General features: G+C 33.3%; 6 protein-coding genes across 10 annotated transcripts; 4 read left to right on the top strand and 2 right to left on the bottom strand.

Annotated features, from left to right (window-relative positions):
- The first annotated feature begins 13,250 nt into the window (after positions 1-13,250).
- Positions 13,251-14,828, top strand: LOC144553109 (protein CURVATURE THYLAKOID 1D, chloroplastic-like). 5 transcript variants are annotated; one of them, XM_078301202.1, is made up of 6 exons: positions 13,274-13,503; positions 13,580-13,722; positions 13,753-13,971; positions 14,225-14,329; positions 14,429-14,500; positions 14,586-14,828. In XM_078301202.1, exons 1-6 carry the CDS (start codon positions 13,398-13,400, stop codon positions 14,640-14,642), a joined length of 702 nt encoding a protein of 233 aa, XP_078157328.1. In that variant the 5' UTR covers positions 13,274-13,397; the 3' UTR covers positions 14,643-14,828. The 5 variants fall into 5 exon arrangements, with proteins under 5 accessions (XP_078157324.1, XP_078157328.1, XP_078157329.1 ...); XM_078301203.1 differs by having other exon boundaries at positions 13,275-13,503; positions 13,783-13,971; XM_078301198.1 differs by having other exon boundaries at positions 13,251-13,503; positions 13,580-13,971.
- A 1,674-nt stretch (positions 14,829-16,502) lies between these two features.
- Positions 16,503-19,718, bottom strand: LOC144552560 (cyclin-A3-1-like). The gene is made up of 7 exons (XM_078300522.1): positions 19,156-19,718; positions 18,395-18,627; positions 18,054-18,129; positions 17,848-17,958; positions 17,592-17,741; positions 17,312-17,446; positions 16,503-16,710 (listed from the first exon to the last, which is right to left on the bottom strand). Exons 1-7 carry the CDS (start codon positions 19,516-19,518, stop codon positions 16,630-16,632), a joined length of 1,149 nt encoding a protein of 382 aa, XP_078156648.1. The 5' UTR covers positions 19,519-19,718; the 3' UTR covers positions 16,503-16,629.
- Positions 19,719-23,291: 3,573 nt separating this feature from the next.
- LOC144553236 (uncharacterized) lies at positions 23,292-25,048 on the top strand. The gene has a single exon (XM_078301335.1). The coding sequence runs from the start codon at positions 23,292-23,294 to the stop codon at positions 24,858-24,860; it is 1,569 nt and encodes a 522-aa protein (XP_078157461.1). The 3' UTR covers positions 24,861-25,048.
- A 270-nt stretch (positions 25,049-25,318) lies between these two features.
- Positions 25,319-27,212, bottom strand: LOC144553111 (uncharacterized). Its single transcript, XM_078301204.1, has 5 exons — positions 26,969-27,212; positions 26,379-26,456; positions 25,931-26,006; positions 25,766-25,839; positions 25,319-25,664 (listed from the first exon to the last, which is right to left on the bottom strand). The coding sequence occupies exons 1-5, from the start codon at positions 27,086-27,088 to the stop codon at positions 25,593-25,595; spliced, it is 420 nt and encodes a 139-aa protein (XP_078157330.1). The 5' UTR covers positions 27,089-27,212; the 3' UTR covers positions 25,319-25,592.
- Positions 27,213-38,091: 10,879 nt separating this feature from the next.
- On the top strand, positions 38,092-43,480 carry PGI1 (phosphoglucose isomerase 1). The gene is made up of 14 exons (XM_078301207.1): positions 38,092-38,764; positions 39,068-39,190; positions 39,313-39,411; positions 39,519-39,602; positions 40,012-40,155; positions 40,243-40,308; positions 40,405-40,473; positions 40,596-40,703; positions 40,827-40,879; positions 40,972-41,110; positions 41,605-41,761; positions 41,849-41,927; positions 42,519-42,585; positions 43,167-43,480. The coding sequence occupies exons 1-14, from the start codon at positions 38,246-38,248 to the stop codon at positions 43,299-43,301; spliced, it is 1,842 nt and encodes a 613-aa protein (XP_078157333.1). The 5' UTR covers positions 38,092-38,245; the 3' UTR covers positions 43,302-43,480.
- Positions 43,481-53,848: 10,368 nt separating this feature from the next.
- On the top strand, positions 53,849-68,289 carry LOC144553114 (pesticidal crystal cry8Ba protein). Its single transcript, XM_078301208.1, has 20 exons — positions 53,849-54,000; positions 54,111-54,686; positions 55,287-55,489; positions 55,580-55,651; positions 56,256-56,390; positions 57,529-57,647; positions 57,989-58,288; positions 59,876-59,963; positions 61,017-61,122; positions 61,784-61,897; positions 62,007-62,291; positions 62,798-63,213; positions 63,305-63,472; positions 64,034-64,136; positions 64,322-64,459; positions 64,884-65,048; positions 65,131-65,334; positions 66,310-66,504; positions 67,589-67,660; positions 67,783-68,289. Exons 1-20 carry the CDS (start codon positions 53,953-53,955, stop codon positions 67,933-67,935), a joined length of 3,660 nt encoding a protein of 1,219 aa, XP_078157334.1. The 5' UTR covers positions 53,849-53,952; the 3' UTR covers positions 67,936-68,289.
- Positions 68,290-72,089: the final 3,800 nt, after the last annotated feature.

Consider the following 72,089-nt stretch of genomic DNA (forward strand, 5'->3'; position numbering starts at 1 on the left):
GTATATGTATATGTATATGTATATGTATATGTATATAATATAAGAGGAGGTTTCAAATGCCTCCATGTTTTTGTGCCTCCATCATGCCTCCATCTCTTTCCATCATTTTCAAAGTTCAAACAGTCGATCCGAACCGCTCAACCTAACCTCCATACTAAAATATGTTTGGAGACCAAATTTTATATTTTTAGGAATTTTTTTACTATTTTTTTAGATAGGTACAAAAATACTGTTTTTAGATGGTTCAGATTTACTGATTTTGTACCTATCTAAAAAAATAGTAAAAAAATTTCTAAAAATATAAAATTTGGTCTCCAAACATATTTTAGTATGGAGGTTAGGTTGAGCGGTTCGGATCAACTGTTTGAACTTTGAAAATGATAGAGAGAGATGGAGGCACAAAAACATGGAGGCATTTGAACCCTCCTCATAATATAATATGGGTCTGTCTAAATTGTTGCTGGCAGCATTTCGGTAAAGGTGCTGCCGGGGCTATATTTAGCCGTGTGATGTCCAAACAACAAATCCAAACCGTTAGATGTTTAATCTATATTATAATCTACTTGGAGACCAAATTTTACATTTTTTGGAATTTTTTTACTATATATTAAGCTGGTTTGAAAACCGCTGATTTCAGTAAATTTCTGCAGCATTGAAATCAGCGGTTTTCAAACCAGCTTAATATATAGTAAAAAAATTCCAAAAAATGTAAAATTCGGTCTCCAAGTAGATTATAATATAGATTAAACATCTAACGGTTTAGATTTGTCGTTTGAAGATCAAAAAATAGAAAAAACAGTGGCAGCACCGCCGGCAGCAAATTAGCCACAGCCATATAATATATATGAAAATGAAGATATAAAATATGAGGTATTGGAACCCTCGTTTAGTGCCTCAAAAATTCAGTTTAAGTTTTCGTTCAACGATAGGCATTCAACGATCGGTATTTTCAAAGTTTTCAAAGTCCAAACAGTCGATCCAAACCGTTCAACATGATGGATATTTTAAAATGTGCTTGCAGATCAAATTTTACATTTTTCTAATTTTTTTTACTATTTATTAAGATGGGTACAAAAATTCAATGGTCTGAATATAGATAGCGATTTTGTTAAATACTTAATAAATAGTAAAAAAATTCAAAAAAAATATAAAATTTGATATGCAAGCACATTTTAACATATATATTATATTATATATACATATATTATATTATAAATACATATACATATATTATATTATAAATACATATACATATATTATATTATATATACCTATACATATACATATACATATATTATATTATATTAATTTTTCTTACGGTCATAAAAAATCCGGCATGAAAAATGTTGATCCGGATTATTTGTAGCAGTCTTTCGAATAAATCAAATTATATAGTATTCCATCTATTTTTTTTAAATATATTAAATATTTGTAATACTTCAATACAAAAAATAAATAAATTATAAATAAAAACTGAAAAATGGAAAAAAAATTCCTATAAAAAAAATTTCGGAAAAAAACATTTCCTAAAAAAAAAAAAATCCTAAATCCGGAAAAAATTATTCCGAATTTGGCAAAAAAAAAAAGAAAAAGAAATCCTAATTCCGGAAAAATTTATTCCGGATTTAGGATCCAATTTCCGGAAATTTTTTTTCCAGAAATTGGTATTGAAACCGGAAAAAAAATTTCCGGTTTGGATAGTTTTGGAAAAAAACAAGCGGTTTGGTTAGTTTTTTAAATTTATATATTTTTTTGGATATAAATAAAAAAATCGGTACATGACTTATTTCAAATGCAGTGAATTTAAAATAGGTTGAGCCACACCATTATTAACTCATTTACACTTTCTTTGACTCGTCTGCAATAATGTAAATTGTCTTTGATAATTAATGCCCTTCAATTAAATAATCAGTGCTATAGCAGATATTAATCAACACTAGATTTCGTGTAAATTTAATTGTTAAACAGGTTTATCACACAGATAGTTGCCTTAGTTTTAGGGGTGCAAACGGATTGGATATTATCCATTCTTATTTGGATCTATATCCGAAAATTAGATATGGATATTTAATATTCCAATATCCGTGTGGATACAGTTATAAATATGATTTTAAATTTAATTACTGGTATTCGAATAATAGCTATAAATCATATAGTTTAATATATATCATTAAAATTATGTTATTCATTGTTATGAAAAAAAAATCCGATCCATTTGCGCCCCTGCTAATTAGTATGGTATGCAATGTCGTAAATTCTTGCTAATTAATAAAACTTTTTTAAAACTAATTATTGATAATTGTGCAACTCCTTTTCATAGAAGTTTCAAGATAAATTAATATGTAACGCACTTAATTAGGATCGTAGAATTCTTAGATCGTTAATTGCAAATAATTGACAAAAAAAAGTATGTCATATATAAGAGTAAATAATTAATCACATCCACAAAATATTTTTTTTTTCCTTTGAGATATAGATATGTAGGAGTCAAATTTCTGCGCAGAAGACATTATTATTTTATTCACTAAATCAAATCAAAGGTTGATTATGTGTCCACATAATATATTAAATATTTTAAATTAATTGTTGTGGATGAACTCAACGATAGATTCCCTTAACTTTTTATCTTATTACAATATATTTGGGGCATAATCGACTCATCGTGTATATATATTAATTGATTTAAGCAGAATCAAACTTTTACAATATAGAGATTAAATTTAAATGAAGTTAATTATATAATATTTTCGTGTTGCGAATAGAAATCAATTTTATAATATCTAACATTTTACTTTAAAATAATACATAAATATAAAAAAATTGAAAATGAATGAATCCCCATTCTCTCTTATTCAATCTCCTGGACTCAAGCAATGAGATTTGCGTGATGTGAACTTCATAAAAAGAAATAAATGGGAGAATTTTCTCCCAAATGGAAAATTGTTATCATGTTCGGGTGGAGTCGAATCAAAACCTTTTTTAAATAAAAAATGAAGTTAAATCTTTCAAATTTTTATCCACTAGAGTTGGGTTATATTTCAAGCATGCGATCACTAACACAAAAAACAATATTTTAGTCATTAGATCAAAAATAAATTCTCAAGTCAGATTTTTGAACTTGTAAAGTTAAATTTTGTTATGTTAAATTCTAGTTTATTCAAATAAAAATTACGTAATACTTATCTTAATTAACTTTATTTGTGTTTTAAAGATATTTTGTAATTATTTCATCTTATTTAGTAAAATCTGTCTAACCGCTAAAATTCATCTTTAAAATAAAATAAAATATACACATTATATTAGTGTTGTTCGGCAATAACCTCCTTAAATCTTCTTAAGACTAAAGGAGTCTTCTTTAACTTTCTTAATCACTTAATCATATCAAACACCGGTTTCTTAGCGTAGATTAAGATAATTTTCTTTAGCCTCCTTTTGTCCGGATCAATCCCTTGCCCCTTCTCTTAATCCTCTATTCCTTCCTTGAGCTTACCGAACAGCTCCTCCTTAGCACGGATTAATTTTTAATTTTTCATGTATTGCCGAACAGGCCCGTTAGCCGTTCATGTCATATCTAATTCATAACAAGCATAACCTCTCCATTCCAATAAATTAAATAGATTTAGTACTTAAGACTCTTTTCGGGAACCACATGCATTTGTTCTCTAGGTTATATATACTTCAATTACTATTCAATGACTACTTAATATATTTAAATGTGTTATTTATCAGCACCTGTCGCCACATCTTCACAGTATAGTCGACAAAGCTCATAATTTACTAATTAATTCCAAGAAATCAAAGAATATGCGTTAAACCCCTAGCTTATTACACGAGACCACCATGAACCATTTATGAGGCTACATATGTTACGCGTATCCATCGATCCATGCATCTCTCCATGTGCACTTGTCCGTACCTACGTGGCATTGACTTTTTGTGTAATCCCCTCCAATTGGCGTCATGAAAAATGCTGTTATTTATGTATACTATGACCTATTAGAACCAAATATCTGGTCTCTCTATTCTATTGTAATTACTAATTAGATGAGGTAGAATCAACAAGGCAGGTTTGTTGTAAATCTCTGCTGGTATATGAGCTGGTTTAGATACTTCTTTTACCAGTACAATGAGTGTGCATATGTACGCACGGTAGGTGTTGTTTGGTCACTGGCACTGGGCCCGTTCATTTTCTCGTCAGAAGCTCGATCATTTGTTTCCTTGAAGGTATCACTGGCAGTGACAGGGCTCATACACGATACACCCACCTATATCAGAATCTATTATTCATGTAATTATGTACTTCGATGCAAAAGTATGTGTTTGCTCACATTGTATATGTTTCATTGGTTATAAATTAAAATTTGCTGATACCAGCGGGACGAAATTACTGCATATATGGGTAAAATGTATGTAAGCATCATATATGCTGTACTAGACCTGGCAGTATGTATTTACCAGTATGTATAGGCAGGTTAATCCTTGACTCTATAGAAAATTGGATATTGAACTGATCAAAATGCATCATATCTTTTAGTGTGTGTATTTATTGGTAAGTACTGATTAAGAAGCTGTGCTAAGTTTACCAATGCAATCTAATGTGCTAGGTGCAGTGTCGAGCATCAGATATTAATTAAGTTTACAGTTATTTACATCAATCCTATATATTTACAGCAATACTAAAGTGAATCATATTGCTTTGTGTTAAGTTGGATTGAAAAGATCTGATTCAAAATTTAACTTGAATTATTATCCTTCCCTAAATCCCTAAGTGTCGCAATAAAAACACCTGCTATATGTCCTCATCCTATTTTTGCATTTTGTTGAATTAATGAATGCTTGACGCATGGAATAAATTTAATTTGCACCTATTCTGAAGTTGCAAAACAAATGATGATTTATTTGTCATTGTAATTTAGAAAAAGATTAGATAATAATCGCCGAGAAGTACAATAGATAAAATTTGCCAGAACTACTTTTCTAAACATGTAAAAAAGTCACTTTGATTCAGAAAACCCGAATAAAACCAAGATTTGTGTATTGATTTTGCAACCATTAAGTGTACATTCTGCAATAACTATGTATTTGAGGGTTTCGAATGATAAGTATGAAAATTAAAGACAAGTCGATCACTGACAACGGTGTTTTGACTTGGTCAAAATACATGACAGTTAGTGGGAGTTGCATGTATCAGTCTGTGTATGTTATGTTGTTAAATTATGCGTTGTAAAGTATGTACAAAAATGTATATATAGGGTGTTTTAAGAAATGAGTTTATATAAGTAGTTATATGGCCCGTTGATTAAAAGGTGAATGGATGACACAATGCATGTTGGATCACAAAAGGTAATTGAATCACTAATAAGTATACACATTTAAATGTGTAATTTTTTTTGGAGAACTTTTACAGAAGGAGAATTATTCTTACCTACATTGAAGTTCATGTCATTTTTTATCCATTAGACGTTTGATGATTTAAATTTGGCCATAGATTCTGCTTATATCATCCATGACGTAATAAGTTAATCTTGCATAGAACATACATATATGCTCTTTTTTATTTTTCTTATGAAATAATGCCTTTTCAGGAATGTTAATGTTTTTAAAATTTTGAAGCCCATGTCAATTCTCAATTATGAAATTTGCATATGAGGTGGGCTACGGTGAGTTGCGAAGTAAAGCAACTATTTTACTTCACGCTCATATTTTGCGATTTTAAAGTTCAAAACGTCGATCCGAACCGTTCATCTTGTTCTCCATATTGAAATGTGCTTGGAGACCAAATTTTATATTTTTTGGAATTTTTTACTATTTATTAAGCAATTTTGAAAGTCGCTGATCTGATGGTCAAGAAAATTTTACTGTTTTTTACTGTTTACAGCAAAACAGCAATTTTCAAAAATGCTTAATAAATAGTAAAAAAATTCCAAAAAATGTAAAATGTGGTCTCCAAGCACATTTCAATATGGATTAAATATCTAACGGTTCGGGTCGGTCATTGGGACTTTCAAAATAAAAATACGGCGTGAAGTAGAAACGCGTTTTACTTCGCAACTCACCGTAGCTCATCTCATTTGCATATATATATATCATAATGCTCTGCTTCGCTAGTATATATATATCTCTTACTAAATAAAGTGAGTTTTTGCGCTCAGCAAGATTAGTGTAGTTAAAATCTGCCTTTGTTGTTGCTTCTCTTTCTTTTATTGCACGGTTGGTTTTGAATAAAATTTAGAGGGTCATATATGCATGCATGATATCTCGTAGGATATTTGGAAGCTCTATCTCATTTCCTCTGTATGAAAACAGAATTCAAAAGTAGATCAATCGTAGGACAGACAGTAAAACCAAACGAGAATTTAATGAAAAACCCATGATGACAACAACAGAAGTAACAAAATTAAATTAAAAAAAAATACATAAAGAAAAAAAAGGTCGAAGAACATGCAGTAGGGTTCTAGAAAGTTGCCTGGAATTCGAAATGCAGAAATTTGCAGAGAAGATATATAAACCGCTTTTTACTCTCCACGTGTTAGATCAAATTCTTGCTTTGGTAATAATTTCTTCTCTCCTCCTCGTTTCTCTTCCAAGCCGCGCATTTTCTCAATTGCGAGATGCATATTTTGTTTTTGTTTTTTGTTTTTAAGAAAAGAGATGCATATTTTGTGGAAATTGGATTTGTTTTAGATTCTCAGGTAGGAGAGAGAGGGAAGGAATGTGTTTATACTTCGTACCGATACCCTGCCAGATATATTACATAAGCGATCTGCCTATGCCTAGCTATTTTATACGTTTGGATCGTGCAAGGATTAGTGCAAGAATAGCGATTTTTGGGTTAGTAGTTGAAAATAGTGCTAAATCAAGGGATTCAAGAATAGCACTAGATTTAACTATTTCAGAATCCGAATTAGTATAAATGTTATTTGGATTGTATGTTTGGAATAGCAATGGAGGGAAGAATATAATAATGATTTATTTATTTTTATCTTTTCAACTAATTTTTATATTTATAATGACTTGTTAAATATATATAAAGCATCATATTTTTCAATAATACTTCAATCTAATATTTAAATTAATATTATATTATATTAATATTTAAACTAATATTATTTTATTTTTAAATTAATATTTAATTTAATACTAATATAATATTTAAACTAATATTATTTTATTTTTAATTTATTATTTAATTTAATATTTAGTTTAATACCAATTTAATATTTAAAGTAATATTATATTACATTTAATATTAAGAAAATATTATATTATATTGATTTAATATTCAAAAAAATATTATATTATATTTATTTAATACTAATATAATATTTTATTTAATATTAATCTAATTTAATATTATATTTATTTAATACTAATCTAAAATTTAAATTAATATTATATTACATTTAATATTAAAACTAATATTATATTACATTTAACATTTAAACTAATACTGTATTACATTTAATATTTAAATTAATATTATATTATATTTAATCTAATATTTTATTTAATACTAATCTAATATGGTATTATATTTATTTAATATTCATATAATATTTAAACTAATATTATATTATATTTATTATTTAAATGACTACGATATAATATTTAATCTAACACTTTATTTAATATTAATCTAATTTAATATTATATTTATTTAATACTAATCTACATTTTAAATTGATATTATATTACATTTAATATTTACACAAATATTTTATTTAATACTAATCTAATATTATATTATATTATATTTAGTACTAATTTAATATTTAAACATACTTTAATTGAGAGGAATCAAATATTTTATTAATATCACTAACCCTACTAGAGCTATTCTTGAGCTAATCCAATTTGCAAATTTGTGTTTGGATCACCAAGATTTAAGAATAGTGGAGCTAACCCAAGAATAGCTCTATTCTTGGATGATCCAAACACACCAGTCGTTGAGGTTGAATAATTGAATAGATGAACGGCTCAGATTGGATTTCTCTGTTAAGGTTATCAATTCGGCAACTTGTTAATTAGTGTAGCAGTTGACCCTTTAGGTTTGTGGTTTATACCTTTTATTAGAATAATAAAATGGCCCAATCTCTCAATTATTCCTTGCAATTTAATAAAGGGAATCTGATAACTATTAACTAATATCAACAACAGTACTGCCAAAATGCACTCTTGAGTACTGAATTTATTTTATTATAGAATTAAACACATTGCGAAACACAAAATGAAATTGTGTATATGCATTGAAATTTTTTACTAAATCATAGTGTGTATATATCGTTAACTATGATATAGTATATAAAATATGTGTTAAAATTAGTGTTGTAAATGACAGTATGCGGTCGTTAGACGAACAGGGTAACGCCAAGCAATTAATCGATATGCGGCTGATTAATCGAAATTATGCGGACAATTTAACGTTTTTATTAAATTTATGTATATATATATCATAATTTATTTAACTCATTAAACTTATCAAATAAACTTAATTTAACTTTATTTTATTATTATAACATAACACTACACTTATTTTTTTTTAACGCATAAGCACTTTACATGTGCCAGTAACACATTTATTTAATGAAAAATAAATTCAAGAGTTAAACATTTTTCAAATACTAATAACATATTATGTGAAAAAAATGAAACATTCCAACATAAAATCACTAAATTTAGTTTATAATAACAACTTAGTTTCATAAATGAATATGTCGTACTAATTGAAAAAATTATATCAGTAATTAGTAAGAAAAATATATGATAAATAAATAGAAGAATAATTAATTAATTTTAAAGTAAGTAAGAAGAAAAAACATATATAAAAAATATTGAATGTATGTCCAAGCAGGCAAGCACAAACAAAACTGCAATATTAAAATGCACCATTGGTTTTGTGCTCCAACCATACTCCCACATCTCTATCACCATTTACAAAGTTCAGATAGTTGATCCGAACCGTTCATCTTGTTCTACATATTAAAATGTGCTTAGAGACCAAATTTTATATTTTTTGGAAACGTTTTTACTATTTTTTTAGATAGGTACAAAATCACTGTTTTTGGATGGTCCAGATGCAGTGATTTTGTACCTATCTAAAAAAATAGTAAAAAAGTTTCCAAAAAATATAAAATTTGATCTCTAAGCACATTTTAATATGTAGAACAAGATGAACGGTTCAAATCAACTATCTAAACTTTGTAAACGGTGATAGAGACGTAGAGGTATGGTTGGAGCACAAAACCAATGGTGCATTTTAACCATACTCTAAAAAAAAGTCAATGTGAAATTTTTTTTACTGAAATAAATTGAAATAAACAAGAATAATCGGCCGATTAAACGTTTTCCACCGCAAACATGTCTCCGTTAAGAGTATGCGTGACGGTTTGACCACCGTCACCGATTAATCAGCCGTCATGGTCGTTTTTTACAACACTGGTTAAAATATGATAATATGTTAGACTGGATGAAAAAATATATTGTAAAATATATTCAATTGTAGAAATAAAGGCATCAATCTGACAACCTGAGCTTCAAATTTTGCTAATTCAGGAGCAATTTGAGCTCAGATTTGACCCATTTATTGATAAAATAAGAATTTTCATACTGGTCACAGTATGGAGATGATTAGCATTGGACCCAGCGGATAGAACTATTATGACTTTATTCCTTTCTGATTATGATACCACAAAATTTAGGCGGTCATTTTTATTAATATCCTAAAAAAAAACTTAATTTTAAAAATAACCCTACATTTAATTTTTTTTTTAAAATGCCCCAACCGCCAGACCCACGGGCAGCCCAAAACACAAACTGACCGCCCGTCCCACGGGCAGGTCACAGCACTAGCAGACCGCCCGTGGGACGGGCGGTCTACTGTTCACTATTTTTTTTAGAGATCTTAGTATTTTGATTTAAATAATTTTGTGAAAAAAAGTTTTCTTATTTAGAGTGTATGCTAAAAAATAAAATATTTGATATATTTACGAAGTGATGTCGTAAAACAAAGTTAGTTGATGTCTCGCAAAATAAGCGATCTTCAATGCTAGGCAAAAAATTATGTGAATCCATTAGGAATAAAAAAAAAATCATTTTTAATAAAGAAATTATAAATATTAATATGACAATGAGAGAGTACAAATATCTTTATTTTAATGTCTTTATTATGTATTTATTATTAAATTTAAAACTTAAATATTAAAATGAAACCGTTAGATCTTATCAATTTTCTCTATGTTTGTATAAAATATTTTGATATTTCAACTTTGTTTTAATTGAATCAGAAATTTACAAAAATACACTGATATATTGTAACTTTTTTTTGATTGGATTTTGTTCACTATTTTTGTTAGATAGGTATAAAATCATTGTTATAAGATGGTTCTAGACCATTCAAGCAAGTGACTTAGTACCTATCTAAAAAAAAGTAAAAAAGTTTCAAATAATATAAAATTGGATCTCCAACCACATTTTCATATTGATATAATTTGAGCGATTCAAATCAATTATTAAGACTTTGGAAACGGAAATAAATATGCGGAGTATGAGTAGAGTACAAAACCAACAATAGTGCTCTATGGATATAATATCAGAATAGATAGCTTTTTGCCGAGTATGCAAGGATCACCAGAAGAAAAGAAACAAAAGCACTATTTTCATATTTAGATGTAATTTCTACTATTACGTTACCTTCCCTTCAGATTCTTCGGCTATATTTTCATATTGTTCATCAACTGTTTCGCTCGTTTCTACACTATCTTCTGATTCTTCGGCTACATTTTCGGATTGTTTATCACCTCTTTCACTCATTTTTAGACGAATAGGCCTCTCCATAAGCTCCTGTATTGAGGCAAAAGGCATTATCCACACATAACACAAAGAAAATATCGCTAACTAAAATTGAAAATTATGCAAGCAGAACTAAGTACTCAAAATCTAAAAAGTATCTATCAATTAAAATTAATCTATTAATTAAGCTCCAAGCTACATAGGCATACAATTAGCCCTCAATTGTGCAATTAATCGACATTACAACTTGCCCCTCAATAGTACAAGTCGGCAAAACTTTCTCTTACATATCATTTTGAACTTCAAACAAGGGTTGCAAAAAAGCATTTATTGGTTAAGACGGTAAACAAATCCTATAATTATAATATTCTGAATTGTAAAAAGAGGAGGGATCAAGTTACAACATTTTTTGAGTTACAACAAGTTACAACAAGCATTATTTACATTTTCAAAGTCCAAATCGTCGATCCAAACCATTAGATGTGATCTCTACAATAAAATGTGCTTGGAGACCAAATTTTACATTTTTTGGAATTTGTTTACTATTTATTAAGGTGGGTACAAAAACTAGTCAAATTCATACCATTGAATTTTGTACCCATCTTAATAAATAGTAAAAAAATTCCAAACAATGTAAAATTTGGTCTCCAAGCACATTTTATTGTAGAGATCACATCTAACGGTTTGGATCGACGATTTGGACTTTGAAAATATAAATAATGCTTGTTGTAACTTGTTGTAACTAAAAAAATGTTGTAACTTGATCCCTCCTCTTGTAAAAATACATGGCTAGTTCTAAAGCCACATATCATGAAAAAAAAAGTAACATTATGAAAGTAAAATAAATATTTGTAACTTAAAGACACATGTTAGTGAACAAAATTAAATATACTTAAAGACACATGTTAGTGAACAAAATTAAATATTTGTAACTCATTATACATATAATATATGTATATGTTTATAGAGGAGGATTCAAATGCACCCAAATTTTTGTGCACCCAAATGCACCCTATCCTTTTTCTCCATTTTCAAAGTCCTAATAGTCAATCCGAACCGTTAGATGTGATATATATATATATATATATATATATATATATATATATATATATATATATATTAAGATGTGCTTGGAGACCAAATTTTACATTTTTTGGAATTTTTTTACTATTTATTAAGCCACTTTGAAAATCGCTGATCCAATGGTCTAGAAAATGTAAAATCAGCGATTTTCAAAGTGGCTTAATATATAGTAAAAAAATTCCAAAAAATATAAAATTTGGTCTCCAAGCACATCTTAATATATATATCGCATCTAACGGTTCGGATTGACTATTCAGACTTTGAAAACGGAGAAAAAGGATTTGAAAGATAGAGTGCATTTGGGTGCACAAAAATTTGAGTGCATTTGAACCCTCCTCATGTTTATATGTGTATATCTGTATGTGTGTATGTGTGTATGTAGATATGTAGATATGTATATGTATATATGTATAAAATTAAAGTTCACCAAAAAAATAAAAATCAAAAAATCAAAGTTATAAAGATTTACGATATCACTTCGTAAATATATCAAATATTTTATTTTTTGGCATACACTCTAAATAAGAAAAAAAATTTCACAAAATTATTTAAATCAAAATACTAAGATCTCTAAAAAACGCCTGTCCCACGGGCGGTCTGCTAGTGCTGTCACCCGCCCGTGGGACGGGCGGTCCGCTTGTGTTTTGGGCCGCCCGTGGGCCTGGGGTATTTTTAAAAAAAAATCAATGTAGGGTTATTTTTAAAATTAAGTTTTTTTTTAAGGATATTAATAAAAATGGCCGGGCTGGATTGTGAAAAGAATTTAAAATTATGTTCGAATGTATTAATTGCAATATTACGATATTTGACGTCACATGGGCTTTTTTGGGCCGGAATAGAAACTGGCTTCAAAGAAAACAAAAGAGGTAGTTTCTAACTCGGATTATGCCCAAATGCTGATATTTTTTTTCTTAAGAGCATGTTACTTCCAATTATAAAATATATGACAATTACAAATCTAATCATAGGATTGTGAAATAGTTAAGATTAATAATTCGTTTAAGATGTTATTTTAGATTGTCATTCATAATTATAGGATTGCATTAATTAAAAATTGCAGTAATAGAAGTAGTGTGAAATTTATTTGAAGTTAAAAGGTCGGGTTTTGAAAATTTCAGTATAGAAATGCTCTAAAAAGAGAAACTGCAAAAGAATACTTTGTTCGCTGCACTTGGTTCACTGCATCATTTAGTACGATTCGATTCTTTGCTTTTACATTTTCACCTGTGGAACGAGCACCAGGTACATATATATAATCCCTTGGTAGGGTCGTTTCCTCAGACTCCTTTCATGGTAATAAAAGTGTAACGGGTCATTTACGATTTCAAATTCACCTGGAATACAAATTACAATGGAGAGAGTAAAACAGTGACTCTCTCGCTTGAGTTCCCGAGTTCTCTCGTTGGCTTGTTGCTGGTGCTCGCCTCTCTTTCTCAAACTCAAAACACAAAAAAGACCTCAAATTTCTAAAGTAAATTTCGATCTCAGAAAAACAAGAGATAAAGCAAAAGTAAAGAGGCAAGAAAATGGAGTTCGCCATTGCTCCACGAGTTCTCCCCTCTCTACCCCAGTCCCGTCTCTTAATCGCAAAACCCAAGAAAACGAGTTCTATCCGGTTTCGGGCAAAACGAGGTAATTTCGCGTAATTACACAAATATACGTTCTTAATTCATTAATCACTGACGCCTCTTTCTTTCCGTGATTATAGGATTGGTGAGTTCGAGTTCGAGTTCGAGTTCGGGTTCGGGTTCGGGTTCGGATTTCTGGTCGACAGCACCTTCTCGAGAAGAGGATGCAAGAGTTGTTGTTGCTGAGAAAGAAGACGCAACGCCGGTAGAGAAGGAAGAAGAGGTGAAAAAGGAGGTTTCTTTTGAAGAAGAGGTGAAAAAGGAGGTTTCTTTTGAAGAAGAGGTGAAAAAGGAGGTTTCTTTTGAAGAAGAGGTGAAAGAGGAGGTACCTGTTGATACTGAAGTGAAAGCAGTAGCTTCCTCGGATGAGGTATCTGTTGATGCTGAAGAGATAGAAGTAGTAGTTTCCTCAGAGGAGGTATCTGAGGAGCAGAGCTCGGCCGGTGATCTCTTAGACCAGCTCAATCTCAATGTATGCACACCAAGTGTTTGTTGAATTGCCTTAGTGAATAATTTCATATAACTGTTATAAATTTGTTTGATGTCTCAATTCAATTGCTATACTGAAACAACCTGACAAAACAAAAATTCATAGTGTGAACTGTGAAGTACCATTGAGTCTATAACCAATTTTTTATTAATTGCTAGGTTATGTTGCAACTAGTATATTTTAAAACCTCAATTAATGACATATATAATAAAAGAAATTGCATTGTTATTTCTAGTTTGATTCTGAGGACAAGTCTAAATTGCTTGTTTATGGAGCGGGTGCTTTGGTTGCTCTTTGGATATCATCAGTTGTTCTTTCGGTCGTCGACTCTATTCCTTTGGTATCTACTTCTAATCTTGTTAAATATCACGCTACCTTCGATACCAATTATTTGTTAGCAAAAAAAAAAAGGATTAATGCACATGATTAATTGATACAGTTCCCAAATTTGATGGAAGTGATCGGCCTCGGCTACACAGTTTGGTTCACCTCTCGCTATCTCCTTTTTAAGGTAAATTAATGCATAATTGCAATGTGAAATCTGACTTGGTTAATTGCTTGGTAAAATGCATGATTATGTATCTTTGCTGACACAGGACGATAGAGAGGAGTTATTCGCAAAAATTGTCAAGTTGAAGGACCAAATACTTTGATCTGATGACAAGTAATTAGGAATCTGAGTAGGGTGTTGTGAGGATTTTTAGAGAAGTGGTCTCAAAATAGATTGCCTGGTTCTGTTTACAATGAATTTTGTTGCAATTTAAAATGCTTAATGTCTCTTTGATTGTGGGTATTTGATGGATATATCAGTGGTTTCAGATGGTGGTTCTGTTCTCTGTTTCGTCTCAGAAAAAAAAAACATAGAATATAATCAACTGGTACTTTGATGTGACTGGATTCTGTGCTGATATTCTCGGCTTGCTGCTCAAGTTTTCTTTCTTCTCTTAGATTATCTATATACATGGTGAAATTATGCGAACTCATCGATTGAAATGAATTTGTTCTTGGTACTTTCTCGAGTTTTTTTTAACTAAACAAATTATGAAAATTAACCTGAATGAATTGGATGTTAAGAAAGGTTTTTTCTGCATATGTCAAGTGAAAAGGCACACAAAAAACTGGTTCTGCTCTTGGTTTAAAGATATATTTTAAGGCTTAATTCATGACGAATTAATCGGATCATTAACCAGGAATTATCTTCTATACTAACAGAGTTGTTAATTTTGAAAGAAAAATAACATGTGATTGTTTCGTCAATTCAGTTTTTTTTAACAGTAATATTTGAATTGATTACACCCTTTATTCATACTTTACGGTGAGGCCTTGTGAGTGATAAATTTGTGGTGGTTAATAAATCCATTATCGTAAAGAATTTGCACGGTGCCAATTTGGAGTCATTTAGAATATCTTTCCCATAGAAAATTAAATTAAAAGCATCTTTCATAAAAGAAAAATCAACGTTCGCAATTGCATCCGAAATTATACTGCTTTGACAAGCCCACTGGACCATCAAGGTTTTTTGATCCATAAAAGTAGATAGGCTAACAACAAACATGCATCAGGATCATAAATCAAATAGTGTATCGAAACATGCCAAATCATTTTTTATTTTTCTGATTCGGTGCGCCCCTGGAGTGTAGTATTTCTGTTCCAATAACAGGTAGCATTGCTGCTGGTGCAAATGGTGCACTATTTATGTATGTACTGTGTATTTCAGTTTCTTCTGATCTCGGGCCATGCTATGTCATGATCAATACGTACCGTATTAGACCAAATTTGAATGGCTAATCACGGCCCGTTAGGTGTGACTATTTTTTCATAGTTTAAGTTATTAGTTTATTCAAGATTTACCATTCGATCAAGATCTAACGATTTTAATTATACGTGACTTTCGTGACCAGATATTTCACATGACGTGACGTGACGTGTCGTGTCAAATTTTTTAAAAAATAGTCACATCATGCGAATGGTCACAGCACAGGACACACAAGTCACAATACATGACCATCACACGTGCCGTGCCATGATATATCCAATCACACCATGACATTTTTAGATCCCTAAGTACTATTAGTGGTGCATTATTTATACATGATACTGCACTTGAAATACAACAATGGTACCGGTACTGTTAGTGGAGCATTATGCAGTTCTGCCAAACTGAGAGATTATGCGAGATTATACAGTTTGCTTGTTGGATTATTTACAATTTAGTGCTTGTGATTATTAGGGTAAATTAGGCACCTCTGGTTGCCTTTAGCTCATAAAAACTTTTCTTATAAATACAATTGTTAGTAGACATCTAACCTTAACCATTAAAAAAAGAAACTTCAAAATATAATCTTCCTCTGAAACTTCAAGTGCTTTTCTTCAGATTCTGCAGTACGTTTTGGATTTCTGATATTATGTACCTTGAAAGAATTCTATTCATTGCTGTACCATGACACAAATATCAAAATAGGATCAACTGAACACTGCTAGGTTAATTATTAAACTATTTTAGCAACAAAATAAACTAGTAAATGAACTTTATGACTACAGTATACTAAAACACCTCTTACATGTCATTTCAAACATAAAAAATACTAATTTACACTTATCGACCAATCAGCATCCACCAATTTTGCAGCTTTTTGCTTCTCAAACAGATTCTTTTTTCAGTTCATCGAAGAAAATGCGCAGCATCTCTTCCCGAGGGACCAGTGTAGACACACACTTGAACTGTTTCAATGAATTTTAATACCCATTATTAGACATTATTCAGAAATATAAACTGATAAATGACAAGTGTCGTTGTCCAACCCTGCAAAAATCTTATAATTTCCCCCCAGTTTTATATTCACATCCTCTAAGATATCTCAAATTTTGAGTTGATCCGTACAAAATCTGAACCGTTCAGCATGAATATCAATGCAACCCTTTTTATATTAATACAGCCCCGTGCATCTAAATAGGCACAGGAAATATTTTTCGGCCCATTTTGACATCAACTGAAAAGTTGAGATAACTCTGAGGATACATTTTTAGGTATCACCAAAACGACCATCCAACCAAATGGGTATATTTTGCATTTAAAATATTTTTGGGGTTTGAACAGGGATAATTCCGTCAATTCTCATATTTTATACAAGTACAGAGACATTTAAAATATTTGTGGATAATTCTGTCATTTCTCATATTTTATACAAGTACAGAGACATTATCATTTCTCGTATCTGTCTGACAACTCATTTTGATGGAAATGCAAATGAAAGACTCAACAGATATTTTCCGTAGTAAAAATAGACATGATATTGTAAATATGAAATGAAATAAAACATACCATCTCTTGCTTGTATTTGTCTCTAATAGCCCCCAAGGAACAACATCTCTTATTCAATTGCAGCTCAAGTAATGCATATATGCAGTCCTTCAATTCACTCACCTTATACCCAGTACTTCCCTCCAACTTTTTAATCTGAAATTATTTTACATAAAAATAATTTTCTTAACTTTTATAGATATTAACAAAATATTGACTTGGAAATCCCTGTAATAATTTTCAGAAGCAAAGAGGAATATCATCCGAAATGCTAAAGGAAAAGGTGAAAAATAAATTTTACCCAAGAATGGTTTGTCGGATCAATGGTGAATTTTGCCAAGAAAACAGCTGAGGCAGCAACAATTGAAGGTAAAAACTTGAGACAACCATAATCAATAAGACTCAGCTCAGCTAGGTAATATGCCAAGAATTCCAGTACCAAATTTGAACTCTGGAAAATTGACAAAAAAAAAATCTAAAATTTGAGCTGCAAGGCATATTATGATCTCTACCAAATGAGAAGCCAAAATAGAAAAATAAATAATTAAATAAACTACCTTAATCTCTTCATGACCGTCCTTTAAGAACCTCCGAAGAAAAGTGTTGATTGTAGGGGTTCCGAGATCATATTTCAAAGACCTTAACAGATCACGCTCCATTTCTACAACCTGCATTCATGGACCAAACTGTAAGAAACTATGCACATCTTAATTTTTAAAGAAACAATTAAGACTCGGAAAGGGAGTAAAAAAGGTAGGCCAACCTCCTGCTTATTGTAGGTGTTGGCAGTGATACCACAGAAGTCATCAACATTGGGCGGGTGTATCTCTTCATATTTCCTAAATTAATAATCAACCAAATAAACCGACCAATAAGACATAGATTTCACCAAAAAATTATCCCAGATTTATGCATATACCCAACTTCTGTCACATTTTTACAAACACAACCAATTACTGTGCTACTTGTAAATGCAGATCTGAGACCAAGATATAGTCACTCCAATGTGTACATTAGTAAAGTTAGACATTTCAGTTCCAACAATAAAAAAAAAATGCATATTAGGACAATTTGAGAAACAAATCAAACCAATTTTGCACTTACGATGCAATAAGCATTGATGAAACACCAAGCAGTTGAAGCCTTTTTCTGTTAATAGCGTTGCAAGAGAGGTACCGGTCAATGTATGACACGGTCAGGTACAATGTTTCTGGTAAAAGCTTGTACTCTTCGGCCACATCAACCAACCAATCTATCAAGACCGCTCTCATATCAGCCGTTATATCTGGTTGAGTTTTTTCAACATAGTTTGGTGAAGGTCTCCTCTTTGACTCCACCTAGAAGGATAAAGAAAAATTAAACTTGTGTCATGATTCAGAAATCATGATTTGGTTGGGATAGTGGTGCAGCCAGATCAATAACTGAGGTATGTACCCACAAATGCTTGCAATAAAGAGTGCCATAATTTTGGAAAAACTGTGACATGTGTTAAAATTACCATATTTTCATTTAACCTTCTGGTTACAATTACAGCTTAATCATATAGAATTGAAACAACCAGAAAATGACATTTGTTAATAGATGTGTTAATAAACGCTCAATTGCATAGAGAATTCTAAAGATACCCTAATTGAACCTCGTTCTGGTCTACTTTGACCAGAATGAAACTCTATCTTAGAAAATAATTAAGGGCAGGGAAGAAACTGTTCAGACCCATAAGTGAAAAATCAATTTTAGTGGGAAGAAACCCAACAAAAAATAAATCTAGTGAGCGAATCAGACTAAATCGAGAACCAAGATCCATGTTTCATACTTTGTTTTACTTTCTTGAACTAAATTAATAAATGTCAAAATCAAAGGCCAACCTCCATTGATCGGAGATACTGATATATATCTGAAGCATAAGGCGCAACCATCTGTGGATCTTCAGCCTCGATTTCTTTATCGATGGTGTCAGCGACAGGAATACTGACATTAGCGACCTCGATCTCCTTGCAAGAAAACTCGCCAAGCTTCAAGTCTTGCTCTTTCTTCTTAGCTCTGGTCCTATTAGGCTTCAATTGAACAGCGCCGGTTCGCGTACTCCCGGCGTTTGTTAGATTGGGCAGATCGCGGAGTGCAACTCGGTTCTTCTTCGCCAGTGGCTGAGAACTCGAGGTCTCCATGGCTGAGGCGCGCTTGAGCGCTGCACGAGTGAGGCGAGGAGGGAAGTTCTCTTGCTCCCCCATGGCTGCTTCCCTCGGAGATGCAATCTTGGTCAAGATTGGGGTTTGAGGAAATGGGTCGGAGGGAAGGAGCAAGAGAAATCTTGAGTTGGGGGGGATTAATATTTGTAGGCATTGAGGAGAGCGCCATTTATTTTTGGGGGAAAATAGGAGGGAGATCAAAATAGTTTCGAAAATTGACAAAAAGCTAAGTTCTTGAAGAGGAGGGAAAACAAGAATGAGTTTCGATTTGGAAAATTGAGTTGCGAAGCGAGCCCCACACGAATACGGATCCTCTGCATTAACTTAAACTTTGTGCAATACGTATGGACCGTCCGATCAGGATCCGGATAAATCCAACCCAAGGTGGAATGCACGGCGGCCCTTTAATATTCATGCCAACACGGATTGTACGGTCCAGATTCATTATATATTAATTCAAAGTTTGAGTTAATGCAGAGGATACGAAAGCACCGCACGCTCGCTGGCATTACGGGTTAGGACTGGGTAAAGATTGTAACGGAGCAATTTTATCTTCATGCAGCGCATGGACCATGGAATCAAAACAGTGATGCATATGATTTGTGCTGCATGAAGCCAAAACTACTCTGTTAAAATCTTTACCCTTAGGACTTGCAGATTGGAATTTCGTTACCAAAAAGAGTTCCCGCATGACCTCGAAGACGACGGGTTATATTAATTAACTTTGTTTTAATTCTGACCTGTTCTGAGAATCCGTTCTGATGAATTCATGCGATTTTTTACTTGTTGGGAAAAAAAAAATGTTTCTTCGTTGACATTATTTTTGTTGTTTAATGTGAGTATATATTTTATTTTTATTCCGTCAGACATTATGGAATATCCCGAAATTTTATTTATATCCTTTTAAAAAAAATAAACCAAAACATTCTAAAATGGAGAAATTTCACGTTTATACAGACCACACAACCAATATGTGGATCATTTATGAGGAGCTGCAGATTGGCCTAGAGGTCTTTCAAAAGCCGAAAGAATATACTGTAATATTGAGTGACGTTAGGATGATTACTGATTTCGGAGTGGCATTTTTCAAATTTTAAGATTTTGGAGTGGCTAATAACCAATTTTTTCTTTAATATTTTATAGATTTGAGAGACATCTAAACCAATTTGCGGTCACCCATAAATGAACCGCAGATTAGGTGTGTGGTCCGAATAAACGTGAAATTCCCTCGTTTTGGAGGTGTTTTTTTTATGCTGTTAATAAAAAATTTGGTGTAGTATCAATTGAACTTGTTAGGCTACAGATAGAATGGTAGTCGAATAGTAAAATTGTGGAATTGAGGTTAATTACTCTTTCAAAATTTTGTACTGTTTCGCTATTATGTTTAGCAAGTGTGGTAATTAGAATTGTAGAAATGTAAAATTATTAAACATGTAGTTAATAAGTGTAACAATTATAATTTTATTGCTCCTTTATATATTTTTTGCTACAGCATGCTGCTTAGCTAGAAAATGGTCAATTAAATATTAAACATCAAAATTGCCATCGAGAAATAAAAAAGTATATAAAAAACAATTGAAATATATTTTCATTATGTATCGTAGAAATGAATAAATAGAGCACGCATTATGTTTGAAACAGATAAATTAAAAGTCATGAGTCATGACAAGGTTGCATCATAAAATTGATAAAAACTAATAAAAAAACAAATTTAACATCGCATGATATTTTGTATTTTTTGTTAACGGGACAAACAAAAAGAAGTGACGTCATTGGTATACAACAATGTTTCACCATTTGTCATTGACAAAATTTCACTCTAAAGCAAACACTACTAAAATTTTGTAAAATAAAACAATGTCACACACATCATTTCCCTCCTGAAATAAAATTATCAATGGTATATAATAAGTTTTGTCGGTCCCGTGACACACAGACTAGATCTGCATTTCTACTAAGAAATTTCTCCAACTACACGCTACTTTTTTATTTTTTTATTTTAAAATGAAACGGAATAAGAATAGAAAACACAGAAAATTTCATGTTCGAATCATTTATGTTTAAATCGATTTTTATTAAAATTAAAAATTAGGATATAATAAAAATTAGAATCATTTATGTTTAAATCGATTTTTATTTTTTCATTAATTGTAAATTCATCTCCCTTCTAAATTCATAATTCTCATTTTATCCTTCTTCAGAAAAAAAATAAAATAATTAATGCTAGCTTGTATTGCCATGGTCACTCATCTACTCATGCTAACAATCTCATCTCTCCATGTCCTAATCAAGAAATTGAAATTCAGTCAAGGAAATAGACGTCCAATAAACACTAAGGGCGTGTTCGGATGTCACGGGATTACGAAATGGGAATAGGAATGGGAATGGGAACTCACTTTTGAAAAAGTGGGAACCCACGGGTACAAAATGTATGAGATTAATTATGGAAATATGAGAAAATGAGTGTTCGTTTGTACCATGGGATTAATTGTGGAAAATCTTTATTTATTTTTAAATATGTATATTTATTTAATTGTTTTAGTTTAGTTTAGTTATAAATGATTTTTTATTTAATTATTGTTTTTGAATAGTATAGTGTCCGTATTGTATTAATTTTAACCAATTAAGTTAAAATTAACTTAATATAAAAAAGTAATTAAATATAAAATTACAATGAAAAAAAACTGTCGTGCCACCATCTATTTATTTAGACTAATAATATATTGTAAATTTAATATTTTAACGGGTTGTAAATTGTAACATTTGGTAAACATAATAATTATAATAATAATAATAATAATAATAATAATAATAATAATAATAATAATAATAAATGGCGTATTCTTTTATTTCTTAGCATTAATTTTTATTAATATACCATATTAAATTTTTACTTGATTGTCAAATAATTATTTGACCATGGTTATTAACGTTTTTATGCTGCATTAAATATAAAAAAAAACAGTTTTCAAACTGAACAAAAGAAAACAAAGAGGAAATGGTGTCCGGATCTAAATTTCAATTAGTCCCACATGAGTCAATTTAACTACAAAAGATGTATATATAAGAGCTCTTGATAAATAATATATGCAGTGCATGAGTGGAGGGGGACCCATATAATAAAAAGGCCTTCACGTAGAGTAAGAATGAGGAGAGAGAGTAGTTGGGAAATTGAAAATGAAGTCCTGAGGTGATGAAATTTTTCCTACTAAATTGTACTGACACAAAAACCGAGGTAGAAATCAAAATGGGAAAAATAAGGAAATAACCATGCATCCGAACACACATAGGAAATGTTATTGGAAATTTTTACAATATCCCACGCAATCCCAGCTGGCCGAACAGGCCCTAACAATTCATTCTTTAGCTTTGTAAATAATTTTGCTCACTTGAAAGTAAGAACAGTCACAAGAAACGCAAATTACGTTGAAACCAATAGAGCTGGTACTTAATGAGGCACTTCAGGACAAACACAGATCGGTCCCACTATCAGTCTATCACTCAATCTGCGTGTGAATAATTTGGACATGAAATTTCGGAATAAAGAAAGTATGTGATGATTTTTTATTAGGGGGAATTTCATGTCCAAATTATTCACGTTTAAATCGTCTTTATTAAAATGAATTGAATTCTTGAAATATTTTGTTCCGATCAAGAGGTTAAACAGGCTAAAGATATTTAACAGATCAGTTTTAGTTTAACGCAGCGCACGAACCATACGCGGCGCCGTTTAGATTCAACAGCCCATGTGCTGCCTAAAGCTAAAATGGATCTGTTAAAATATTCATCCGTTAAACAGACTAAAATTCAAGACGATGAAACCCCGTGCCGTAGTAACCATGAGACCTCGTTTCCATCTCCCCCGCAAACCTCCTCAACCCCATTCTCCCTCCGATAACCTCCCCTGGATTTCCCCTCTACACTATCTCCCCCCCTCTACCTCCGCTCCACCACCTTCCCCTCCAAAACCCCAACCGGAACCCGAACCCGAACCCCCTACCCGCTACACCCGCTCCGAAGCCGCCCATTTAATCTCCACCCAATCCGATCCGCAGCGCGCTCTCGACTTCTTTAACTCCCTCTCCCGCCAACCGGGTTTCTCGCACAACCACGCCACCCTTTCTGCTATCCTCATCCGCCTCGCCAAATCCCGAAAGATCCACGCTGTCGATTCGCTTCTCTCTATCATTCGCCTACACCACCCCTGCCGCCTGTACGAGCCTCCTTTCCTCTCTCTCATCTCCCTCCTCTCCTCCCGTTTATCCCTCCACCAAAAGGCACTTGACATTTTCCTTTCCTTACCGTCTCTTCTCCGTCGCAAGCCGTCACCTAAAGCCGTTTCCACTTTCCTCAATTTACTTGTTGAGTCGGGACAACTGGACCTTGTTGATAAGTTACTCCACCATGTTAAAATTTGGCACGTGTCTGGTGTGAATGCGTGCATTTGTAATATCGTGATCAAGCATTATTGTAAGTTGGGGGCAATTGATAAGGCGTTTGAGTTGTTCGAGGAGATGAGGCGGTCAGATTCGGATGATACAAGACCAAATTTGATCACATATTCAACTCTTATGGGTGGGCTTTGCAAGGAAGGGAAGGTAAAGGAGGCATTTCAATTGTTCGAGGAAATGATTGATAGAGATCGGATTTTGCCCGATCAACTTACTTATAATGTGCTAATTGATGGATTTTGTCGGCAAGGGCAAATGGACAAAGCCAAGGCAGTTCTGGGGTTCATGAGGAGTAATGGGTGTGTACCTAACAAGTTCAATTACTCAGCTCTGATGAAAGGGTTTTGCAAGGAAGGCAAGGTGGAAGAGGCTAAGCAGGTGTTCGATGAAATGCACAGGGTGGGGTTGGAAAAGGATGCTGTAAGTTACACAACTTTAGTCGGCTTCCTCTGTAGAAACGGGAAAGTTGACGAGGGAATTGAGTTGGTTAGGGAGATGAATCAGAGGGGTTGTAGACCTGATGTCGTCACGTATAACGTAGTGATAGAAGGATTATGTAAAGAAGGCCAGGTTGTTGAAGCCATGAGATTGCTTGTGAGCTTACCAGATGCTGGTGTGAAGCTGAATGCAGCTAGTTATAGAATTGTTTTGAATTGTTTGTGTGGCAAAGGGGAAATGGAAACAGCGGTGGGCTTATTGGAACTGATGCTTGGAAGAGGTGTTGTACCACACTTTGCAACTTCAAATCAATTGTTAGTCGGTTTATGCAATACAGGTAGAATGGCTGATGCAACAGGTGCATTATATGGACTGGCAGAGATGGGTTTTGTGCCTGAAACCAGCTCGTGGGAGCAGCTGCTTGAGTCTGTTTGTACGCATAGCAACAAACAAAGATGTTTTGAGCTTATCAATGACTTGGCCATTGTAGAGTGATCCTGCATTGGTGATTGCCACAATGCCTGATACAGCACTTGACCTACATGCCAGTAACTGAACTGGCTGTTTTGAGTTAAAAAGTAATAATTTAGAAGACCAGTTCAAATGCTGGTACACATTGGTACACCAAATAGGGGTGCAAGCTGTATGGAAAACATTGTAAATCATTGTAAGTTAGAGCTGCTGATAGTTAAAACTCCACAGCAAATTGTAGGACGAGGCAGACTTTTGTACAACTGTATAACTAAATTCTGTGTAACCTAACAAAATAAGTACACTATTTTCATTTTCAAGAGCTTCCTTCTAGAACCAAAATGGACTGTTTTCATATTTAGCTAGATAAGCGTGTAACAGTATAATTGTTCAATGCAACATTGATTAATTGCTTGATTGGGTACTTGCAGCACTGTAATTGTTTTTCAACGAACTCAAAAATATCAGTAAATAAACAAGAATTGAAAGGATTAATCCCCGCTAAACAAATTTACAATAAAAAAACATACAATAATGCAACACGGTCTGGTATTCCGACTGTTGGAATTAATTTATCTGATCTGTAAAAATGGGGGAACAACAGCGAGAAGCCTTTACATCTCTATAATCTACAACCAATCATTTCCAAAATACCAACGTTGAGTTACATTGCAAATAAGTAACCGCATTAGTACTTTTGTCGGTGGACCCCCTCCCCCTTGGTCTAGTGTGTAATGTCCCTTTGCTCCTTGGGCCTTACAATACCGGGTACCTGATGCCGAGACCATTGCATGTAAGTATCAATCCCTTGTTGCGTTTCAGATAATCCTGTTGTCAAACATAGCAGCTTGCACTTATCAGATCGTGAAAAATAAAATAACTCGTGCAAAATAAAAAGTAAAGCATGAAATGAAATAAACTTCACTTACAACAACATTATTATGTTGGATGTGTATAATTCCATTCCTATCATACTCTCGCCTTCTAACAGGATTGCTCAGAACTGTTTTTCAATCCATCAAAAGTAATGATAAATTAAATGAACCTTTTACCAATCCCGATTACTTAATTTTATAAAAGATTAACAATCTTACCCTGGTAAGCCTCATTAATCTCTTGGAATCTCGAGGTTGCACTATCTTCATCCCTTTTCTTATCAGGATGCCATTTCTACAATGAATGAAAACCCACTAAATGTTATAAAATATTTTTGTGACAGCAAGAATCCTCCTTGTTTTCAATGTATCCTTCTTAGTTAATTGCTCGATTGAGCTTCAAAGTCGGGATCAAGAAAAGCAGGAAATACAGAAGAAGAAGAAAAAAACACTACTGTCGGCCTATCGCTGTATAGGTCTAGCATTATGTTTCTCGGGACCGGTACTGTACTTAATGATATTGTCTGGTAAAATGGATACTCATAACATCAGATTTGTGCAGACATGTATTATTTCCATCATGATAAAAAAGAAAAAAGAAAAAGCAACACAGTCAGATATCATTACGTAAAAACCAAAGATAGAATTTTATAATAAAGCGACGAACCAGGGCTAGGCGGATATAATTTGATCGAATAGTTTCTTCAGGGGCATCGTAATCAACCTCTAATATCTTATAGTAATCCTGCACAAACATATCATTAGTCCAATTTGAATATTTCAAAGAAATGAAACTAAATTGAGTAATCCATGAAAGACCACAAGACAATTTGTACACCAGTGTCATTCCCAATATTCTAAGGCTGTAAATCTCAACTCATTCTAATAATAAGAAACGGGACTTGACACAAATTTCAGTCTAGCCCATATGATGTACTTCAGGCATACAAAATACTAATTTCCTTTTGGATATTTTGCAAACGCAAAAGACAAATATTCTCTCCTTTTTTTTCTTCAAAAAGAAAGAGGAAAAAAAAGTATGAAAACTACTTTATACCTCTATCAGCGAATTAAATTCAATTAAACTCAAAACCACGTTTTTTACCCAGATATCTCTCTCATTAGATCAAATTGCAAGGAAAAACACCTAAAATAAGCATCCCCTCAATTATCAAACCTACTCTCCGGAAACCTAGCACAATTAAGTTAAACAGCAACAAAATCTGAAATTAGTGAAAGAATGGTAGAAAGTTATACCTTAGGCTCTGACAAGAGAGAGAGAAAATCGAAATCGACGGGAGATTCTTGCTGCTCTCGATCGGATTCTCGACCAGGAAAACCTTCCCACCACATCTCCTCGTACCCACCCCACCACATCGCTCCTTTTTACAGAGAAGATTCCAGATTTTTATTTATTTTATCTTAGTTTCTCCCGGTTTCGTCTTCTTTCTCTCTGCATAGCAGTAAACAGTAGGGGAAGGCGGGTTGGTGAATGTTCTCTCTTTTGCCCTCTCCTTTTGTTTTTATCTTTAAAAGAAATAGATTCTGTGTTTTTAAAAAAACAGAGAGAGAGAGACGAGAAAATAAAAAACAAACGTGGGAAGCGGTCCATTGGGCTTTGGATAAAGTTCAGTCCGATCCGCACTATAATTCATGCGTACTTGATTTGTACTAATCTTAGTTAATTGCACGAATCTAGATGTCAATCCAACGATTTTTATCGGCATCGGACTGAACTTGGTCCATACCCATTGGACTACCATCTGTTACAAATAAAAAATGGTTGTTTAGTTCCCCGGCAACGTGGAAACATTCGTTCTTCAGAAATTGTCATCGTTGTGATCACATCGTAGGGTTGGGATTTATTGCCTATTAACTGATATTTCTTTTTTCACCTCTTATTATAATTTTACTGGAGAAATAAGGAAAGAGCCGAAGAGAAGATTGGATAATGACCACCGAGCTAGCGTCCCGATCCCCAAATCCACTTGATCGCTGGCGGATTCCGTACCAGCATTAGTTGGATCCGGCCCAATGATGCTCTTGGGGGAATTTCATGTATGCCCCTCAGAAATCCGGCCCAATTTTCATTTAACGATGCAAAACTTGGAGAAATTTAGGGGTGGGACGCAGAAAGGATCATAGCTCGTGGATGAATCGTGACTCGCATATGACCCTTTTGCTTGCTCATCATTGGTTGAGTTCAAAATTAATGAGTTTGAATTGGAGTTTAGCTCGCTCGCAAGCTAGCGAGCTAGCTCAGTCCAAATATGAATTAGTGTGAATTTGATATGCATTAATTTATTTTGTGAATTATGTTTGTATGAATTTGAAGATTTTATATTTTGGTATGTATGAAAAAACTTAATTTATGATAGTTGACTTTACAGTATATTTGGGTTTTTGGTTCACGAGCATTTATGAGCTGGCTCAGCTCGCTTGTTATCAAAATGAGCACGCCATGAACCACTTTTTTAGCTCAAATTCTAATATTAGCTTGCTCATTGCTAAATCGAGCGAACCATGAGTTTGCTCTAGCTAGGACCGAGCTGACTCGTTGCCAATAGGGTTGTTCATCGGTTCGGTTCGGTTGAAACCGAACCGAACTTGGAAAACCAAAGTTATAATTCGGTTTTAAAAATAAAACCGAACCAAACCGAATTAGCATTGCAACCGAACCGAAGTTTTATTTCGGTTTGTTCGGTTCAAACCGAAATGTATTAATTTTTTTATTTAAAACAATTGATTTATAATAAACCGAAGTATATTAAGAAATAAACCGGAGTATTAAGAAATAAACTAAGTTATTTAGAAATAAACCAAGTATTTAAAGCAATTGATTAAGAAATAAACCGGAGTATTAAAAAATAAACCGGGTGGTTTCGATCAAATTCATATTATATGAAACTTCGGTCGGTTCGGTTATTTCGGTTTTGAAAATATTCAAACCGAACCGAACCAAAGTTATAATTCGGTTTTGAAAAGCCAACCGAACCGATCCAATAAACCGAAATAACCGAACCATTTAAACCGAACTAATTCGGTTCAGTCCAAAACCGATTAAACCGAACCGTTTGAACACCCCTAGTTGCCAAGGAATTTAATGCATGCCCCTCGGAAACTTGAAAATTATATTCATCTCCCTATAAAGTTACAAAGTTTAAACTAAAATTTATGCATATTTTACTCGATCTGTATCGCTGTGCAAAAAAATCCTCATACAATATGTATCAATTTTTCTTTTTTTGTATCAATTTGTATAAAAAGACCGGTATGTAAAGAAGCATTTTAATATTAGTCTATTAGACTTCGATCTTGCATTTTGCGTTTTCTAAGTTGTGTTGGACATGTTTTTGCGGAGATAAAATTTATCGGTTAAGTATTATTATTTTATCATCCGGGTATTCGCTGCAGAAAAATATTATATATTTTACAAATTATTTTGTAATTTTATAATTTCAGAAAACAATGTCTATAAATATTTGAACACCGTCTGTTCTTGAGACACCAATTAATATCCAGCAGACACTATTTTTTCGAGATAAAACTCCAAAAATAACTATTCTATATATGGACATTGGTAAATTTATAAAATACAAAAGATATATAATCATTTTGGGATATTTTATTTATATCAAGTCCTACCAATTGTGCAGGAAAAATTAGGTACACAACATAATTTTGTTTTCATCAGATCAACATCCAACTTACCACTTCTATAAAAAAAATATAAAATCCAACTTACCATAAAATAACCTTACTAAATTTACATAAATAATTCATACCGATGAAGTGTGTAGCAAGCATAACATAAGTTTGAACAGTCGAATCAATATGCCATATATGTTTCCAAAATACAGAATAATAATCATTTTATTTTAAAGAAATACTAGAGGAAAAAATTTGAGCCCTTCCATTAACAGGATTTAGGCTACGGCAATATACACGGTGCATATTGGTCCATAATATGAATTCATATTTTTATTTTCGAATTTCAAATTGTCTATTCATACAATTCAATATGATCTCTGTATGAAAAATGGTCAATTTGAACTGTTCAACATGACTGTGAAATTCTATATTTTTTACAAAAAATAAAATTTCAAATAGATGGAAAATCACTATTTTTATATGGTTGACCATATTTAGATCAAACAATCTTCTATCTACAAAAATAGTATTTTTCTTAAAATATAAAATTTGGAATTCAAATAAATTATTTAGTATAATTTATATTGAGTGATTCAGAAAAACTTTAAATTTCAAAAATAAAGATATAAATTGTCTCCTCCCATCGGCAATAATCGGTCTCCTATGGAATCTCATCTTTTCAGGTACTGTAGAGAATTATCCTTTACGGTTTGAGATTAAATCCCAACTGATTGGGGATTCAAGCTAGCGTAGGGGGGCAATATTATTGGGCTTTAAAATTCGTGCCAAGTTAAAATGAACGGTCCAGATCTACTAATCGTAAAAGATTATCTTATCAGGTAATGGAGAGGATGTGAATTTGTCTCTTATCGGTTCGCTTAATACTTGAATTGTTATTAGCAGTGTAATAAAATGCGACTTATGAGTATGCGGTTCCGAACTGCGTAGAAAATTAATATGCGGTCTAATATGTGGTTCCGCATATTCGGCCGCATAATTTTCACCGTATACCGCATATGATTCGCACATGAACCGCATATACCGCATATGATCCCCATATGAACCGCATATGATCCGCATATGATCCGCATATGATCCGCATATGAACCGCATATGAACCGCATATGATCCGCATAAGATCCGCATATGATCTTGCTGTTGTGTATTCTTATATATATATTTTTTTATATTAGAGAATAATAGATATAAAAATAGTTCTACAAACATGTGTATTTTTATTTCTGTTGTGATATTATGCTTTTAAATATATACGAATTATTATTTTAAAATCCACATATATAGATCTGCATAAAAATCTGCACATGCAGCTGTATACCGTATATGCGGTATGTAGTGACCTTCCGCATACCGCATAGAAAGTGCATTTTATAACACTGGTTATTAGTTGACTTATGCTATGAAGATCACGGAGGCGTTGTGAAACCGTACTAATTTGGATTGAGTAAACTTTGACACGATAGATATTGTTGGTGGCAGTAGCCATCGGCTGCGATAAACAGTGTTTTAATATTCGGTCTATTCGGCCGAATATTCGTATTCGGTTGGAAACCGAATAGGAAATGAGTATTCGGTCCAATATTCGGTTTCGAAATTCGGCCGAATATATTTTTTCGCATATTATCTATTCGGCCGAATATTTCCGAATAGAGAATAAGAATTCGAATAAGAACCGAATATTTCTGAATATTTCCGAATATTTCCGAATAGAGAATAAGAATCCGAATATGAACCGAATAGAGAATAAGAATCTAAATAAGAACCGAAAAAGTTATAATTTCATTTATTTAAGTTTGAACTTATGTTTTATTTATGCTTATTTGTAGTTTTGTAATTTGTACCGTGGGTTGTTAACTTGTTACAACTTGTATTATGTTTTATTTATATTTATTTGTAATGTTTATCTATGTTTATCCATGTTTATTAGAGTTAATGTCTATGAATTTTCATTTGAAAATCAAAATATATAAATTCGAATAAAAATCCGAATATTCGGCTGCATACTGTATATTCAGTATTCGGTCGCTTTCCGAATACCGAATAAGAACCGAATATTAAAATACCGGCGATAAATATGATTTTAGATGGATATACGCGGTGAAAAGCTGACGGAGTGACGGGTCATATTTTGTAATTGTATTTCATGCACATCTATGGTTCACAATTTAGCAATTCTAATAGACTTCATTTATTGTACCGTCGTTGTGTTTATGACGAATATTTAAAAATTCAAAAAGTCAAACTATATATTTCTCAGCGTCCATGCACGTGTATGGTTCACAATTTAGCAATTCTAATATACTTCGTTTATTGTACCGTCGTTGTGTTTATGACGAATATTTAAAAATTCAAAAAGTCAAACTATATATTTCTTAGCGTGCGTTCTTACCACTCTATTTTGAAAAAATAAATAAAGATTAAACTATGTAACTTTTTTAATAACACTTTTAATAACCAACTCTTAATCTATTGGTAAAAACAATATTTGTTATACAAGAAGTTACATGTTTACGATATAGACGAAAGAATCTCATATGAATATTACATAATTCAACCTTTACTTAAAAGAAATCTAACTATTTAATATTCATAATTATTTTAGAGCGAGTCTATGGTACTATGCATATTACGATTTGTTACCGTGCTACGGCTCTATATTCGAGTTTTCAAATCCTAACGGTCGATCCGAACTGTTCATCTTGTTCTCCATATTAATATGTGTTTGGAGACCAAATTTTACATTTTTTGAAATTTTTTACTATTTTTATAGATTTATTGAAAATCACTATTTTTGGATGGTCCAGAATTTTCAGATCAAGTGATTTTCTAAATATCTAAAAAAATAGTAAAAAATTTTCAAAAAATGTAAAATTTGGTCTCCAAACACATATTAATATAGAGAACAAGATGAACGGTTCGGATCGACCGTTAGGATTTGAAAACTCGAATATAGAGCCGTAACACAGTAACAACCCGTGATATGCATAGTACCATAGACTCACTCATTCTTTTATATATATATAAAGTACTGTTCTCACGTGAGATCGACTCTTAGAAAATTTCAACAGTATTCAAGGGTGAACCTGCAGAGAACACACATATTTTTTCACCCACTACTGATTCATACTTTCTCCGATAAACTCAAAATCCATAAAAAATAAACAATATATAAAAAGAATACAAATAAATATTTAAAAATTAAGAATCAATTGACTAATTCATTCTTATAACTTGAATCCGCCTCTAATAGTATTGGCAACGACAATGTCACAGAAGCTTAATTCGTAAATAACTAAAGAGATAGGCTACGGTGAGTTGCGAAGTAAAATGTGTTTCTACTTCACGCAATATCTTCACTTTCAAAGTTCAAAATGTTGATCCGAACCGTTAGATGTGATCTCCGTATTGAAATGTGCTTGGAGACCAAATTTTATATTTTTTGAAATTTTTTTACTATTTATTAAGCCACTTTGAAAATCTGAAAATTCGGGTGAATAGTAAAAATTTCTGGACCACCGGATCGGCGATATTCAAAGTGGCTTAATAGGAAAAAAAATTCAAAAAAATGTAAAATTTGGTCTCCAAGCACATTTCAATATGAAGAACAAGATGAACGGTTCAGATCGATGTTTTAAACTTTAAAATCGCAAAATATGAGTGTAAAGTAAAATAATCGCTTTACTTCGCAACTCACCGTAGCTCATCTCATATAACTAAATATCCATTAGCCTCTTTCTTTTACCTGGGTTGTGATTTATTATGTGCATTCTGGATATTTTTAGAATTTGAAAGCGATATACAAGAATTATAATGTTGTTGATGATATATATCAATTTAGACATGCATCGCGTACGCAAGTATTACAGACATGTACAACGATTATAATATTAGATTGTTTGAATAGAAGTTACAATAATTGTAAGGATGCGTTTGGATCATTAAGAATAGCTGGAGTTATCTTATTTTTAAATTAGTGATTATTCTTATTCAATATTCTACGTTTGGATCACTCTAAAAATAAAAATTATTAGTGGAATTAGCACTGCTTTTTGATGGAGTTCTAATATGAATTAACTCGCGGTCAGTAAAATATTTCAAGAACTCCACCAATATAGTTTCATCTGATCACTACGATAGAAACATATGCATGGATACATTTGATAATTAAACATGTCTTAATTTAAAATTATGATATGATTTTTATCAATTTGCAATTTTGCATCAAGAAACTAACAGGCCTATGTTATCGGTCAAAATTTTCCTATTAAATTTTGATTTAAACAATAAAACAAACGATTGATTTCTTCGTCCCATGAGATACCTGCTGAAGACATTTATTAAGCTCGTCTATAAAATGAAACAATTTTTAGTCGCCGTTAAATTAATATTGCCTACTAAAAAAGTTATAGGATGATTTAACATAATAATTATAACAATCATCAGAAATAACTTACAATTATATTTTAAACAATGATTCATGAGATAAAAAAAAACGAAGAAATTAAACGATCTTAAAATTTATAAGGATCAGATAATACTTAATTTACATGAAATTTTATAAAACTAATTCACAAGTCCAGTAATAATATTTTTATATTCTCGTTTATTTCGCCTTTATAAGTCCAAATATATCCAGTGCTAGCGGCTGGTTAAAACTTAAAATGAACAATTTCAATAATGGGACATTTTTTTGTGAACAACTCTGGTTGTAAACTTGCTAGGGCTGTCAATGGCACCCTTTTATCCGTTTATCCGATCTGTACTGTATTCGAAAACATAGTTAAGGATAAGATTTTTTTTTGTTAGTTTACCGGATATAGTTAAGGATAATGATTTTTTTCGTTATCATACCGTTAGTCCGTTATAGTATAAGATAAATTTTAATAATTTTTAGAATTATATATATATATAATTACATATTTTGTATAAAGATGATAAATAATACAATAAAATTTTGTATTATATTAAATTAGTTGCATTTGTTATTATTTTTTTCATGGTTTTTTGTTTTGAAAAATATTTTACCGAAAGTACAAATTAAGATGTCAATTATATTTTTTTATCTGTTTATCCAATCCGTATCGTATTTAAAAAGACAAATAAAAATAAAGATTTTTTTTCATTATGATTATGAATACGAGTATGAAAATATCTCTATCCGATCCGTATCGTATCCGATAACACTCCTAAAACTTGCAATCAGCCAATCACTCGGAGAACCAAGAGTCAACGGTCAGAATAGAAACATAGTCATAATCTCAGATAAGACAACATAAATCATGTTAATTCAGAAATATTTATAATTATACCTCATATATTCTCATATATATCTATATATATCTACGGTTTAGGCAGGTAGTGCTGTTACAGAAACACAGAGAGCGACTTGAACGAGCAAAATTAAAAAATGATGGAATAATGGCGCTTTTCTTCTCTTCTTAGAGGGCCCCGCATGGATTGAAAGGTTGCCTTAATCAAAGTACGGATTGATTACTTTTTGGCGTCTTGAAAAGCTTTCGTGTCATATTTAGTTTGCTATTTAAATATTTAAGAAGTATTAGATTTTTTACCGAAATTTTTATTTATACCCTATTAAAAAAAAACACACATCAAATTCTGGAGATTTCCAAAAACACTCAGTTTGCATAATAGTTTTGCGGCCCCATTCTCGAAGGACATCCAAATGATTTAAAGGCCCTAAAAAATCTAAATATATTTAATAGCGCAATACATTTTTAGATTTTAAGAGGGTCTTTAAAACAATACGCGGCCTCCAAGAATGAGGCCACCGAATCATTATGCAACATGGATATTTTAATATGATATAAATAAAAATTCGGGATTTTTTATCTTGTTTGACAGTTCAATTTATTAGCTAAATTAAACACAACCATAGTGTCTCTAAAATAAGTGTTATTTTTTAAAGAAAGATAAATAAATAAAAGTAGGTTGTGATCATTGAAAATTTAATGATAAAGAATTGAATGGTTAGCGTTGATTTAATTTCCTGATTAGAGACGGGGTAAGTTGAAAGATGACCCATTGGCCATTGCATTAGCACAAGGGCAACGACCTTCTAGCGCTAGAAAAGGCCCTCGTGGACTTTGATTAGGCGTCTTTATTGTGGCATTAGTTTTTCTTTAATTGACCAAAAAGAGTATCTTAAAATTAGGGATGCACAAAAAGTTCGTAGTTCGTGATTCGATTTGAGTTTGATTAGAAAAAATGTTGCAATTAATTTGATTCAAAATTAGTTCGTTATGAAACAAATCAAACTAGTTTGGTTCGAATCTTATTCAAATCAAACTCAAACCGAGTATATTTCGTTCGAAATTGATTCACAAACTATTTAGGTTCGAATCTCAAATAATGCAACTAATGGATTCTACCATCAGTCTTTTTTAATAATATAAGAACTAAACTTATACCAGAGCTCAAAATTGTTAATATAATAATAACTTATAATGGAAAAATATTTCAGCAGAGAACAAATTAACAAGGGAATAATTTTTATTTGACTAGGTCCATGCCGTGATTTTAATTAATCTAGCAGCATAAAATGTAAGGAAATCTTAAGCTGGTCCATAACTCATCAGTGTGAATTCGTAAAAGGTAAAAGGAAACCATGTGAATTTTATTACGCGAGAAGAAAATTAATGCATAAACTACCGGTGTAACTAAGACTGCCAAAAGAAATTGTAGTTCGTAATTCGATTGACTTTGATTTGAAAAATTTGTAGTTCGCAATTAATTTGATTCAAAATTAGTTTGTTCTGAAATAAATCAAACCAGTTCGGTTCGAATCTTATTCAAATTCAAAAGATAAGACGGCCATTTGTTTTCAAATTGCTAAATTAGCTGCAGCAAAGTACGACAATGGTGCCATGTCTCTTGTCGAGAAAAGCATTCATGGAAAAGCACCGCGTGACCAGACATGATGTGTTGTTGTATTGTAATTGTTTTGTGTGAGATTTAAGGTGAAATTGGTACATTAGATCACGACATGATAAAAGTATAGTGCCGTTAGATTAGAATTCTTCAAATGTATTTATGACATGCTTTTTAACAAAGAATTAGCCTTCATTTAGTGGCAAACTCTAAACCCTAAACTCTTGAGAAAATTTCTTTATTATAATAACAGAGGTATTAAATAGTTGAATGTTTTGATCTCCAATTTTTATTCAAAAAACGTGCTTTGAACCTTATTTTTTTTATTATTATTCAATTTTCAAATGTACAATTTTTTTTTCTCTAACATTTAAGGTTAAACTCGTATCAACACTCAATAATTAACAGATTTCGAAACATAACTGATATCATATAATATTCTAAAGCTTAAAAATTACAAAATCGTAATAACTAGTTTAAGCAAAAAATAAGTTTTATAAAATATTAGATATGCAGTTTTAGTAAAAATAAGTCGGAAGCTTTTTTTTTTTTTTTTTAAGTTCCCATTCTAATGAAGTACCAAGTCACCAAGCAAAAAAGAATCAGTGTTCGTGGTTAAAGTCAATATTTTCTATGTAGAAGATCACTAGTTTTAAACTCAGATAAAAGATTTCTTACAGATATTAAATAAAAGTTAATAGGTTACATCTTCACATATTTTTATCAAAATAAATAAATAATAAGAAGCAGAAAAACTAGAGGTTTTCTCACTACGATCAATGTTCATTGTGCTAATTTTATCAACTTCCAAAATACCACAATTTAATCTATATAATTACATTTTTCAAGTACATCTCCAAATACGGATTTCAAAAAAAAAAAAAAATACATCTCCAAATACCTTTTCAAGTTTACTTCATTTGATATCCCACAAAAAATTTAGCAGCACTGTTAGGGCCTGTTCGGCCGAATCACTGTTCATGTGGGAAGAAAAAAATTCAGTTCAACTGAATTTTTTTGTTCCCACGAAAACAGTATTTTTCAGTTCAATTCCCGTGCCCGTGCCCATTCCCATTTGTCGGCCGAACAGGCCCTTATTATATTCTTCAGATACACTTGCATCGTTGGATATTTTGCACTGCCACAAACAACGCTCTCTTCAATTCTTCCCGTCCAATTCGGATTGGATGCACCGGATTGAAATGGCACTTCCTGCTGTTGGTTGGTATCGTGATTCGCCGTTTCGCCCCCACCTCAGGGGCTGACGCTCATGCAAACAAATTGTGATTTGGAGGTTTTCTCCAAAAAGGAAAATTTTGATTTGGAAATGCCAATCGAACTTCTCTCGTCCAATAAGATTGTTCCGTCAAATAATCAGGCTAAGCTGTCGCTAACAGACGCCGCCATCGACGAATTCGTATCCTCTGAGATATCTCAAACTTTGCGTGACTTTATGTAATATCCTAACCGTTTAACTACGTTCTGCACGAATCTCAAAGCACACATAATACTAACCCCCTACATCACCCCCGAATAGGCACCGGACACGTCGGTCACGCAAAAGTTGAGATATCTCAGAGGATACGCACTCGCCATCGACCCCTCTCGACCTCCATTGTGCAAAACCCTCCTGCCTTGTCCCGCACGTGCCTCACGCCAACCTGTGGCTTCTCTCTTCGCCATGTCATCTAGCCTGACTATTTAATGTATGAACCGTAATGAACGTTATAGAGGATTCGCAGTTTAGGTTCATGTAATAAATCATAGTCCAGTTTCATAAGAGAAAATCTCCGTTTTCTTTCCAAACCCAAAGCATAACTCTGCTCGATTCTCTCCTATGTACCTACCACTGCTCTAGTCCTCCCTTGTCCCCTCTTCTTCTTCTTCTTCTTCTCAGTCTCTCTACCAGGCCTGATGCGTGTCTGAACTGAAGTATTTATTATCTAGCTTACAAATATCATTTGTTCTCTTCCGGCAATGGCGTCGATCTCCGGCGCCTTCTCTCCTTCCTCCACTCTCCTTCGGCCGCGCCGCCACCAGTCCGGAGTCATCTCCGCCTTTCCTTTCCGCCGCTTCCGTCCGCCTCAATCCATCGCTGATCTGTCCCGTTCCTCATCTCCTTCTTATCCCTCCTCTTCCAGTAACAATTCTCTCAAATCGGGACCGGTTTCTCCAGTTGAGAAAGACCCGATTAAGCTATGGAATCGATACGTCGACTGGCTGTACCAGCACAAGGATCTCGGATTGTTTCTAGACGTTAGTCGAATCGGGTTCACAGACGAATTCGTGGAGAAAATGGAACCGAAAATGCAAAAGGCGTTTGACGCAATGAAGGAACTCGAAAAGGGAGCAATTGCTAATCCAGATGAGTCTCGGATGGTGGGGCATTACTGGCTTAGAAGTCCTCATCTTGCGCCAAATCGTTATTTGAAGGATCAGATTGAGAGAACGCTTGATAAAATTGATGAGTTTGCAGAGGCTATTATCAGTGCCAAGGTAGAGATTAATTTGTTGTTGTTTTTTTCTTTAGCAAAACCAATATAAGACTTTGGTTAATTGGTAAGTGCAAAGCAGTCAGTCAAGTTATGCCAAGCAACTTTAAGGAAAACATTTTGAGAATTTGACTCCTAGAAAAAATAATTGTGTTTTTATGAAATGCTTTTGTTGAATTAAAATTGAATTAAAAATAATGAATTACTGGCATTGAGCGAATCAGAACTTGTAACATACACTTTATTTTAGTGTAATGTTGGAATTGCATGCTCTGAATTTGGCCATCATTTGTCTTTTTCCGAGCAGATTAAACCACCGTCTTCTCCTGCCGGTCGTTTTACTCAAATACTCTCTGTTGGAATTGGAGGTTCAGCCTTGGGACCTCAATTTGTTGCAGAGGCACTTGCTCCTGATAATCCTCCTTTGAAGGTGCACATTACATACTTGAAATAAAGATTTGAATACTACTTATTCATCTATGAAAATATTGCGACCACAGAAACCTGACATGCTTTTGTTTCTCTCCGCTTGTTTCTTGCATAACATGCCAGATAAGATTTATTGATAATACAGATCCTGCTGGAATTGATCATCAAGTTGCACAACTCGGTCCTGAGCTTGCCTCAACCCTTGTAATTGTTATCTCAAAGGTTAGTAACATGTTTTCACATGGTATCTTTTTGTTTTTATTTTCTGTTACATATGAGAAAACTTTCATAGCTTAATTATATTTTGTGTAATGCAATTGGGTGCTTAGAGTGGAGGTACTCCTGAGACCAGGAATGGCTTATTGGAAGTACAAAAAGCTTTCAGAGACGCTGGGCTCAATTTCTCAAAACAGGTTTTGATCTCAGGTTCTTATTTCTGGCTTTTTCAGTTGCTTTTCTGTATTTTAAAAGCGGATATCATGTGGCATAGGTAGTAAGGTTATCCCATTGCGTAACAAACCGGTATTTACCAGACTTCAATGCTCTAGTTCCGTCATAAATTAATTGTTTCTTGATCATTGATCCTGTGTTAAATCTAATTTCCAAGGAGTGTTTGATAACTTGTATCCTGTCATTTGAATTTAACCCAGCGTCTTTAGATTGTCATACGGGCTTCTTTTAGGGTTTCTCTAAATTCTATTGTCAATCATATACATATTTTCATGTTATCATCAGTTGGTGATGATTGGAGTTTCTTAAATACACAATGGCATGTTCAGTGCTTAGTACTCTCTTCTAATGCTTAAGTGTTTTTTTTTGCAGGGTGTTGCGATCACACAGGAGAACTCTCTATTAGACAATACTGCTAGAATAGAAGGATGGTTGGCTAGATTTCCAATGTTTGACTGGGTCGGTGGTAGAACCTCTGAGATGTCGGCAGTTGGTCTACTCCCTGCTGCTCTTCAGGTGCCATTTTTTTCCTTACTGGTACATCAGGTACTGAATCAGTATTGAAGCAAACTTAAGATATATATGGTCTAATCATATTATTAGGGAATAAACATCAGAGAAATGCTAGCTGGCGCGGCCCTGATGGACGAGGCAACTCGATCTACTGTGGTATGAATTTCTTTTATGTGCACTGAGGTATATAATTATTGTATTTAATAGTTGCTTAAAGCACTGGTATCTGAGTTGGTGGTTTTTGTTTTTCAGGTGAGGAACAACCCTGCAGCCCTGCTTGCTATGTCTTGGTACTGGGCAACTGATGGAGTTGGATTGAAGGTTGAAAGTGGTTTTCTTTAAACTGTTAAAAGTTTTTCTCATGTCAATTTTATATAATCAAGTGATCTCTTGATGCTTAGCTGGAAACTAATTTTTTTTTTTCTCTCTCTCCATCTCCCAAGGATATGGTTGTACTCCCTTACAAGGACAGTTTGTTACTCTTCAGTCGGTACTTGCAACAATTAGTCATGGAATCACTAGGGAAGGAACTAGATCTTGATGGGAATCGGGTACGAGTCATGTAGTTAATCCAGTTTGCCTTTGCTAACTTGTAAATTGCTAATACACCGTCGGTAATACATACTGGAAAAGTGTTGTTACTTCACTTAATGACTGACTGTTGTTCTTGGCAGGTCAATCAAGGGATAACTGTCTATGGGAACAAAGGAAGCACTGATCAGCATGCGTAAGTGGCTACCAAGAGATATTAATGATGTGTTTTAATTTAATATTTAGTCATGTAAACTAGAGGTACTCAACCTTGCTTTGTAATTGCAGTTATATTCAGCAATTAAGGGAAGGTGTGCACAACTTCTTTGTTACCTTCATTGAAGTTCTACGTGATAGGCCACCGGGTCATGATTGGGAGCTTGAGCCAGGTGTCACCTGTGGCGACTACTTATTTGGAATGCTACATGTACAACATTTTATTTTTTTTATTGGATGTGGCGAGAGGATGGGGCTTCATGTTTGGGTGTAATTAGGGGTGTTCAAACAGTCCTTCGGTTTAAACTGAATTAAAATTGTCAAACCAAAATATTACCCGGTTTTCAAAAATCTAACCAAACCAACCAGATTAAACATATGAACCGAATAACAACCAAACTGAAAAAGCCGAAGTAAATTTTGGTTTATTTGGTTGAACCGAAATAAGAGATTACATTTCAAAAGGTCAAAACTCAATTCTACACATAAACATTTAATAATCATAGAAATAAAAATCAAGACATATATCAGTCGAACCAAAATAAGAGAGATTAAAACCAAACCAAATATAAAATACCGAAGTAATTCAAAAATTCAACTGAACTCTCCTAGGTGTAATGGGATCTGTAACTAAATTAGGGTCTGCATGCCCTGATATTAAGCAAACAATATTTAATGCTGTTTTTGTTTTCCATTTATTAATAGGGAACACGTTCAGCTCTATACTCAAATGATAGGGAATCAATATCAGTGACAGTGGAAGAGGTTACTCCCAGAAGTGTCGGGGCTATGGTCGCGCTTTATGAGCGTGCTGTGGGTATCTATGCGGCTCTCGTCAACATCAATGCTTACCATCAGCCTGGTCTCTCTTTCTCCCCATCTCTCTCTAATTTTTCTGTTTTGAATTATTGATGGTTCTTTTCTTACCTTCTTTTTAAAAATCGTGCAGGAGTGGAAGCAGGGAAGAAGGCAGCAGGGGAAGTGTTAGCTCTTCAAAAGAGGGTTCTCACTGTTCTCAACGAGGCCAGGTTAGCTCTTTTTTTAATTCTAACAACAAAAATTCTAAAATTTATATGTGAAAATAAAACCGTTAGATGTGACATATATCATTTTCTCTACATGCACATATAAAATTCTCTCTTTTCCGATTGTTGTTATATTTGAATCAATAAGTCGAAAAATCAGCGTCCATAATTTATCCACATTGGTGTTTTTTGCAAGATCCTGATACTTGTCAAACAAATTGAGATGTCATGATCTTTTATGTGTGCATGTAGAAAATGATATAAAGATCATATCTAATGGTTTTATTTTGACATTTAATTTTAAATTTTAAGTTATTTTAGTTCTAAAAATGGAGGCATTTGAATTCTCCTCTTGTAGATGTTATGATTATTCATTCTTTTTTATAATCTATGATGCTCTTTTGGTACTGGAGTAGTGAGAGAGGGGGAGAACAGAATAGGGAGGGGAGGCTTCTGAAGGGAAGTAGGGGGCCATGAGGGTGAATGGAGGAAAAGACAAACACCCCTCTATTTTTGTTTTGTTGAATTGTTATCCTTTTGATTGTTTACCTATAATTCGAAGTCGATAATGGATTTAATATCTATGACTTGCAGCTGTAAAGAGCCAGTTGAACCGTTGACAATTGATGAGATCGCCGATCGCTGCCATGCCCCTGAGGAGGTGCTCCTTCCCTTCCCTTGCTAGTTTACTTGAGATTTCATGTAGTGGCCATGAAATGGGATCTTCTATTTTGAGTTTTTGACTATAAAAAACTATATCATAATTTTGAAACACAACAATTGGAATGGTTACCCATACTAAATATCGTGCACATGAAACATGATAGTATATTTCGGTCTTAAATGGAACATCGAATGACACTAATTGTATGAAATTCACACAACTGGTCTCTAAGGTCAACAACATGTCTATAAACTTTTTCTACATTTGACTATGCCAAAACGAGTTAGACTGGCTAGAAAAAAGGCATGATGGGCAAAAATGTTATATGACTCAAAATAAAAGGTGCATGGATCAAATAGGTATGATGGATACTAGATTAAAAGGCCTCTCAGAAAAGTGTGTCAAAACAGACAAAGCTATACCAGTCTAAAAGAAAGAAATGTTTTGTGGCCGTTTTGAAATGTTCTATTACAACCATGTCTTCTCAACTTTGTTTTTGTGTTATTCTTTTGAGAGATGATATCTTTTCTCTATTAATTTTCCTAATATTTTTTATATATGTGCTACTGACTGACCAGATTGAGATGATATACAAGATAATCCAACACATGGCGGCAAATGACAGAGCATTGATTGCCGAGGGGAGCTGTGGTTCGCCTAGAAGTGTCAAGGTTTTCCTTGGAGAGTGTAACATCGATGAATTGTACGCCTAGCATGAGCTTTGTAATCTTGTTTGTTGTGCTTGTAGCATTTTTATTGGCAACTGTTGTATTGAATAAAGGGTTTGCGGTGCCATTTCAGCGAGAGCATGTGTTTTCACTGGTCGATGGCATCATCCCGATTAAGTTTATGGATAGCAATAATTTATACGATAAATGTTTTCCCAACATTTCGATATTTCTTTGGCTGTGCTTCTATGATCTAATCAGCATAAAATATACATAGGTTGTTTCGGAGTTTATGCACTCTTTTAGATCTAAAAAATATTCCGCCCCCAACCCAACCACACACACACACACACACACACACCAAATCCCTTTTTTTAAATTCATGTTTTTTATTAGTACGGATAAGAGCGTTAAATAATTACAAAAGAATACTAAGTGCGGGCTTTATGCTATATATTGGTAGACATCGTTAATTGGGCTTTTAGCGAAATGCATCGACCCTGGCCCAGTGCACCCAAAATAGCCGGAAGTTGGCGGTGTTTTTGAGAGCACATATGAACAATTTGTTTATTATAAGCTTTGAATAAGTTTTCAGGCTACGATACTATACACAATACTACTATGTATTTTAGTTTTAAAAGTTATAATAGTGAATTTGAACAGTTCAACGTAATTTTAATATATAAATATACTTACAAACTAAATTTTACATTTTTTTTTCTTTTTTTAAACAGGTATAAAATCACTATTTTTAAATAGTCTAGAATTTTAAAATAAGGTGATTTACATTTTTGTCTTTATTTATTTTTCTTTTTTTAGACATGTATAAAATCACTATTTTAAACGGCCTAGAATTTTTAAAATAGATTATTTTCTACCTATCAAAAAATGGTAAAAATTTCTAAAAAATATAAAATTTTGTTCTATAAATATTAAATACATTTCATATAAAAATTATGTTAAATGATTCATATTGATTATTTGAACATTGAAAATAGAGATATTAATCTATAATATAGACCAATATGCACTATCTCACTCTTTGAATAAACCACGTAATGGTAATTTGAAAAATTATCATAAATTAACTATTGGTGGCGGATAATCTGGAATCTGAACTTTAGCTTTTAGAACTGGGGTGTACTTAAAAAAAAAGGCACTGGCTAATGAAAGGCGAAAGCTACCTAAAGCGAAAGACAAGAGTACCTTTGGTTTGCGTTGTCCAGCACAGCAATTAGTCACCATATGAAAATGAAGTATGATTTTGTGACAGCTGGCAATTAATTACGCCATATTTTATTGCAACAAACCGTGAGAAATAATTCCTTGAACTGGAAATTCCACGCCAACATCATGTGGCGACTTGGAAAAAGTACAAAAGAGGTTCACGCTCCCAATCTTCGAACCCGTATCCTCTCAGGTATTGCACAATTATTGCAGAGGATCACTTACTTTACGGTTTGAGATTAAATCTCAACCGGCTTGGGATTCGGGTCACTGTAGGGGGCCCCATTTTTGGGCTTTGAGATTCGTGCCAAGTTAAAAAGTACGGTTCAGATCTAGTAATTGTAAAAGATTCCCTTATCAGGTATTGGAGAGGATGTGAATTCCCCAATCTTCCATGTAACATGGTCACATACTTCGTATTCGTACTAAATTAAAGCCGAGCATGCATGCAATGATAGAGAAGCTCCATCAATCCATGTCAGAGAATATACCACTTCATTGTGTTTTTAAAAATGTAATATTTTAAAATTTTAAACACAAAGGTCAAAATAAGACCTTAAATATGATATATTTTATCTTTTATATATATGTAAAAGATTATGATAGTCTGACTCAGATTTTATTGATATTGAGAATTTGTAAAAATATATTAATAAAATAATTATTATTTTAATTTATATAAAATAAATTTAATAAGTGGTAATTCTTTATGTACGTGAAGAGAAATTAATACATATCACATCTAACAATTTTATTTTGACATATATTTTTTAATTTTTTGTGATTAAAAAGTTTCAAATTGAAAACATAACGTGCACAAAAATAGAGATATGGAATCATCTTCTTTAGCGAATTTAATTTCATTAATAAATTTCCAAATTTATCATGCATGTAAGATCATCTCCATCTTGTTTGTGATTGAATTGCAAGTGCTGGTGTGTTATTAATTGGTTTTTTAGTTACATAATTTTGGAGCGCCTGTTACCAGTTTAGTAATATTATTAACATGTCTGAAAGTGGCGCATAAACTTCTCCAATTATTTTGAAAGAGATATATACATTTTCATCTCTACAATTAAAAAAATGAGAAAAGGTTTCTGTCCACAGCCTTTTGTCCACCATCTGTCCACTGCACTATCCATTTCCGGTTTAACTGTCTCCGCGCTATCCACTTCTAACGACCTATTTAAACACCGACGGATGGAACCTTACGCTACATAAATTTCTTCTCTCTTTCTTTTCTCCATTTTGAAATTGAGACCAGATCCAGATAGCAGAGGAGATCCATGCGACCAGATCATAGCTGCCTCCATCTCCCTCACGCTCTGACCGCCGTACACACGAGCTCTGCTATTTCTCTCTTCGCACCTTGCTCCGTCATTTCTCTCTCTGCCATGGCGGAGCCATCGGCCCTCCGCCGTGTCCTGCTCTATACGATCAGTAGCCAACTCGGTAGCCAACTCTATTCGCTCCTAGTTTAATATGTTACATAGACTTCTGATTTTATGAGATATTACGTAGATCAAGAAGAATTCGATTAGAGCATTGTTTCAACCATGTTTGCCAGGTGTTCGACAAAATTCTTCTTATAGAAATGGATTTTCTCGCATGCCTGATTTTATTGTTATGTAACTCCAAAATTTTAGAAGACGTCACTTGATTTTCAAATCTAGTAAGTTATTTCTGTTGAATTTGTTGTTTTCGTTGTATGCAATAACAAATCTAGCATTTCAAATGAAATCTGGAGAAAAGAGATGATAGAGAGGCGATATGGAGTATTGATCTGTTAATTTTACTGTATTGCCCCATTAATTTTACAGTATTCATCTTGTCATTTTACAGTATTCATCTTGTGAAAATCTGGAGGAAATAAATGATAGAGATGTGATATGGAATCTGTTAATTTACAGTATTGCCTTGTTAATTTTACAGTATTCATCTTGTCATTTTATAGTATTCATCTTGTGGAAATCTGGAAGAAAGAGATGATTTGTTAATTTTACAGTATTTATCTTGTAATTTTACAGTATTCATTTTGTAATTTTACAGTATTCATCTTGTGAAAATCTGGAGGAAAAAGATGATAGAGATGCTTCTTACTCATCTGAACAATGAACACAGATGTTGTTTGTGGTGAACAGATGTTACTTTGTGGTGAATAGATTTTGTGTGTGATGATGGATGTATGTATAGATTTAGCAATTTTATAGTATACATGGTATTATTTTATGGTTTATATTTTGCAATTTTACAGTATACATGATTGTTTGCAGATTGTAGTTTAAACTGAAATGTAGCATTTTTTACATTTTATCTTCCAGTATAGATGGTAATATTTTATGGTTTAGTTTTAGAAATTTTACAATATACAAGATTCAATTGAAAATTTACAGTATTATGTGAAAATTTTACAATATAGACGATTCAATTATACATTTACAATATACAAGATTCAATTGTAAATTTTACTATGTAGAAGATTCAATTTTACAGTATACAAGATTCAATTTTACAGTATACAAGATTAAATTAAAAATTTTACTGTATACGAGATTCAATTTTACAGTATACAAGATTCAATTTTACAGTATACAAGATTCAATTTTACAGTATACAAGATTCAATTTTACAGTATACAAGATTCAACTCAGTGCCAATAACCGCTAATAACTAACTCTAACTGCCAATAACTTCCTATAACTGCAATTTCCGAAAGTACAGTTTGAAAGTACATTTATTTTGTCATGTTGTGCAAGTTGCAATCTTTTTCTAACTATTATGTGACCACTTCAAATAGTTGCTGGATGTTTTGTAGTTAACTGATATATTTTATGTGATATATTGTATAATTATACAGCATGTAGAAATAATTTTACAGTATTCGCGCAAGTCAAAGCTGTGGACAAATGGTGGACAAAAGGCTGTGGACAATTAGACGCTTCCTAAAAAAATTACTCTTCTATTAGAGCCTTTTCGGACGAATCACTGTTCACATGGGAAAAAAAAATTCAATTCAACTGAATTTTTTTTTCCCCACAGGAACAGTGTTTTTCAGTTCAATTCTCATGCCCATGCCCATTCCCATTTGTCGGCCGAACAGGCCCTTAATGTTTTTAAATGTGATTTTGTCCATACATACAAAATGTTGCTGCATACCACATATGCATATTTTAATGTAAATTGTTCAAAAAAGAATATACATATAATAAAACTAACTTGTAACACGGGGATATTCTAATATGACGGTTTGTACTCTTTGCCAGACTTGCATAGCCAATTGGTTTGATCCTCTTCCAACACTAAAATTTCTAGGATTTTTTCGGATTTTGAAACAACTAGCAAAAATCCGTTTGACAGCATACAAGGTTGCATATTATAATCCGCATAAGAGGGAATAAGAAATCCCAGTCAATAGTTATTTTTAAGTGAAGAATTAAAAACAAATTCATGAATAAGAATGGAAAGTTTTGGCCTTCAATGGTGGTAATGTAAAAGTGCGACTCTTTGAGATAGAAATGTGAACATATAAATTAGAAGTCTGTCCGCTGTCTCTATTTTTATTTTTTAAATCCGAGCATAGTACAGAATTCGAAGATCCGTCCCTTCTTAATTAAGGCCGGATAATAAATCAACGATTTTAGTGAATTTTATGTAGGCTCAACTTCGATACCATGTATTTTCCTGTTTCATCAACTTTTGAAGAACAAATATGATACATGAAATTTCTCCTTTAATTATTTCGTTTATGTTAAAAAAGGGTTAGGGTCAGGATTTCTTATTCCTGTATTTTTAAATTATATAACTTGTTTAATATTTTTTTGAGAATTAGTTAAAATTTTATATCTATTAAATAAACAGTTACGAGGCATACGGTGCTAAGGAAATGTGAATCAAGCTTCTTTTACGTCTAAGATTTTGTTGCACCGAGGAAGTAATTAAACACAATAGCCACTTAATATAAAATTAAAATTTTAAGAATAGAAAAAAAAATACTGTTCTTAAAACTGTATATCAAGAGAAACGACAAAGTTAATTTTAAGAACTATTTATGCAATTTGTATAATTTTGTCACCTATGTACATTAAGAAACAACTTGTTTTTTTATAAAAGTTGAAAATTCCATTCGCATATTTTTCTGAGAGCTATTTAGTATTTTAAGGAGTTCTAAACTTTTCAGACACATTTTCTTTTGTAAAGTTTAAAATTTCTTTACTAAATCTTAGTTTCAAAACGCGATCATTAAAGAAAATAAAAAGGAAGGAAAGAAGCCACGAAATCATATAACTACAAGAATTTGCCACTATATGTGAGGGTAAAAGGTGACTATTAATAAGGGTACGTCGATATAAATTGCTCTACCTATGGATATCACTATTACCGATAAAAATGTCCGCGACTTTACTGACAGTACAAGTACTTTTACTCTCGCAGATAGTGACAGATTCTTGTAGACGTACGTAACTAGAATTATTTATTTGCTTTAGGAGAGAAAAATCAAAGAGAAACATGAGAGGAGAGTAAGAAAAAAGAGGTGAAGTCTATGTACAAACTCACCTATTTTCAATGACATTCCAAGTTTATAGACTATAGTCACACATCTTCATAGCTTAAATACTTGCATGGTTTAAAGATTTTCTTAAAAAAAAAAAACCAATAATCACGTTTTCTGAAAATTTTGAATTTTGACACGGCTGCATTCCTTAGATGCGGACCCTTTTTCTAGGGGCCGCATCCCCTAGTTGAGCCCCCCCCCCCTTTTCCTTTTCATTCTCCTGTGGCAGCAGTTCAATTCTAACCAAAAAACGAAAAAAAAGAGGGGCCGCATCTAGGGGATGCGCCCAGGGTATTTTTCGAATTTTCAGGATTTCGTAGGGGTGTCAATGGGTACGGTACGAGTCGGGTAGAGACATTTTCGTACCCATACCCATTAAAATTGACTTTACCCATACCCTACCCATATCCATTAAAAATTGATCTTACCCTACCCTACCCTTACCCGTTAATATTATCGGGTAACGAAACGGTAGCGGGTGAATAACAGATAATACTAGTATAATAATTAGTTTTATTATATTTTACAAATTAAACATCAAAAACTCATTCATTTCACATATACATAATTGCATTTCTAATAAAAAAAAATAAAAAAATGTGTAATCAATTCCAACTAAATTATTTTTTATAAAGAATAAAAATTCAAAAACACGAACATACATTTAAGTGGGTTGAAAATTGAATTGAATATACATTTAAGTGAGTTGAAAATTGAATTGAATATATATTTAGATTTTATAATTACCCTATGGGGTAATGGGTACGAAATAGTCATTATCCATATCCTTACTCATTTATTTAACGAAAAAAATTCTTACCTATATTCATACCCAATAAGCAAACGAAAAAAAAATCTTACCCATACCCACCTTATCGAATACGATACGGGTCAGGTAAACGGCTAAAAAGGTAGACACCCCTAGGATTTCGTGATTATTTGGTTTATTTTTTTTTTGGATTATGGTATTTTTAAAATTTTTGGCTTTATAGATGATCAAGTTGCTCACTCCATTTTACTGCTTCTAATTTACATCTCATTTAACTGTTTAAGTCTTGACTTAAGATAATCTGTCTAGCTAGAGAAAATAAAATTTGAGAAATGAATCTCCATCTAATAATAATGAGCCATATGGATAAAATAAATAAAAATACATTAATCCATCTAAAAGATAAGTTAATTTATTTTATCATTAACTTTATCTTAATACTCTTATTTTAAATTTTATCAGAAATATAAAGTTACTCCGCTTCTTAATCTTATTTCTCCGGACAAATCCAGTAGAATTTTTGTTTGTTACCATTTTACAAAAAAAAAAAGTGGAGTTGATATGGGTTTAAAAAATATTCAATATTACCAATTACATAATATTATCTGCGCACCTCTAAGAGATGACATGCGTATATTATCTGCGCACTTCAAGCTGTATCATATTTGACTAAATTCTGTCAAAAATAATTGCACAGATAATATGTGAAAGTTATTTTTTGGAGGTGCGCAGATAGATAATATATGTGTACTTGATTTTTTTTTTTCAGTTTTATGTCAAATTTGTCTACTTTTTCTGTAAAGTGATAAATGAAAAAATTCGGCAAATCCAGATGCAAAATAAGGAGCGAGAATTTTTCAAGAACCGAATTACTTCTGAATCCATATCCTATGCATTAACTTACTGTTTTAGTTAATTTATTAACTGTATGATCATAATTCAGATCAATCCAACCCAAACACGGAGCCCTCCAATATTAATGGGGATTTAAATCAGACGATCCAGATCTTAACTAAAAATTTGAATTAATGCATAGGATACTAATTCATCACTTCTTGGGTCCATGTTATTCTTCATTCCTTCGTGTGGAAGCATTCAAACTTTCAAAGCATTCAGATTTCAGACTCATTAAATGAACAAATGCTGTTGACTCGTAGAAAAATTTTCGCATTCAAAAGATTCACGGATCCCGTCGTCTGGACTCTGGACCATGCAGACTGCAGCGAGTCCTCCAGTAGAAATAAATTAGTTCACAAAAGTTTTCTCCAGTAGAAAACCCCGTGTCTGATTACGAAGTAACGAATCGTACCAAGCTGATCGTGGCAACGGAGACATGTAGGCCGCAACACTTTTGTTCTCTATCGAAAATGGGATCAACATGTTGTTACTGTTTAGTGTTTAGTAAGATTGTAAGGACTATAGTGAAAACGCTTCATGAAACTTTACACAAAATATAATTTTTTCATGTAACTTGGAAAAAACGGAAACTTTGCCTTGCTTTACCACAGTCAAGTGCTGACGCTCTGTGCTCTCTCTTCTAAATTACGCTTGCATGTTACAAATGAAAATATAAGATTTTTTATTAAAACTTTCACAGAGATTGCGGAGTCACCAGAGAAGTCGAACTGTCAACTTTCGAGTAACCAATAATTATATAACTTTTTTCGTAGCCATTTGTACTACCTCTCATTTCTCAAATCAAAATATAAAATTGAGGGACAAATATGAACCAATAATTTCATTCTATACTGGAAACAACGCTCATAACAAAATTATAAAATTTATATTCAGATTAATAAATTACATAAATATTTTCTTTATATAATTATTAGATGATGATCGTCAGCTAATTTTCAAAAAAATACACGACAACAAAATTTTCAGTATGAGATATAATTTATAATTATTCAAACAACAAGTATATTAAAACAACAACAACAGAAGTTGATTATTATTATTATTATTTAATCAAGAGGTTGATTATTATTATTATTATTATTTAATCAAGAGGTGACATGTTATTTTTGAGTCCCTGTGACTTTGCTACAGAAAAAACAAAACTCAACAAAAGGAAACTTTTGGTAGTGCATTCTCTTGGTATTGTACTGGATACAAATTCTTAAAATTGGTAACTTTTCACATTACAAACTATTGCTCGGATACAATAATAATGGCTTAAAATTTTGTCATTCTTAGTTAACGTGTAAATTATGCGATGGTGGAAATAGTTAGTCAATACCTCCTACTTGAAGAAATGAATTACCACTCTCCCAATCCAAAATTTACCTGCTATGTTTTTTTTTCTATGGCACTATTTGGGTGGACCAACTAACATGTTTCGTGTGATTAACACAACCTTATCGCTTAAACTTTACCTTGGTGTCATGTTCTCGCGTTTCCTGCCAAAATATCGTAATCATATTTTTATCACATAAAATGGCAACACCGCCGCTGCTGCAGCCCAGTGAGCCCTAAAGGGAGCTCCACTCGCGAATTCGTATCCTCTGAGATATCTCAAACTTTGCGTGACTTATGGAAAATCTTAACCGTTTAAATACGTTCTGCACGAATCTTCAAGAAAACATAATTCTGACACCCCGAATAGGCACCGGACACGTCGGTCACGCAAAAGTTGAGATATCTCAGAGGATTCGCACTCTCCACTAGCTTCCCTCACTGGCTTAATGTTTTAACAGAGCAGTTTTGACTTCACGAAGCACGTGAATTATATACACCGCTTGTTTTATTCTTCAGTCCTTGCGCTGCATGAAGTCAATTCAACGTTGTTCAAATCTATAGCCCACTAACTCTACCTTGTCCGCAATTAGATTATCATTTAATGGGTAATTCTGTCATTTTGCATAAATACGACGGTCCGTTTTGAAAATTAAAAAAGGAAAGCGTGGGGCCCACACTTAGACCCCCATGTGCTCCACGTCCCATCCATATTGCAAGAACCGACTTTACCGTAGAATGCTCCGTTTGGGAGCGGAGCGGGGGCTTTTGATTGCCATTGGACCGAATTAGCCATCTGGTTTCTAATCGGACGGTCAGGAGTGAATCCTGATCAATTGACCGTTGGATTATGAGACGCGGCACTAAAGTTTATTTTTGGATGAGAATTTTATAGTAAAGAATTGTACGAAATCCCAGAATATCAATCCCGAGTTTAGATCCTCTAAAGTTTCCTAAATTTCGAGTTTAGATCGGGACCGTCCGGTCGAGATAGAATGCACGCGATTCATCAATCTTCGTGCCGAATCAGATCTAACGGTTAGGATTCAAACACAAAATATAAGTTACTTTAGAGATCAGAATTCATCATTTGCATCTCTTCCTCTACCTAAATTTAACGTTTTGAACGTTAGATTTTTCGTCTGCCACGTCAGCAATTGACGGTCTTTCTATAAACACCGTCATAGCTTTCTTTACTTTCCATTTTTTGGCGTTTTTAGAGTCTCTAGGAAACGGCTCTAAATTATTGTTTCTTTATTTACTAGCTATACATCCTTCTCTTCCCCAGACTCCTATCTCAAATGCACTCTCCTCCTCTCAAGTGAGCGTCGTCGCCATTGCCGCCTCTCAACTAAAATAGTAGAGGGCTGATTTATATATTTTTTCTATTTTATTGTTATTTCTCAGCGGAACTTAGGGTTTCGAGGTCGGACGATTGGATTCCGTTTCCAGGTATGCATTTTATATGTTTTATTTTCTTTATTTTCGGGTTAAAAGTTAGTAATGCTAGTTTCTTGCCGTAATTTTTGTTCTGGTTTGAGGTCTTATTTGTAAGTTGTAAGTTGGCGATTTCGATTTCTCTATTTTTGTCTTTTTTTCCTTTTGAAATTTTTTGGCACTTCACAGTACTTCGGGAGCTGTCAGTAATTGCAAAGATAGTTTGAATGTCCCGTTTGAGAAAACCAAGTAAACCAACCGGTTGAATTTACGTTCAAAAGGCCGAACTCAGCAATTTACAATTTCTATTTTTGGCAAGCAAATACCCACTTGCAAGCTGCATTTCGTAGTTACATTTGCAATTCTTTTTAATATGCTGCAGATCGTCTCATTTTTTTGTTAATGTTCAAATTTGTAGTTCAGTTATCAAAGTACAAGATCGGAGGTGTTTATGATCGATTTTCTTCTAAGTAAATATGTTTACCGAAGGGTTAGATCCACACTCTCTTAAATGGATTCGCGAGGTAAGAACTCTCTCTCTCCTCTCCTCCCTATATTTGATATTTTCATTTTATTTTTAGTTTATTTTTTTTTCTCTAAAGGCTCATTTTGTCTGATAAATTCTGCAATGCAGAATCAGGCTTCCGCTGCCACCCATCGAAGGATGGACCCACTTCGCCGTACTGGCACTGGTACAGTACTCAGCGTGCCGCCTCTGGAGAAGTTTCGCAGTGGCCACCTGCCTCGAACTTCGATTCCCGTCTCCCATACTCTCCGCAGAGACTCCTCTGCATCCGGGTCAGATATGGACGAGTCCTCTGACACAGAACCTGAAATCTATCCATCCCGCTACTCGGCCGACTCGTCCCCACACGAAGACATTATGAACAGGCGGGCCCCACATGCAGCCTCGCGCTATGCATACTATTCCAGTGATGGCTACACGGAAATGAGTTCATCTAGAGATACCATGTTCTCACAGAAGCCGCAATCTACTAAGCCTGATCGGGTCGACAATTACGTACATGAGCAAGAAGAGGAATCGGATTCGGGCGGGAGCTCTGAATTCTCAAGGCAACCTGTTAGGGCGAACGGTAGGGCTGGTGTCAGAAGTGGGCCATACGATAGCAGTTACGCACCAAGTGTTGCTTCTAGTACTGCGGAATTTGGTGTGAAGGCTGGGAGATCAGTTAAACTGCCTGCTGAAAAGGTATTTTTTTACATTACATTGTTGGGTTAGTGATCCCAAACCCTTTATCTGATGTTTGTTGTAGGCTATTTTCTAAATTATTGTAAATTACACCCAACAAGCTTATAGAAAATGTCTAAAGGCATTTATTGGCCTGGAATCACTTAACAATTTAATTTTTTTAAATTGCTGTATAATTACAATTTAACGGCGAGATGTCTTTAGAAAATTTTAAGGCCAGGGGGTCAAAAACTGTGTAATTGGTTTAATCAGAAGTTAAATTGCATTTTTTTAAATCTTGATGCCCAATGTAGCACCTTATAGGAATCAGGGTGTCTTGTCTTTGGAAATTGCAAGTTCCAGCATTCTTCGGATCTTTGCAATAGCCCCTCACCTTTTCATTTTGAGCCGGTGCCAATTTTTTTATCCAAGCGTAGAACTTAAAAAGGAACCTTCATTATATGACAGTATGATACTTCTCCATCTGTTAACGTCTTGTTAAAAATGGGTGCTGTTTTGGTGTTATGTGAGAATACAGTATGATACTGTATACTGTTCACAAAGGAACCTTCATTATATGACATCTATGATGAATTTGCATATTCATATATATTCACCCAGGGTACTTCTGATGCGCCAAGTGCACCTCCAATACATGATTACACAGAAGATACTGATTCTGATATCAGGCATGAGACTGATCAGATGTCCCAGCCTGCTGATCCAAGAAATGTGGGTTTGGGTCCAAGGGAGACACCTTCGCATGTCACAAAGACACCTTTGCATGCCACAAAGGAACCTGATGTACCGAGTCAGAATGCAAGGTCTGTATCTTTTCACCTTCAATCGCTGTTAACTGCACTTATGCTAAATTTGGATTCCTAAAATTGACTGTTGTTTCTTATCTCATTTAGGATGTCAAATGAAGCTGGAGTTAGCAAATTCTCTGGTTCTGTCCACGCTCGAACTCCGACCTACCACGCAAGGTACTGTCATTTGGAGACTTTTAATTTGAGGGTTGGCGACCATTACACAGGGTTTGTTTCGCCTAGGGTTCCCCAGGATCTTCTGTAGCCACTGTCATTCAATCCTTGCGTTATTCCACTGTCAGTACCACATAAAATCATGGTGTTGCAATTGTCACTCTTCACATGTACTCAGGCAATTTTTTGCACTGATTGTCCAAGACAGTCGACATTTTAGACAAGTTTGGTTGGAATAGTTGAAGTTTTTTTTATAGATCTATTGTCCATACTGAAACAATTTAAGGTTTGATACCTGAACAACTTAGAGTTGATGGTTAAACAATGTTTTTTTATATAATCAGGTAATAGATTCACCAAACTAAAGTCATCTCACACTCGCCTTCCAACAAGTAAGGTTTGGTACTTGGGTGGCAGATCTGGGCGAGCAAAATCTTTTAGTGTTTTTTTTTATAAGTGTAGTCCTTTGCTTATTTATTCCATAATTATTGAAAGGATGATATCAACTGTATTTGTTTGGTTAACTTATTGGGTGCCTATATTAACCTAAGTTTTGAGCCTTCTTTGCTTTTTATATAAACAATCTTTTATCTGAAATTTGTTGCAGTGTGCAAGGCCCCTGGTATTCAATATTTGCATATGAGGCTTGTTTCAGGCTCTGTCTTAATTCATGGGCAAAGGGGTGCATGGAAGCACCCATATTTCTTCAAAATGAGTGCCTCTTGTTGCGTAATGCTTTTGGGTAAGTTGTTTTGCCCTTGTTGTTGATGGAAGTTGTATATCAGTGACTGTCATTAGATTGATCTGGGCAGTTCATAACAGTATAATACTATGAGCAATCAGCAGATACTACAGAAGGGTATGTTTTGAGGCTAGTTTGATTTTAATGTTGAGGCCGAGGTTTGGTTGGTTAGGGTTTGAGATCTTTATTCCTATGAAATAAAATTAGAAGCTGGTTGTTCTTCCTTTAGCCTCAACTTGAGATAAAAAAAGTTGCATTTCAGAAATTCAGGGAAAATGGGCTCAACTGAGGTTAATTAAGGTGAAATTACCTTTCTGAAGTGCATCATGCAACGATCGTAAATTTGGAGGCTTAAATGTTTTTTACTTAATTGAAGTAAAGTTGCTTAGAGTAAATCGAGTTTTTATCAGCCTTAGCTGTATGGTCTGTAAAATTGGTGCCATGACTAGGAGGTGGAGTACTGATACCAATCATCCACAAAGTTATTTCTTAATGATATTTAATTATAACATGATCTCTCCGGATTTAATTTTTTTTTTACTTGGGGGATTTCACGTATACAATTAAAAAAACTCGGAATTCTGTATTTCCCCTTTCTATAATTCATAATGTCATATTTATCCTTACCCAATTTTATGGCCTTCTTTTTATTAAAACTACTTTTAAATTTATAAAGTTCCCATGTTACCTTTTAAATTAAAAAAATAAAAAATATGCAGCTTGTGTTGTCAGATAAATGTTTCGTCTTCTAATTGGTCAGTTTGTGAGGGCAAAATGGTTCAATTCCCTACCTACCCGTGATGCACACACAAGCATATACCTAAATGCCATTGTGTATGCTTCACAAGTAGAGAAACAAACCCTTTTGGCCTTACAAATCGGCTAATTAGAAGACTGAACATGTTTCTTAGCGTGTTTTAATAGAAAAGATGATAAATTGGGTAAAATTATGAATTTTTGAAATTTAGAAGGGATACATATGAGATATAACGAATATTATAAGGGGAAATACGTAATTTCGAAGTTTTTAAAGGGTATACTTGAAATTCTTCCTTCTTTTTCATGTTCGAGATATCTTGACCCGTCTTAATTTCTCATGATTTGTATCATTTATTGTGAGATCTTATTTTTGAAACAGGTTAAAGAACATTTTATTACAGCCTGAAGAGGAGCTTCTGGCCAAAAACTCTTCAGAGCTTGTCAATGAAGGGGCTGTCTCAAAACCTAAAAAAGCTGTTGGCAGGTTGAAGGTTCAAGGTATGAATTAAATTTATGAAACAAATTTGCTTGCACTTGTTTATTTCTGTTTTTCTCCCTTTCACAACATGTACACTATGTCAACTTTTCTATGATTTTCTACTGCGCCCTACTTTTTTTGGTTTAATTGTGGAAGGTGTTACTGAATTGTTGATGACTTCATAATTTTAGCTCAATCACATCACATCATAATTTTTAATACAAAACTTGTAAACCTACGTTTAAACTTAATGTCCGGTTTATTTCATTCCTGGCTCACAATTGTGAAAATTATGGGAGTCAATCTGTAAAATCCTTAGTTTAAAACCAGACAATAGTAATGTTTCGTCTTTGTGCGACAGTTCGACGGGTGAGGATGTCACTTGACATGCCAACAGGGTGTGCAAATCTCTCTGCTATTGCCACTCCTCGTCTCGAGTCTATCAAGTATCGTTTATATAATGCGCAGTCCTCTCTCTCTTCGGGCTGGGAATCGTTCAGACGGGTCCGTGTCCTGCCCCAGGTACCCACTAGCAGCTCCTTTACGAAGCATAGCATAGCATATGTCCATGCTGGGGCTAAATACATCAAGGAGGTATCAAGTCTACTTAAGATCAGTGCCACCACACTGAGGAGCAGTTCAGCAATTGATTCTGTACAAGGTATCTAATACAAAGTGCATTTAAGACTATCTTTAAGTAGAGCAGGGTTCAAATGCCTCGTGTCTTTCATGCCTGAATCGTGCCTCACATCCTTATCTCCTTTTTCAAAGTCCAAACAGTCGATCCAAACTGCTCAACATGATATCCATATTAAATGTGCTCGGAGATGAAATTTTATATTTTTTGGAATTCTTTCTTTCTTTTAGATAGGTACAAAATCACTGTTTTTCAGAAGATGGACCATCCAAAGTGATTTTGTACCTATCTAAATGATAGAATGATAGGAATATATATATATATATATATATATATATATAGAGAGAGAGAGAGAGAGAGAGAGAGAGAGAGAGAGATGGGCTATGGTGCATTGCAATGCATAGGCCATGGTGTGCATTGGACCATAAATCACCGATTCAAGGTCCAAATGACCGATCCAAACCGTTCATCTTGTTCTCCATATTAATATGTGCTTGGAGACCAAATTTTATATTTTTTGGAATTTTTTTACTATTTATTAAGCCACTTTGAAAATCATTGATCCAACGGTGGCTTCTGATTTTACTGTTCCAAACAGTCACCGTTGGATCAGCGATTTTCAAAGTGGCTTAATAAATAGTAAAAAAATTCCAAAAAATATAAAATTTGGTCTCCAAGCACATATTAATATGGAGAACAAGATGAACGGTTTGGATCGGTCATTTGAACTTTGAATCGGTGATTTATGGTCCAATGCACACCATGGCCTATGCATTGCAATGCACCATAGCCCATCTCTCTCTCTCTCTCTCTATATATATATATATATATATATATAAATTTTGGTCTCCGAGCAGGCGAGCACATTGTGATATGGATATCATGAGCGGTTCGGATCAACTGTTTGGACTTTAAAAATGGAGATACGGATGTGAGGTGCGATTGAGGCATGAAAGACACGAGGCATATGACCCCTGAACCCTACTAAGTATTTGGCAAGTAACACTGAGATGTTGAACTTCAACAAAGAGAGCATTTATCTGCATATTGGTTGGCAATGCTAACTGTATATCTAGTGAGCTCTTTCTATTTGTGGTAAGCAAGCCAAAAACTGAATTGTAATAAAGCAAACAACCAATTTAATTCTATATTTGCTATATTTGAAAGGTAGTTGGTTGAACTTCCCTCTTTCTTAGGGGCAATTTGATTACTTTTTTCATGACTTGCATCTTTACTTTGTGATTAGCTATTAGCTGCAATTACTAAAATACTAACCTGTCAATTGTAAGTATGAGAAGTCTTGGGCGGTCTGGATCCCCCGAGTTAACTCAAATTTTGAGTTTAGATCCGTACTGTCCGATTAGAATATGGGCCAATCTGGCCATGCCTGCAATGTACGGGGGGGGGCCCTTTAATATTAGTGCAAATTTAAATCGGATGTCATGATCTAAACTCAAAATTTGAGTTAACCCATAGAATACGAATTCAAGTCTTGGGTTCTTTTTTGCAAAAATGCAATATGTTGAATGTAATTTGACTAAGGAAAAACAACTGATTTAAATACACACTTACCTTTTCTTGACAAATAAAATGTGTTCTGTTGTGTAGTAGAAACGTACACATGTCAGCTGAGGCTGAAAAGCATGCCTGATGATGAGTTGGTACCAATGCAGCCAGGATCCGGTGAATCTCATGTCTTGTTAGTTCTAAATCTCTTTACTTACATTTTTTTTTAATTATAACCATATTTTTATTCTGGATATAGCTCTCCCTCTGTTTATTAATGCACGAAAGATGTCCTTTTTCTTATGGTGAAAATGAATATGAGGCCATTTTGAGATTTGTTAGTAAAAAGCATGCTCCTTTTGCGAGTCCCTTTTCTTGAAAAGAACGAAAGGAAAATTGTATAACAATTCAAGCATTTGAAACTTCATTTAGTCTATAACAGAGAATAAAATTTATTACATGAAAAAATTTTATGCTAATATAATTGGAACTTGGAAGCTGCTGACCTAAATAATAAAATAGCCTAGTTGCACATGACATTTTTTTTCTTCTGAAAATAATACGCAAGATGCATATTGTTGATTTTTATTTAAAAAGATTACCTATGGTTGGATTCAATGCTCCACCTGCAATGCCTGGGCTATTGGCAAGGACCCACAGGTCAAAGGCATTGAACTCTTTGTATAACCTGACTCAAAATAATACATTAATATTAGAAGTATGAAAGATCGATAATCAAATTCTGAAATAAATAAATAAATACATAACATTGCCAATTGTTCTTGGGTGATGAACTTGGTCATTCTTATGACATGTTTGATCATAGTCTGTTTGTTACTAGGCCTTATACTTTCACTTGTGGAAAAATAAAATAGGGCTTCTTGAGACTCGTAAGAAGAATAAAGGCATAATTTTTTATTTTCTAAAATGTATCCATTTCCGATTTCTCTGTATCTCTCCCGACCACATAAAAGACAGTATTAACAAAATAAAGAGGGGGAGGGATTGTTTGAATAAGCTGCCTTCATAATTTGTATTGATTTCCTAGCAAACATCATTAAGAAAGGGAAGACTTTTGGCAATTATTTTAGGTTATCTCAACTCTTGAAGTCTGGAGCAAGTAAATTTCTAGGGTCTTACAGGGAAATGGTTTTTTGTTTTTGTTTTTGGTTTTTTGATATGTGGCTCAATTTCTTATTGAAAACAGTTATTGAATGTCTTTTGGTTGCCTATCTTCCTTTTTCAGCTTTCCTGATAGCTTGGGAGATGATTTAATCATGGATGTTTATGATTCTAAAGGAAATTGCTGTGGCAGGGTGGTCGCACAAGTAGCTAGCATAACTGAAGATCTGGTACCAAATTTATGTTGTGTTATTTTTTCATATTTATTATTGAAATCATAAGATATATTACTATCCTCGATGCCCCTGAAAAATTTATGCTTTCGATTCAAATACTGGGCTGTATATTGCACTGGTATTGTTTTAATATGATACTATGCATACTGCTTCAGTGCATTACTGTCCCTCATGGAATTTGCAAAACATTTTTTAGGGGCCCTTCTAAGCAATAAGTTTGGGTTTGGCATGAATGAATTATCAAAAACATTTTTGGCATAAATAACCTCTGTTGCTGTTGATTGGGTTGGGAATTTGTACCTTAAACTTCTCTATTCTGCATTGATGACATAAGAGATTTTACTATTTTTAATACTCTTAAAAATATTGGTGCTCATATTTAACACTTTTGTGAAGGTTCACGGGACTTATGTGACCATGCATGTTGTATTTTGCATTAGTTACATTCTATTAGTGTCCCCACAGGAGAGTCTAGTCCAATGGGCTTTTGAAGAAAAATTCAGATCCATGACATTTGGGATAACTTAATTTGCAACCAAAACAGAAACAGAAGGACAAAATAAAGTTGTGCTAATTTCTGTGTAAAAATTTGAATTAACTTCATTCGGTGCCTTGTTTTGAACACTTTCTTCTTTATTTTTTAAAATATATACAGACTGACAAGGTACGGTGGTGGCCAATGTATTTTGGACCCCAGCGTGAGCTCGTAGGCCGGGTCCAACTTTATATGACCTATGCAACTACTACTGATGAGAACAATCCACTTAAGGTACAGAGCAGTAGAAACTGCTTTAAATAATGCAAATCTTTCTTTGTTCTCTTTTCAGTTGCATTTTGCTTCTGCTAGACTTGTTTATCTGTTTTTCTTCTCTGTGTAGTGTGGTTCTATTGCTGAAACTGTAGCTTATGATATAACCCTTGAAGTTGCCATGAAGTCGCTCAAGTTTGAGCAAAGAAACTTAGTGTTGCATGGTACATGGAAGTGGCTATTGGCAGAGTTTGCGTCGTATTACGGGGTTTCTGACGAGTATGCCAAGCTAAGATATCTAACCTATGTTATGGATGTGGCAACTCCAACTGCCGACTGCCTGTCATTGGTCCATGATATGCTGTTGCCGGTAGTGATGAAGAGCCGAAGTAACAACAATCTAAGCCACCAAGAGGTACGACCTCCAAGTTTTTTTTCCCCATTTTTTGATAACCTTTAGAGCATCTGCATTGGGTTTTCTTTTTTATTTCTCTAAGCACAGGTGGCATTTCTATTGTAATTTTTTGGGATGCAACCTAATTTCTAAATTAGGAAGTTATCTTTTAAAGAAGTGGCTTTCTAACTGTCTGTTGGCTCTCGTCCTCTCTTCCATATTAATCACTGTTGACGTGGTCACTAAAAGAAATTAAAAGCTAATTGCATGAGAATAGAGGTTTAGAAATTCAAATTAACTTAATTTTTATTTAGCGCTTGACAACTTTTTTAAATTTCTTCTTAATTTACTGATGTAGATGCTATTATATTTCTGAATGTGTCTTTTTATTTCAATGGATTGCCTAAGTAAAGTGTGTGCTTTTCAATTCCAGATACATTCTTTTTTTATCACAACAATATTTGTTTTGATTTTTCATAAAACAAAAGGTTCGTAGACCTTTCTGATCTTTTTTTTTTTTGGATTAGAATCGGATACTTGCAGAAATAGAGGAACAAGCCGAGCAACTTCTAGCACTGGTTTTCGAGAACTACAAATCACTGGATGAGTCGGTTTTGTCTGGGATGGAAGAAGTTTTCAGGTCTCCAAGTGGAGTTCCAGCACCGTCCCTGGGTCCTGCCGTGAAACTTTACACTCTTCTCCATGACATTCTTTCCCAAGAGGCTCAGATAAAACTGTGCTGTTATTTCCAGACTGCTGCTAGAAAACGAATGAGGCGGCACCTTCTTGAAACCGATGAGTTCATAAACGGCCATGCTGATGTAAGCGTGGTGGATGTGGTAACTTTCACATCGGCATATAGGAAAGTTATCTCCCTTTGCAACAACACAAGGGATGAAATCTTCACTGACATTGAGATTCATAATCAGCATATTCTCCCAAGGTTTGTTAACTAAAAGCTCTAATAAAACTTTTGAAGTTACCATATTTTGTTTGTATTATTCACTACCAGCATTCTATTTTGTTGGATGCAGCTTTGTTGACTTACCGCATTTAGCCGCAAACATATATTGTGCGGAGCTAGGCAACAGATTGAGAGCATTCCTTGTTAAATGTCCTCCATCTAGCCCATCGCCACCTGTTGCTGATCTTGTCATTGCTACTGCCGACTTCCAAAAGGATCTTACCAGCTGGAACATCCGGTATATATTTCTTCATACTTCCTGTCTTTATTTCTATTTGTAAAGTATTTGTTGAATACTACAACAAGCCTTTAGAAAAATGCTTTTAAATCGTTTAACCATTAAAATCTTCTAAAGACCCACACCTTTATGGAGTTTAAAATGTGTTTAAATCAATAGAACTGTTAAAAGAGACCCCGCTGTTAATTGGTTTTTAGAAGCTTGATTGCTTCCTTAAGTCAATCTTCTCAACCTTAGCAACCCATGATGGGTGGAATTTGTATTTATTTATGAGATTTGCTCCCCAGTATACCACCTTTTAAAGAAAATTATGAAATATATTTTGACCATTCAATAATTGAGGGCTATATCATTAAGCTAATACAATAAGTTACTCATTTTTTTTATAACACTTAAATATAATGACAATAATATCCTTGTTAGAATCTCATCAAATAACAGTCCTCCGATCAGACCAATAATTACTGTACATGTTTTGCTGCTGCGCTGGGGACTCACCATTTGTTAGTTATGATCTGAACCTGGTTTCGTGCTCAATTCGTTTCCTTACTGCCCTTGCAGTTCTGAGAAGACAGTAGATGCTAAAGAATTGTTCCATCTATACATCATTCTGTGGATTGAAGACAAAAGAAGAGTGCTGGTGGAGGCTTGCAGGCTGGATGAGGTAATTTTTTTTTTTTTTAATAAAAGTTTGAATGTGAAATTACTATATGCCTAGAAAAGAAATTTGCTACTTCGTTCTGTTAAGTGGTGCACCGGCATCTAGTTTGAAATACTTCTTTTTTGAGAACACGTGTTTGTATCATATGCCTCATGTGGGTTTGTGCTAATACTAATTTACTTAATCAGGTTAAATGGTCTGGCGTCAGGACCCAACACATGACTACTCCATTTGTTGATAACATGTTTGACCGTCTTACTGACACGTTGAATGAGTATGAGGTCATTATCAGCCGCTGGCCGGAATACACTATCGTGCTTGAAAATGTATGTTCAGAAACATTATTCTTATTTTTTTATTTTCTTTATTTTATTTTTATTTTTATTTTTTTTTGTGCTTAAAGGGTCCTGATACACCCTAGCATCTTTTAGATGTTATTTTCGAGAATTGAACCTGTCTCTCCCCAAAGAGAGACGAGGGCTCGTGCCACTGCACTAATCCTGCAGTTCTTTTTTTATTTATATATTTTTTTTTTGCTTAAAGGGTTCCGGTACATCCCAGCATCTATCTTTTAGATTCTATTCTTGAGAATTAAACCCGTTTCTCCCTGAAGAGGGATGAGGGCTCGTGCCACTGCACTAAGCCCACAGTTCAAACATTGTACTCTATCAAATTGCACTGCCTAAAGAGTTTCATTTAATAAGTATTTACGAGCACAGTTTTTTCAAATTTTTTTTTTTTAATTTAAAGGCAATAGCAGATGTGGAGAAGGCCATAGTCAATGCACTAGAAAAGCAATATGCTGATGTCTTGGCCCCACTGAAAGAAAGCTTGACCCCCAAGAAATTTGGCCTGAAGTACGTTCAGAAGCTCACGAAGCGCAAACCCACTGTCCCATATGCTATCCCAGAGGAGGTTAGTTAAATCTGTTAATTCTTCAACCATTTGTGCACTCCATTTACTTAAACATAACACCATTCTTTCACTTAAAATACAGCTTGGAGTTCTCTTGAACTCTATGAAAAGACTTCTAGATGTTGTCCTGCCGAGGATTGAGGGTCATCTTAGATCCTGGGAATCTTGTTTACAAGGTGGGGCCGGCGGCGCAGCTGCCGGAGAGAGGCTCAGCGAGGCTGCTGTTATTCTAAGATCAAAGTTCAGGAACTACACCAATGCTGTTGTAGAAAAATTGGCAGAAAACGTAAGTTCTCAATTTATATAATAAATTTAACCTCAAAAATTGTTGGATCAGATTCAAATGGAAAATTCAAAGGGTGATCTTGATCTAGGGGTGTAAATGGTCGGATACGGATGGGGTAGTGGTCAAACTGTATCCTTATCCGTTATAATTTTTCGGATACGGATACGGATACGGATACGGATTGGATATTAAACGCTACGAATACAGATCGGATATCGGACGGATATGGATTGGATATGAATATAATTAAGATAATTAAAGATAAATTACTAATGTATATTCTAGTAAAGAATAACATCTAAATATAATTATTCATTCATAAATTAGATCTAATATTTTTCATAATAAGTTTGTTGGTTACAAAACATATATCATATTATTAAAACAGTCGGATATGGATAGTTAAAAATCTTACTGTATCCTTATCCGTTATAATTTTTCGGATGCAGATACTGATCGGATAATTTAAGTAATTTTCCGGATTCGGGTCCGGACAAAATCGGATAATATCTGATCCGTTTACTTGACAAGCCAATTGTATTTTTTGGAGTTCATTTTATATATAATCAAGAGGTTGAAAAATGAATAATTTACGCTCATATTAGCTTTTAACATCCTGTTTAATTTACTATTTAAGGTGAAACATATGTTCATGAAATAGATAGCCTATTCTGGATCAAGGATTTCAATTTTGACTGGTTAGCCGAAACTATGGTTTCTATATTCTATTTTTGTGTCATTTTAGATGTAGCTCGAGTGCTAGACCCAAATTAAACATGTAAATTTTAATTAACCAAAAAAAAGGAAAAAGGGAACTCTGCTGTACCTTACTATTCCTCATAAATACAGTGCACTGGCAGCACTTATAATATTAAGTTAGATTTGCCGCTTTCATATTTTTTTTGGATTTTTCTCATTTACATTAAGTCATCCTAGACCATAATAACATAAGTTCGTCACTTTTTTTTATTACAGACTCGCTTACAAGGCACGACAAAATTAAAGAAGATAATGAAAGATTCGAAAGAGATGGGAATGGAGTCCGACATTAAAAGCCGCATGCAGCCATTGATGGAGCAGCTGAAAGAGACGATAAACCAACTTAACAAGGTTTTTGAGACACAGCTCTTCATTTCTGTCTGTCGTGGTTTCTGGGAGCGAATGGGCCAGGTAATTTCTAGACCCGAATATTACTATCTGATTGAGGATTGGGCCAGGTACTATTCATAGCACGGATTGGTCCGTACTATGGATCAATATCTTCATTTTGAAAGTTCAAATAGTCAATCCGAACTGCAACATTTTCTTCGTATGAAGATGTATATGTAGATCAAATTTTTACATTTTTAGAATTATTTTACTATATTTTTAGATAGGTAGAAAATCAATACTTTTGAATGGTCTAAAATTATTAGATCAAGTGATTTTCTACCTGTCTAAAAAGCAGGGCAAATTTCGCCGGAGGTCACTAAACTTTGTCCTTTGTCACGAATTGGTCACTCAAGTTTGATTTGTCCTTCTATAGCCACTGAATTTTTAATTTGTCTCAATCAAGTCACCCTGTAACTTTTATATCCAAACAAATAATAAAATATAACTTTTATGTTAGTATTTTGGACGGAATATTAAAATTGGACGGAATGAGCATTATAAGAGCATTATAAGTTTGTATTTTGGACGGGATGAGCGTATTTTGTTAATTTTTTGAATTTTGAAGGGAAAGGTTATAGAGGGCCTTAATTGGGACAAATGAAAAGTTTAGTGACTACAAAGGGACAAATTAAACTTGAATGACCACCAATTTGTGATAAAGGACAAAGTATAGTGACCTCTAGAGAAATTTACCCAAAAAAATAGTAAAAAAATAGTGAAAAAAGGTTGTAAAAATGTAAAATTTGATCTACAAGTACATTTTGTATGAAGATCATGCTAAAACAGTTCAAATTGATTATTTTGACTTTGAAAAAGGAGCTATTGATTCATAGTATGGCAAATCACACTATGCTTAGTACCATAGCCTCACTCTTACCATCTGTACCTATACTGAGATGCCAACCCAAAAAAAAAAAAAAAAAACAGTGCGCAATCCACCAGGATGAAATAGGCTGGTGTGCAACTAGTTTCAGTTTCATGCAAAATCCCGTCAGATGTGGTCTAAACTTCAAAATGGACACTAAAGAAATGATATGGCTTGTGCATTTAATCATATTTTACCTGAATTATTAATAGATATTGTAATTACTTGCTATTGCAGGATATCCTTAGTTTTCTTGAACACCGGAAAGAAAACAGGGCCTGGTTTAAGGCAGCTAAGGTTACGGTCAATGTAAGCACATGCACCTCTAATCCTTGCTTATTTTTTATTCATATGTTACTTATTTTAATATAAAATTATTCTTCATATCACTGTTAATGTTGCATCTGAAATGGATTCACTCAAAAATTCAGTGCTTGGATGACACATTTGCCTCCAAAATGCAAGAGCTGCTCGGCAACTCGCTTCAAGAAAGCGATCTCCAGCCACCTCGCAAGATCGTGGAGGTGCGATCCATTCTTTGCCAGGATACTCATATGCACAAATCTTCTAGTGCATATTACTAGTGAGAGATATACATTTAGGAGTATAATATTTGTACATGTTTATTCTTTTCTGTGTGCGATGTCTTAAAGAGTTGGCCAGGGAGGTCAAGGAAGGTAATTATTGGTTTGAAAGTTTTGCTTAGGTTATGGAAAGCAAGATATTCTTTCCTAACTAGGTGTTCTTTGGAAGCTGAGGGTACAAGGTAGTGATGAACTAATTTTAACTTTTGACGCTTATGGGGTGCTATTGTAGTTATTTATAGCAAATTATGTATGATACAGTGATATTACTATAGGAAATGTATGGATGTCAAAATGACTAGATAATATATTAATGTCAAACAAAATGATAATTCATATAATGAAGATCTGATAGATAGCAAGTTGACATTAAATTGACATATAATGAAGATCTGATAGATAGCAAGTTGACATTAAATTGACATATAATGAAGATCTGAATTTCACAACTAGGATAATCACCGAATAATGCAAGTTCTATAAACATTAGATAGTATACTAATCGAGAATTTCAAGTTTAAGCAAAAAAAAATAAAAAAATAATGTACAAACAACTAGCGCATTGAAGTTTAAAGTATATAATTATAGATGTATAAATATTTAATGTTTTAGATATATAAGACTCTAATATTATAAACTTGTACAATTAAGAAACATGTATATAATTAATCACAAACAACACGTTGCGTTGAGCATGTGACACATGGGGACGTTAATACATTTTTTATTAGGGGGAATTTCATGTATCCTCCTCAAAAACTTCAATATTACGCATGTCCCCCTCAAAAGTTCATAATAACATATTTACCCTTCAAAATTATAAAAACTCACATATTTACCCAAAAATAATTAAATTATAAATTTTAACACTCATAATATACTAAACAATATCAACTAAAAAATTAAGACCATTTACCCCTCCCTTTCTTTCTCTCTATGTGCCTGTCCGCTCCCAAGTGTTAACACTAAACAAAATCCCCCCACAAAAACCTAAACCAAATCTGACTTTTGATACCGCTAGCCATAAAATTCTTCTCCTATCAAGTATATGAATTTACGTTTTCAATGATTTCTCTTGTACCAACGATTTTTTGAAATTCGAGTAATTTCATCTATTTCCCTTAAGTAGCAACTTGGATGTTTGATCTTCTCAAAAAAAAAAAAAAAACCTGGATGTTTGATAAAAAGAACAAGGATCAAGAATTCACAGTTGGGAATATGTTGGGCTAATACTTTTTTATGATTCTAGTCCTGTTCTGGAACCAATATTTGATTTGTTGTTCTTAAAATGACATACGTTGAATTTGAAGCATTATCAGTACTGTTGAATGATGTTGTACTTTAAATATTCCATTTAGAAGCGGCATTTAAAAACTTCACGGTCTATGCTTCATACTTCAAATAACAATATAGAATTGATAAAGAAGAAAAGGGTCAGCTACTATAATTCAGATTTGGCGCAGGTTTGTGTGTGTGCTTGGGGTTGGGGGGGGGGGGGGGAAGGAATTTGTTTGGCACCAGTATTTGAGAGCAGACGGGCACAGAGAGAGAAAGGAGAAAAAGAAAGTGAGGGGTAAAATGGTTCTTTTTTTAATTGATATTGTTTAGTATATTATTAGTGTTAAATTTAATTAATTATTTATTTTTGGGTAAATATGTGAGTTTTTATCATTTTGAAGGGTATATATGTTATTATGAACTTTTGAGGGGGCAATACGTAATATTAAAGTTTTTGAGGGGATACATGAAATTTTCCCTTTTTATTAAGGCACGTTTCGGAATGTTATCTTTCCACGGAGAATTTGGGCGAAAGCAAGTTTGAGGGACTTTTTTTTCCTGTTAGCATAATAGCGTTCGTCTGTTTTTTTTTTGTTTTCTCGAGCTGTCAAAGAAGGAATTTCATGTATACCCCTCATTCCCTCAATAACTCCCAATCCCCCAATCTTAACTTCAAAATTATTTATTCCTCCCTCTAAACTTTTAAAACTTACAAATTTACCCGTTTTATTGTGTTTTATATTAAAAGTCACTTTAAATTTATAAAATATGCATTTGACCTTTTATTAAAGGCATACAAAAATATAGCTTATTTAAGAAAAATGTTGATCTTATATTTGATTGGTTTTTAGGGAAAAATGAGTATTTTATAAAGGGTAAAATTCATAATATCATATTTGCACTTTAAATTTTCAAAGTTTGCAAATTTATTCATTTTATTGCCTTCTCTATTAAAATTAATTTTAAATATATAAATACTCATTTTACCCTTTAATAATAAGATAAAAAAAATATGTAGTGTGTTTAAGAAATATTTCATTTTTCTAATTAATTAGCTTTTGAGGACGAATGTCATAGTGTTTGGATTAAAGAAATTAATCATTTGCCCTAAGAAATTGATCAATTAGAAGAGTGACATATTTCTTAAACATGCTACATATTTTTGAAAATTTAAAAGGTAAATATAATATTATGAATTTTAGAATGGGAAATACATAATTTCCAATTTTTGAGGGGTAGACATGAAATTTCCCCTAAATGTTGAAAACAAATCAGAATTTTTCACGACTATTTTTAAGATACAGCTGAACATGTATTATATTTGCAGAATATATTTATGAGTATGTATTTCAATAAATTAATTTGTGAATTTCCGTATTCGTGAAATGACAACGAACATGTCTTAAGAAAATATATTGCTATTTGTTATTAAGCTGATAAGGATGTTGAACTTGAATGATGTTGGCCGTCTCTTGAGAAATATAAACATTTTAGAAATGCTTTTATTCTAGAAAAGTAAAACAACTTCTGACTTTTCTTAAAAGTGTGCTAAATAAGACTTATTATTTCTTGTGCCAAGTCGCCGCAGAAACAAATTCAACAAATTTATCAATATGACTTTTCATCTCTTGGTGGGAATACTTTTTCTAAACTCTGATCTTTCATCTTGTCTTGGGCTGTAGTTGCTTTCATTAATGCCGTCTTTTGAATTTTAATGGAAGTAATAATTGTCAAATCCGAGTCTTCATATTAAAAGTTGGAAAAATATTTTTCTCAAAAAAAATTGAAAAGTCTAAGGTTCATGGTGCCACGACCATTTCATTTGTTTTGGGATTTTGACGAGGAGCATGGACTATGCTCTTCGCATGATTTGAAATAAAAAGACGACCCTGAGAATTTTTGTTAATTATAATTTGACCCAAATGAATTTCTTCTCAAGTTCTTTTTTTCTTTTTCATGGATTCTCTCATTTTTGATAAAGCAAACCAAGGAGTATGTTTGTAACAAAAAAACGTTTATTGTCAACAAAAAATTAACTTTGAGAAAATTTGGAAATTAATATTTAGTAGCGTGCGAAAACAAAGAGAAATGAATAGAAGAACCGAATAAAAATCGTAAATTAAATTTACAAATGTTTTTTCAATTATAAAATATATAATCATATCTTATACATGACGTGTTATAGAGAAATATATTGAAGGTTCTATGGGCTTATGTCATTAGATATGCAGGGGCGGAATCATAAATTAAAGATGTGAGAGGTTAGATAAGTATCATGTAATTTTATTTTATGAGAGAAATTATTAATAATTTTGTTAAAACTAAAAAAAATAATTCATATGGGAGACTCAGTATATGGACCGTATAATATGATTATGTGTGATTTCGATTTTCGAACGGCCACTTAAGTGTTTTCTTATTTTTAATTTGTTATTAATTTTTTTCGGAGATATGCGAGCATCATTCGACGAGAGTAAAATTGAGAATATCTAAAATTAAGAAGATCAGAAAAAAAAATATTGGAATTTCACAAAGATATTTCTAAAATGATTCAGGCAAAATAGCAGTTTCTTGAATTATATAGTTTGTTGTATATGCTCCTAAGAAGGAAAAATGTAAGAATTTGATATCCATGACCACAAGTGATATGTCGAACCATTTCTAATACATGTCGGTATTGCATATGAGCAAATATTGAGGAACTTTGATATTGCATAACTCAAACATATCTATCCGAATTTGCTGTAATTCATGACCAGTGAACAGTAATTTTGAAATTTCTGCAATTTGAATTCAGCTGTCGAACTGTTTCGAGATACGTGCACGGAAAAACAACTCTTTCGATATGCTTTTTCGAAAAAAAATTGGAGAACTAA

The sequence above is a fragment of the Carex rostrata genome, chromosome 4 (genome assembly GCF_964058835.1).
Source record: "Carex rostrata chromosome 4, lpCarRost1.2, whole genome shotgun sequence".
Classification (NCBI taxonomy): Eukaryota; Viridiplantae; Streptophyta; class Magnoliopsida; order Poales; family Cyperaceae; genus Carex; species Carex rostrata.

Excerpts from the sequence above, each read along its gene's own strand:
- LOC144553109 (XM_078301198.1), top strand. The coding sequence starts at position 13,398 with ATGGAGTTCGCCATTGCTCCACGAGTTCTCCCCTCTCTACCCCAGTCC. Across the intron at positions 13,504-13,579 it reads CCGGTTTCGGGCAAAACGAG|GATTGGTGAGTTCGAGTTCG; the intron begins GTAATTTCGCGT and ends CCGTGATTATAG. Across the intron at positions 13,972-14,224 it reads TAGACCAGCTCAATCTCAAT|TTTGATTCTGAGGACAAGTC; the intron begins GTATGCACACCA and ends TGTTATTTCTAG.
- LOC144552560 (XM_078300522.1), bottom strand. The coding sequence starts at position 19,518 with ATGGGGGAGCAAGAGAACTTCCCTCCTCGCCTCACTCGTGCAGCGCTC. Across the intron at positions 17,742-17,847 it reads ACGGTCATGAAGAGATTAAG|AGTTCAAATTTGGTACTGGA; the intron begins GTAGTTTATTTA and ends TCAATTTTCCAG. Across the intron at positions 16,711-17,311 it reads ACAAATACAAGCAAGAGATG|TTCAAGTGTGTGTCTACACT; the intron begins GTATGTTTTATT and ends TCATTGAAACAG.
- LOC144553236 (XM_078301335.1), top strand. The coding sequence starts at position 23,292 with ATGAAACCCCGTGCCGTAGTAACCATGAGACCTCGTTTCCATCTCCCC.
- LOC144553111 (XM_078301204.1), bottom strand. The coding sequence starts at position 27,088 with ATGTGGTGGGGTGGGTACGAGGAGATGTGGTGGGAAGGTTTTCCTGGT. Across the intron at positions 26,007-26,378 it reads ATTATATCCGCCTAGCCCTG|AAATGGCATCCTGATAAGAA; the intron begins GTTCGTCGCTTT and ends CATTCATTGTAG. Across the intron at positions 25,840-25,930 it reads GATTAATGAGGCTTACCAGG|TTCTGAGCAATCCTGTTAGA; the intron begins GTAAGATTGTTA and ends ATTGAAAAACAG.
- PGI1 (XM_078301207.1), top strand. The coding sequence starts at position 38,246 with ATGGCGTCGATCTCCGGCGCCTTCTCTCCTTCCTCCACTCTCCTTCGG. Across the intron at positions 39,191-39,312 it reads CTGATAATCCTCCTTTGAAG|ATAAGATTTATTGATAATAC; the intron begins GTGCACATTACA and ends ATAACATGCCAG. Across the intron at positions 39,412-39,518 it reads TTGTAATTGTTATCTCAAAG|AGTGGAGGTACTCCTGAGAC; the intron begins GTTAGTAACATG and ends TTGGGTGCTTAG.
- LOC144553114 (XM_078301208.1), top strand. The coding sequence starts at position 53,953 with ATGTTTACCGAAGGGTTAGATCCACACTCTCTTAAATGGATTCGCGAG. Across the intron at positions 54,687-55,286 it reads TTAAACTGCCTGCTGAAAAG|GGTACTTCTGATGCGCCAAG; the intron begins GTATTTTTTTAC and ends ATATTCACCCAG. Across the intron at positions 65,049-65,130 it reads CATATGCTATCCCAGAGGAG|CTTGGAGTTCTCTTGAACTC; the intron begins GTTAGTTAAATC and ends CTTAAAATACAG.